We start from the raw sequence: 72,089 nt of genomic DNA on the forward strand, positions 1-72,089 counted from the left end.
CAGCCCTCTCGCAGTGTCCGGAGCAAGTATGGTGGGTCTGACACACCGGTGTCAATGTGTTCTTTTTTCCATTTCCAGGAGTGTATATTAAAAACGTGGTGAATAACTGTATTTTTGTCTGCAAATCAAATTTACACTTATGTGCAATGCTGATCAGAATACATCCGACTGGCCTCATTTGGGTGAGTCTGGAGCAGCCTTGCCAACCTTCCAGCTTTACTGGATTGTATAACTGCATCGAAATCATCGTACATTTCTTTATGGGTTCGTACAGATCTACAATCTACAAATAAAAATCTTTTTTGGGTATCTGCCCTGGACTTTTTGTTGTAGATGGCCTGTCTGATGGCTTCCAGAGGCATAATATTTTCAATATTTTGCTTAATTATGCACCAAATTTAAAAATGTAACTTGTTATCATAATCTACTCATTAAGAGTAAGTTGAACTTAACATGATAAGACAAGTACAGGGTTATTACAAATGATTGAAGCGATTTCACAGCTCTACAATAACTTTATTATTTGAAATATTTTCACAATGCTTTGCACACACATACAAAAACTCAAAAAGTTTTGTTAGGCATTCACAAATGTTCGATATGTGCCCCTTTAGTGATTCGGCAGACATCAAGCCGATAATCAAGTTCCTCCTACACTTGGCCAGCATGTCCACATCAATGAGTTCGAAAGCATCGTTGATGCGAGCTCGCAGTTCTGGCATTTTTCTTGGTAGAGGAGGTTTAAACACTGAATCTTTCACATAACCCAACAGAATGAAATTGCATGGGGTTAAGTCGGGAGAGTGTGGAGGCCATGACATGAATTGCTGATCATGATCGCCACCACGACCGATCCATCGGTTTTCCAATCTCCTGTTTAAGAAATGCCGAACATCATGATGGAAGTGCAAGGGAGCACCATCCTGTTGAAAGATGAAGTCGATGCTGTCGGTCTCCAGTTGTGGCATGAGCCAGTTTTCCAGCATGTCCAGATACACGTGTCCTGTAACGTTTTTTTTGCAGAAGAAAAAGGGGCCGTAAACTTTAAACCGTGAGATTGCACAAAACACGTTAACTTTTGGTGAATTGCGAATTTGCTGCACTAATGCTTGAGGATTCTCTATCGTCCAGATTCGCACATTGTGTCTGTTCACTTCACCATTAAGAAAAAATGTTGCTTCATCACTGAAAACACGTTTCGCACTGAACGCATCCTCTTCCATGAGCTGTTGCAACTGCGCCGAAAATTCAAAGCGTACGACTTTGTCATCGGGTGTCAGGGCTTGTAGCAATTGTAAACGGTAAGGCTTCTGCTTTAGCCTTTTCCGTAAGATTTTCCAAACCGTCGGCTGTGGTACGTTTAGCTCCCTGCTTGCTTTACTCGTCGACTTCCGCGGGCTACGCGTGAAACTTGCCCGCACGCGTTCAACCGTTTCTTCGCTCACTGCAGGCCGACCCGTTGATTTCCCCTTACAGAGGCATCCAGAAGCTTTAAACTGCGCATACCATCGCCGAATGGAGTTAGCAGTTGGTGGATCTTTGTTCGACTTCGTCCTGAAGTGTCGTTTCACTGTTATGACTGACTGATGTGAGTGCATTTCAAGCACGACATACGCTTTCTCGGCTCCTGTCGCCATTTTGTCTCACTGCGCTCTCGAGCGCTCTGGCGGCAGAAACCTGAAGTGCGGCTTCAGCCGAACAAAAGTTTATGAGTTTTTCTACGTATCTGTAGTGTGTCGTGACCATATGTCAATGAATGGAGCTACAGTGAAATTATGAAATCGCTTCAATCATTTGTAATAGCCCTGTATTACAATTAGAAACCAAGCGCTCAAATATTCCAACTTAATTCAACCATTACTCGAAAATTATAACACTTTAGCGACTTCCAAGAAAGTTAATAGATAGCTTCAAACCTTTATTTAGGGAACCTTTTTTTCGCTTACAGCCCCCACAGAATGATGGAAGGAAACAAGTTTATCACTCACTACATTTTCGCTGTTCATGTGATCGAACTTCAAACTTCAGCGTTCACTATGACGTTTAAATATTTTATTTCTTTACTACTAATGCTGTTCACGACACACTTTGCAGACAGTATCTGCATATATCACTAAACCCACCTGTAAAATTATATCACTGTACGGAACATAGTTCAGGGGGTATGACATGACACACACTTAGACATGTCAAAAACTAGCTTCTGCTAACATTGACATGCAGTAAACATCAGGTGTGACATTTTAATTTGTCACTTCTTTACTACTAATGCTATTCACAACACATTTTTCGTATAGTACCTACACAAATATCTGAATGCACCTACAACATAATGTCAATATACAGCAAATAGTTCAGGAGATATGACGTGAGATATAGTGAGATGCGTCAAAAACGTGCTTCTACTTAAAATGAAGGGCGGCAAATTACCTACACTACAATCATCCAATATTTCATAATGAAAGCACTTAGAGACTTCTAACAAACTTCATGTATAATTTCAGTCCTTTTCTAAACTTTGTCTCACTTACATGCTTATCGTCAAGAATAATGGAATTAGAGCACAATTATGATTGTTGCAGTGCATTGGGAAAAATCTTGACTGGTCTCAGCTCGGGCTTTATACTGGTACCACATATATTTAGGTGTTTCCGATTATTACATCAACTTATGAACGTTAAATATGGTTCATAAAATTATATAAAAAATTGCTTTGTTATTTGTTTAGCTTGGAGGAAGACATAAAAATGGAATGTATGATCATCATCACTGTCATCATCATATCTTCATCCCTTCAAGATGCAGAAACAGAAGAACTGGCAGTCGATGGCCTTGAAAATAACTGCCTTTTCTTCATGCAACTGAGATGATGCTCCTCACATACTGACTGGCAAGCAGACATCCATTCACTATTGAATTAATGTGCCTATTCCTATTTTTCACTTTTATAAGTTTCATCTTACTAACAACTCTTTCACAATTAGCAAGGAATTCCCTCTCACCAAGTAAAGTTTTTATGCTGAGCATGTTCGCCCAATATGTGCCCACTTCTGAACAGTTCTTAATATTTTCATCTATTTTCTACGATAGAAAGTTTCCTTCAGTCATCATCGATTTTTTATATATGGTTATCATCATCTAGAGAGACTATTCTTGACAATTTTGACATAAGAGGTGTAAGAGAAAGGGAGTATTTTCTCTTTACATGCTTGGAAGGGTCCTTTTAGCCGTCAAAACTGCAAGCAATGACAATAAAATCCCTACATCTGCAGTAAAAGTCTTTCACTGCATCCCATTCATTATATGTTTCTGGTTCTGCAATTGCCTTCAGAGCTTCAACTCCTAAATACATTTGGCTATCACCAAGAAACTCTGACCTGTTGTGGGGTCAGTGTCAATCAATTTATTGGTTACGACATACTGCTGGTCCATGTGGCAATGCAACATTTTCTTGAACCCTGTACTGTCTTTTAATGTAAGACAATAACAATAACTTTACCACTCTGGAAGTTCTTATTTAAATCTGTGAATTTGGGTAACAGAGAGGCCAAAATAAATAAAATAATTAACAAAAATTGTCATTGAGGGATTAGAGAATTTCTTCTGCCACAACCAGCACATCCTCTAGGAATTTAAAATGAAAATAGACATGCAATGCAGTCCACTGCTCTAAACTCCTCACTACAATAGCACACAAAGATAGCCATCTTGTTTGTGATGGATGCAGCAATTTATAAATTTAGATATCTAAAAACTTTTGAAGTTCATGCCGTAGTGCCCGTCCCTTAGCACTAGCTTTAAAATTGTTATGGGTGTTCCAGCTAGGTACTTCCAACATCTGTGAAGACATTTACAGGCTTCACTGCCACATATATGTGAAGCGTGTGACAGATACATTTGAGAACAATTATCCGAGGACATTTTTCAGCCAGTCGAGTCGCAACAGAGTTTCTTGACCCCATATTAGAATTACTACCGTCAGAAGCAAATTCTAGAATATTGTTTTCAGAAACATTGTACTCAGAAAATGAAAGCATTAGGTTAGAATAAAAGCTTTTAATTATTGCACATTCCTTTGCTTTATCATATTCACCCTGATTAAAAATTTGATGAAGTTTCCAAAAGTTACTATCAATTTTATTTTTATCTTTGTCAAAATATCTAAAAACTACACAGGATGTTTTAACAGATCTTACATCTGTTGATTAATCAGTAAGAACACTGAATTTTGTATGTCTCAGTGTTTCTGCAAGTTCGTTCTTATGACTCACTCCTAACTTTCTCTACGATCTGGGAACACTTAATGTGAAGCAAATGTATACTGTCAGCGATTTTAGAAGCAAGATGGCAACTCTTAACCCCTAACTGGCACATCCAAAAATGTTAATACACAAGGTACACCTGGGTTGTCAGGACCCAGATAAATCCTGAACAGGTTTTAGAAGAAAATAAAATTTAAATATTAACTATTTAAGATGGTAGTATTAATGCTAATACAAAACTAGTTTCCTTATTTCTGGTCATCTCTTTCAGAAACTATATAAAAAGACAGTGAAGTAGTTAAAGCACAAAAAGTGAAAAACATACATTTGTCAAGTCCTACTCAAGAGCTACAAATACTAACCTTTATAACTGAAATTACACATTTACAATCAAAATGGACTGTGCTTCAGAGCTGTAAACCAAAAGAAAAGTTCAAATACGGTATAATGATTTCTGCAGGCATAGCTTCTGGGAAGATTCTGTGGTAACGTTTTCAGCTGAATGACATACTTGATTATTAAAATGGTAAAAAATTGCAGGAATTGTCTAAAAATCTCATGTTTTAGATAATGTATTGTTTTTACCAATTTAATTTAGTATTTTTACTCTTCCAAACCACCGAACCACTTTGAGCACAAAACACTGGAACATTCCAAACACAGTGGTGCTTGACATCTGGCACACTCTCGTGATGCTTTCCTATCTTTCTTAGATGGTCACATGGAGCACCTTCTTCTCTTAGATTTAGTAGGAGGAGCCTCTTTGCCGGCTTGGGATGTTCCTGGTGCCTCGTTAGGATTCATTCCTAAAATATCACAAATCGAATTTCTGACGTCTTTTCTCAGAAATGGAGAATCCAGTCTTCTTTTCATATGGTCACTTACAAGTTCTATTCCTAGTTGTATGAGGAATTCTCGATGAATAATATTCTTATCTTGTTTGCCATGGAGTAAAACAAAAGCATTTACACCAGCTATATCCAATATGGTATAGAAGATTGCCATAGGCTTCCGCCTTTTTCTTCTGAAAGTTGTATAATTATGAGTCTTTTCATCAAGAGCATCAATACCCCATTTTGTTCTATTGTAGTCGAATTTAATTTCAGGCTTATGGTCCACCTCACATTCACTTTAGTGCATTGTTGACATCATGTTCACTACCTTGTTCTTTTTTGGGATGTGTGAAAGTAGTGTTATACAGCCAGAGTATCCATAAATTGAGGAAGACTCATTTCTGCCTTTTGCTGCAGTTATGTTTAAGGGTAACTCAGCCTTATTCTTTCTTATAGTGCCAATATAAGTAAAATGGCATTTGGACAACTCATTAACCATTTATACACTTGAGAACCTGAGAATCAGTTGTCTCCAGACACATTTCTGTTGCTTCTTCTAATTGGTTCAACCAACTGCATGACAACTGCTGTTTGAATGAGCATACGCTGTGGGGTGGTTACAGCTGGTTTTCCACTATTAATTTCGGCGTTCAAACAGTAATGCATTTGGCACCAGCCAGGATGAATATTTTTATTCCATATTTCCTTTGCTTGGAAGGAATATATATCCTGAATGCACATCTGCCACAGATTCCAACAAACATTTCGTCCATGGTGACATATTCTCCAACGGGATAGTTTTCTTGGCAACCTTTTACAAATGAACTGAATAGCCAAGAGATGTGGTACACTTTATCTCTGGGTTTTCTGGTATCATGGGTTGTTGAATCATCAAAACGAAGACAATGCAATAAAAATAATAGACGTTTCAAGGGCATAGTTGTTCTACAAATTGGTCTACCAGTGCCATTTGTAGCAAACAAATCATCCAGATCTTCATTGTTTGATTTGAAGGCTCCCCAGAGATAACAAAGACCCATAACGGCCTTTATTTCCACTTTATCTGTTAAATTTTTAGACTCAGGCGGCAATGATATAATTTTTCGTTGGTTCTGAGTACTATCATTTTATCAGTGAAAAGTAGTTCCCAAAATGCTAGAGGGATCTTTTTGTTTACCTGTCTAGCTGGGCCATGTAATACAGGAAGATGAATTGGAGAGATGATATTGCTTTGTGGGATTCTTCCACGTATGCTGGGTGCTGTTGACCATTTGACTCTATTCCTCCCATAGATATTATTACCTGTAGATTGTCCTTCATTGCTGTCACTTTCAGTTTCATGTTGACTAGTTTCGCAATTGCTGTCACTTCCGCTTATATCATCAATATCACTGTCCAATGGTTCGTTCTGAGTATCGATGGTATCTTCCACACTCATTTTTATGAAATGTGGTACAATAAATCCAAAATATTGCAAGTGCTGTTAAGATGAAAAACTTCCACTGCAGTTACAACTGGGTCCTTGGGACCCGTATGCTTTTATAGATGCAAAACTAGCGAAGACACTTGTGACAATGCTGTGGGCTGATAGCCAACGGAATGTTGGAGAGTACATAGGAGTGCAAGTCAGTGTGCTGCACACATTGCAATGCTGGAAAAAAAAATTCTCTCGGGTCCCTAGGACCTAGGTGTACCAGTTAACTATGCCCTCCAGCTGATCTGCAACACTGAAAGGCAGATTGTGATATGCCACGAATCCCACCAATTTAATTATAGCAATGTGAGCCTGATTATTTAAAGTTACATCACTTGTAACTGATTTCACAAATGAACTCAAAATTGTCTGGCTTTTAGATAACACCATCCTCATATTTTTGACATGGTTTTCACTATAAGAATGTTTGTAACACATCCCAATTCAGGCACAAAAATTATTTTACAGGTTCTACATCTAGCCCTTTCACAGTTCGGTTCATCACTGCACAACCAACCATTACATTCAGGATTAGTTTTCAAGAATTTTCTGTATTTTTGAATTCGCTTCTTACAGTTAAACACGACCACTACTACAATCTTCTGTTTCCATTGACACAATTTTGCATACTTAACACTTTACAAATCGCTCTGTCCTCATCTGAACCAGCATGTCAACTGTAATCGTTTTCGCTTACATATGAGCGCCGCGCAGGATGCATACCAGTCGATACAGTTAATTCCCCGGAGGTTTCACCTAAGGGAATAAGCAAAGTTGACTAATGACGCTTAACGTAATCAAATTGGGGAATACAATGGCTGCACAGATGGGCATGTAGGCTGCTCAAAATCATACTTGTGGAATAAATTGTCAAAAACTAAATTAAAATAATACAAAAGATAATACAAAAGATGAAACCTTTACAATAGTAAGCCTTTTAACAGATCGTATAACAGATGTGCGATCCGAGCGTGAAAGGTACGTTCGTGCAACATCTCTGGAGAGTAGTGGGTGCGTCATACTATTTTCGTAGAACATCGTTGAGTAAAAATCTGGGAATCGAGAGCAATCAGTGAAAACGGTGAAGATGGCGCCGACTGGTGGTCGGGTGCAGAGTGTTATATTATGTTTTAGTTTTTTGATGGTTTTTCTTCAGTGTTCCGCTTACAGGAAATGTGAGTGTAATCTATACTGGAATCTGCAATGATGGGAGAAAATTTGTGTGCTGTGCTACACAATTGTCTAATTTGTACCAATGTTTACAAGTTTTGACAGCTCATATAATCCAGTTCACAACAAAATACCGGGAATAAATATGATGTTTTTATAATTTTGGTGTTAATGAAAGTTTATTGCTAGGCTAAATATGTCAGCAAATGAATTGGCAGAGCAGGCGTATGGCGTATAGTAGTGTTGCTGGTAGTTGTTGACGCTGTCTTCCCTGAAGAATTTTTAACTTTGCGCAGGCCAGCGGTGAAATATTTGTTTTTCAGTGATTAATCATTCTGGTGATAGTTGTGTAAAGTGATATACAATGTTGATCGGGTGGTTTGTTTTGGTGTGCAGTGTATTGATCAAGTGCATACTGAATAACTTGAAATAATGTTGACAGCATTATAATGAAGTTAAAAATTTGAATGTGCGAGCGGCAGCATTACTACTAAGTTATTCTCATTCTGATTTTTTTCTTCCAGATAGTTTAGGGAATGACAAGGTTTGTTCACACGTGAAGAAACAAACAATTAAACTTCCTCCAGAAAATGGAATTTTAATTACTGAACAGCGAACATTTGATAAGTGGTCTGGATACAAAGAATTTCGCTGTAAGTTTAAAGTTGAGCTTCTAGATGAAGGAGATTTGTTTGCGGTGATACAAAATGTAACTTTTAGAAAGGATCCAGTTACTGGTGAATGCATCGATTATGTACAGGTAATTAGTTGTTCAGCGCTAGAATATGTTTTGACTTGTTTATATGTAGTTATCCTAGAGGTTTTGAGTCTAATAAAATGGGGTTCGATACGATATATTTTACAAATATAAAGAGTAGTGTTTTGGAAACCATTGTTGTTGTTATTATCTGTTTTATGTTGCGTTTCAGTTTTTTTTCTTTGTATCTATGACTAGACATTTGTTTAATTCTTTTTCATGCATTTTGGATGCTTTATTATTTATTGTGAAGAGCGAAGTAGGCAGCACAGTAGTATTTGCTCGTAAATTTGGAAATGAAATAAGTGCCAATTTTTCATTGTCGCACAGTTCAGTAAAACAATGACTGACTAAGAGGATACAGTGGTGTATCTTATTTACACCAAAACATGAAGTAACAGATTATAGCATCTATTAAATCAATGAAGTTCGACTTTAAATGAAAAATGGAATAGGTATTGGTATAGAATTAAGTTGTTAGCTAGTTATATATATATATTAAATCTGTTTCATCTGTGGATGTAAGTGTTGGAGAAACTTCTGCTTACAAATGATAAAGTGAATTTTGTTTGGCCTCTGCAACATCTATGTCTACACTCTGCAAACCACTGTGAAGTGCATGGCAGAGGGTACGTCCAAATGTACCAACTATTAGGGTAACTTCCTGTTTAGTCACGTATGTAGTGCAGGAAGACTGATTGTTTTAATGCCTCTGTGCATGAAGTAGGTATAATCTACATCACTTCAGGCAGCGGGGTTACCTTCATAGTTTCGGATGTTACTGAATTTAGCGTATGTTAACATTCAGGAGTAAGTAAGAAAAATACTTTTTTGTATTCTCAAAAAAAAAAAAAAAACCAGAGATTCAAGCCTCCAAAGATAACATTGCGAACATCATTTTCAAGATACGAATTTCGAAATTTTTTTTTAAAATGCTGTATCTCTGTAACAGTTATAGATATTTTGTTAGAGTTGTTTTTATTTGAAAGATAATTGCTTTATGATTACAGTAGTATCCTTTGTTTGGACATTACTGTCGCCTTTTGAAATTTTTTAAATAATTTACAGAAAAATTTCTTTTTTCATAAATGACAACCAGAAAAGTTAGATTTTTTCTGTTGATTAGTACCGTGTAGTACTGTATTCTCTGTAAAGGAGGGCTTCCACTTTAAAGTTGGACAGGTTTCATTTTAAAAATTCATAACGGAACCGTCCGATTCCACCCCACTGCTTTCACCATCAATATGGTGGAAATGACCATTCACACCAACTCCCATACCGCTCCTATGACGTCATCAAGTAAACCACCAAACACATATTCCTCCAAAAATATAATCAAGCTAATGGGACAAGCGGGGGAAATTGGGGGTTTTTAGATGGGGGACAAACTAAATATAAACACACGCCACTACACCAAACGACAAAAAACACTAAAATTACAAGACCACACAACCTTCCCAAATTCCACTACACACAAAATCCACTGGGATCGATTACTTCCCTTGACATATATAGGTCAACAGAAACAACCGATACCAAACTATAAATCTCAAAACTTTCACCACCACCACACTTCATCCTACCATACAAAAAAAAAACCTCATTTCTTCACGACACACTGAACACATCATGACTTCAGCCAATATGCCGAATAGCTGAAGAAATTTTATTAGAGGCAATGCACTGTTTCCCCCATCATCGCTGACAACTGAAAACTGTTTTAACCTTGTCAGTCATATCCATACCTACCAAAGACATTAACAAAGCAATTTGCCAAAATTCACACATGATGAACAGAAAAAAAACTACAATAACGTCAACATAACAAAACCAAAATCGTTAACTTACTTAAATATATTTCGCTGAAAGCACAGTCACCACCGATACCACACAGGTGCAATGCTATCACGCAAATGAACCCCACACGCCATATAGCATGCTACCCATAAAGACACCACCAGAGAGAACCACTGACTGCAACAATACACCACCTATGAACACGCCACACACACAAAGTATACAAAAAAACATCACCTAACACACAACACCTAAACACACCACCAGAGATCACCACCGATCACAACAAAACGACACCTACAAACACACCATTCTCACAAACTAAACTCCACGCCGTCATGATGTCACACACCACAACAGCCTTACGTCACGGGTCAAAGCCGATGGGTGGAATCGGACGCTTCCATTGACCCCTTTCAAGGGTAGTGTATGTCTTCAATTAAGTTGTTTCTTACAAATTTCTTTGTTTCATTGTTTATTTATACTGTCTTTGTTGCAGTTATCTCTTATCACTTTCTTTGTTGCAGTTATCTCTTATCACTTTCTTTGTTGCAGTTATTTCTTTTCACTTTCATTGTTGCAGATATTTCTTACACTGTGTTGTAGTTTCTTGTCAGTTTCTTTGTTGTGGTTGTTCACTGCAGGTTTCTTTATTGTAGTTGTTCAGTGCTAATTTGTTTACTGAAGAGGCTTCTAAGAAATCTGAGACCATCCAGTGAGCTCTGCATTTTCGTGAGGAATTTGCCAGTTGAACATTTGCAATGTGTTTTGTCAAAAGGACTGTCTTGTGACTGGGGCCATGAGAGAGTGAAGTGTGCTGACTATTTGCGTACCACAAAAGAGTGATAAGACTTTGTGCGGGGTGGGAATACGTATTTTTATTTGAAGATTCTGTTTAAAAGTGAAGACGTTTCCAGTGACAACTTTTTGTGTTCAATATATTTTGACAGAATAACAACAGTAGAGGAAGAATTAGGTACCCTGAATCAGTCAACTACAGAGGTACGTGTTAGCCAGGGCTAACACATATAAAGTGGTCCAGTGATGGTTGCTTGACCATTTTTACATATTTTAATTTTTTTAATGTGAATGCCCTATATTTGAGAAGTTCAAAACAGTTTTTTAAAATAATTTATCTTGCACCTTTACTGGATGGCGGCCATTTTTATTTGTAGGCGTGTGACTATCTTTCAGTCTGGAGACATTAGCGAAAATTTTAATGTCTCTGCACTGGAGTAAGTTACAACATTGCAATTGACATGATTGTTTTTAGAAGAACTTACTTGAAATTTGCATTGCCTATTACACAAAATACCCTAAGTTCAAAATTACTGTCAAAGTTTGGTATCCAAATTTTCAAAAATCAACTTTTTAGGCCCAAAAATAACAAACAAGAAGTGATTTATGAGAGTCTATTTTTTTCCTATAGTTAGATATGATACACTCCTAGCCTCATATAGTACAAAAACACGTAACAAATGTTTCCTTGATTTTTATGAGTTTTTTAAATTTGAAAATTTTCATTTTTTGTAAAGTTTGGGGTTAGTTATCTCATATACTGTAAAAATTTCAACATTGATATCTGACTGTGAACAAAGATATGAATTTTTGAAAATGCGGAAATAATTCACGTTACTCAACAACTGATCTTATGGCTGTTGCCTATTTAAATGGTTTATTGTTTCATTGTAATAAAGTTTAATTGTGACATATATTTAGTTAACACTATCACCATAGTTTATTTATTTTTAATAATGCAATATTAGACAATAGGAGCTTTCGCTTTTGTTCTGTGGTAATAAAAATGCTCATTTAAGTTCATTGTTATTGTCAGTAAAGAAGTTCATTATTGCTGGGTGTGGCATTGTAGAAGTACATTATTGCTGGGTGTGGCATTGTTGTAGTGAGTCCGTTCTGAAACCTCTGTTACAGTGGATGTACATACTTCATTGAGAGTGTAGAATGTATTATGTGCTTTGTTCTGTGTGTAATTTGTAATTAATTTTGAGTTAACATGGATGAACAGTGCTCTGTTGGACAGATAGCGAGTGAAATGTGTCATAAAGCAGTTTACAGTTCAGTTTCAAAAAACTTGAGAAATGTCGATGACTTTGATGAAGTTAGACAAACTTTGTTTAAATTTCAAGTAAGTTCTTCTATAATATCAGTGTGTGAGTATCATGAGAAGAAATATTTTCTGTAGTACGATGACATTTTTAGAAGAAAGTGCTGTGATCCACTTAAAAGTTCATAAAAAGCCTGTTACTAAAGGTTTGAGGGAAGTAAAACTTGAACATTTGTCCTTGTTATGTGAGAGTGAAACAGCTTTCCAAGTGAAATGCAATGTGATTCCTGGAAATTCCCTGTGCCCGCATTGTTACTCAAAAGTATTAGTTGTGAATCCAGAACCAGAATCGAGTAGCCTTATTAATGAATTTTTTATATTCCTAATGAGGAAGCTGTTAGCATATTGGATTTTGCTTGTTCTAAGTTAGATGTATCTCCTGCTTTGAAAATAATAAAATTAAGTAGCAGAAAAAGAATAGCAGCTGTAGAAAATAAGGTACAACAAATTTCAAACAAAATTAGAAAAGACTTGGAATCATGCTTTAATGATATAGATACCAACATTAATTCTAAAGAAGAAGAAAACCTACCACCAGCATCATCTGACACTGAATGTTTGAGCTTAATAGAGAAATTAAAAATTAAATGTTCAGTGACATCTAAAGAGGAAAAAGTTAAAATTTTAAGTTTGCTCCTTGACGCATGATTAAGAGAGAAAAATTAGTTCATGAATTCAACGTTTCTCTTCATGAATGCAATGTTTCTCATCATTTGGTTAAACTAACCCACAGTTATAACTGCATAATGAGTTTGTGTAATAAATGCCCTGGTAAGGAAACCTTTATTGAATTGTTTCATGAATATGATGAGGGAATGCCAGACAATATTTCTTTCAAACAGTGGGTCACAACTGACAGGGCAGAAATGATAAAAGTGGTTAAATCACAGGAAGAGTACTTGGAATCTATATTGATAACATACAAAAACTCAAACTTAATCATAGCTAACACTTGGTTTAAGAATCATGATAGAAGGTTGTATACATGGAAGAACCCTGGAGATACTAAAAGGTATCAGATATATTATATAATGGTAAGACAGAGATTTAGGGACCAGGTTTTAAATTGTAAGACATTTCCAGGGGTAGATGTGGACTCTGACCACAATCTATTGGTTATGACCTGTAGATTAAAACAGAAGAAACTGCAAAAAGGTGGGAATTTAAGGAGATGGGACCTGGATAAACTGAAAGAACCAGAGGTTGTACAGAGTTTCAGGCAGAGCATAAGGGAACAATTGACAGGAATGGGGGAAAGAAATACAGTAGAAGAAGAATGGGTAGCTTTGAGGGATGAAGTAGTGAAGGCAGCAGAGGATCAAGTAGGTAAAAAGACGAGGGCTAGTAGAAATCCTTGGGTAACAGAAGAAATATTGAATTTAATTGATGAAAGGAGAAAATATAAAATTGCAGTAAATGAAGCAGGCAAAAAGGAATACAAACGTCTTAAAAATGAGATCGACAGGAAGTGCAGAATGGCTAAGCAGGGATGGCTAGAGGACAAATGTAAGGATGTAGAGGCTTATCTCACTAGGGGTAAGATAGATACCGCCTACAGGAAAATTAGAGACCTTGTATGAACATCAAGAGCTCAGATGGAAACCCAGTTCTAAGCAAAGAAGGGAAAGCAGAAAGGTGGAAGGAGTATATAGAGGGTCTATACAAGGGCGATGTACTTGAGGACAATATTATGGAAATAGATGAAATGGGAGGTACGATACTGTGTGAAGAGTTTGACATAGCACTGAAAGACCTGAGTCGAAACAAGGCCCCCGGAGTAGACAACATTCCATTACAACTACTGACAGCCTTGGGAGAGCCAGTCCTGACAAAACTCTACCATCTGGTGAGCAAGATGTATGAAACAGGCGAAATACCCTCAGACTTCAAGAAGAATATAATAATTCCAATCCCAAAGAAAGCAGGTGTTGACAGATGTGAAAATTACCGAACAATCAGTTTAATAAGCCACAGCTGCAAAATACTAACACGAATTCTTTACAGACGAATGGAAAAACTAGTAGAAGCCGACCTCGGGGAAGATCAGTTTGGATTTCGTAGAAATACTGGAACACGTGAGGCAATACTGACCTTACGACATATATTAGAAGAAAGATTAAGGAAAGGCAAACCTACGTTTCTAGCATTTGTAGACTTAGAGAAAGCTTTTGACAATGTTGACTGGAATACTCTCTGTCAAATTCTAAAGGTGGCAGGGGTAAAATACAGGGAGCGAAAGGCTATTTACAATTTGTACAGAAACCAGATGGCAGTTATAAGAGTCGAGGGACATGAGAGGGAAGCAGCGGTTGGGAAGGGAGTGAGACAGGGTTGTAGCCTCTCTCCAATGTTATTCAATCTGTATATTGAGCAAGCAGTAAAGGAAACAAAAGAAAAATTTGGAGTAGGTATTAAAATCCATGGAGAAGAAATAAAAACTTTGAGGGTCGCCGATGACATTGTAATTCTGTCAGAGACAGCAAAGGACTTGGAAGAGCAGTTGAACGGAATGGATGGTGTCTTGAAGGGAGGATATGAGATGAATATCAACAAAAGCAAAACGAGGATAATGGAATGTAGTCGAATTAAATCGGGTGATGCTGAGGGAATTAGATTAGGAAATGAGACACTTAAAGTAGTAAAGGAGTTTTGCTATTTGTGGAGCAAAATAACTGATGATGGTCGAAGTAGAGAGGATATAAAATGCAGACTGGCAATGGCAAGGAAAGCGTTTCTGAAGAAAAGAAATTTGTTAACATCGAGTATAGATTTAAGTGTCAGGAAGTCATTTCTGAAAGTATTTGTGTGGAGTGTAGCCATGTATGGAAGTGAAACATGGACGGTAAATAGTTAGGACAAGAAGAGAATAGAAGCTTTTGAAATGTGGTGCTACAGAAGAATGCTGAAGATTAGATGGGTAGATCACATATCTAATGAGGAAATATTGAAAAGGATTGGGGAGAAGAGGAGTTTGTGGCACAACTTGACGAGAAGAAGAGACCGGTTGGTAGAACATGTTCTGAGGCATCAAGGGATCACCAATTTAGTATTGGAAGGCAGCGTGGAGGGTAAAAATCGTAGGGGGAGACCAAGAGATGAATACACTAAGCAGATTCAGAAGGATGTAGGTTGCAGTAGGTACTGGGAGATGAAGAAGCTTGCACAGGATAGAGTAGCATGGAGAGCTGCATCAAACCAGTCTCAGGACTGAAGACAACAACAACAACAACAACAAAAACTCAAAAGTAACCAATATGTTTCTAAAATCCAAAGTAAGTTTTTGAAGGGTGAAAAAGCACGTCATGAAACTGAATGCATAGTTCTAGCTGATTTTGCAGAAAATTTTACATGTATGATTCAGGATGCAATACAAGGGTACCAGTGGTTCAATGACCAGGCAAGAGTGCATCCATTTATTCTCTACTTTAAAAATGAGAAAGATGAAGTTTACAGTTCTTCAATTTGCATTCTAAGTGACTACTTGGAGTACAACACTTTGGCTGTACATGTCTTTCAAAAGTATGTAATAAATATAATCCCGGGAGCGGAAAGACTTACCTTGTCTGCCTGTGTCTGTATATGTGCGGATGGATAGGTGTGTGTGCGAGTGTATACCTGTCCTTTTTTCCCGTAAGGTAAGTGTTCCCAGGATTGGAATGACTCCTTACCTTCTCCCTTAAAACCCACAGCCTTTTGTCTTTCCCTCTCCTTCCCTCTTTCCTGATGAAGCAGCTATGGGTTGCGAAAGCTTGAATATTTGTGTGTGTGTCTTTTATTTTATTGTGTCTATCAACATATCAGCACTTTCTCGTTTGGTAAGTTAAAGCATCTTTGTGTTTTATATAAAGTACGTAATAAATTACATAAAAGAAAATTTTCCCGAAGTTGAGAAGCTGATGTACTTTTCAGATGGAAGTGGTAGTCAGTATAAGAACAAAAAGAATATTTGAAATCTGTGCAACCACAAAGGAGACTTTGGGTTGGAGGCTGAATGGCACTTGTTTGCATCTTGCCATGGTAAAAATGCATTTGATGGAGTGGGAGGTGCAACAAAACGTGAAGTAAGTAAAGCCAGCCTACAAAGACCAAGCACAGACCAAATTCTCACAGTACAGGACATGTATCTCTTCTGCAAGGATAATATTAAAGGCATTACCTATTTTCTGATCAAGAAAGAAGAAGTGGTTCTGTATATGAAAACAACACTTCAAACCAGATTTGAAAACTATAGCAATAAAAGGAATAAGGCATTTCCACAAATTCCTTGGCATTGGCATTGCTGTATAACACCAGAAATCGAAATTTATGAGGATCATTGTGTCAGTAAAATTACATCTGTCTTTAATGTTGAATGACATAGTGGCATGTGTGTATGATGGACAGTGGTGGTTTGCAGAGGTTGAAAAGATTGGAAAACAATGATGTTTTTGTGCATTTTTACCACCCTGCTGGCCCAAGAACATCATTCAAGAAATCTGCTAGTGACAAAGTTTGGATGACAGTGAAAAATGTTTGAAGGAAACTTTCAGTGCTTGGACGGTCTTATTCTATATCATAGAAGCTGTCAGAAGAAATAAGTGTTCTTAACATTCACCACCAGGTTTAGGAACAGTCGCATCTCGAAGGATGTTAACTGAAAATATTTATTTTAATTATGTCAAAATAATATAAATGTTAATTTCAGTGATGTTTCCACTTTTTGTATATAATTCAGTACCGTACTTCAATAATAATTGATTATATCCCAGCAATATCGCACATGAATAGGCAACAGCCATAAGATCACTTGTAGAGTAATGTGAATTATCTCCTCATTTTCAAAAATTCATAACTTTGTTCACAGTCGGATATCATTGTTGAAATTTTTACAGTACAGTGCTATCATATAGGTGTACAAACTGTGCAAAAATCATATTTTTATATTCAGTCCCACATGGGATAACTAACCCCAAACTTTACAAAAAATGAAAATTTTCAAATTTCAAAAATTCATAAATTAAGGAAACACTTGTAAGTGTTCTTGCTCTCTATGAGGCTAGTAGTGTATGATGTCTAACTGTAGGAAAAAATAGACTCTCATATATCACTCCTTGTTTGTTATTTCTGGGACTAAAAAGCAGATTTTTGAAAATTTGGATACCAAACTTTTGAGGTCATTTTGACTGGTTATTTTTGAATTTAGGGTATTTTGTGTAATAGACAGTGTTGTAGAGGACACTTTTCTAAAAACAATCATGTCAATTGCGATATTGTAACTTAACCCAGTGCTGAGATATTCATATTTTTGCTTACGTCTCTAAACTGAAACATCGTCGCGCACTTACAAACGAAAATGGCTGCCATTCAGTAAAGGTGAAAGGTAATTTTTTTAAAAAAACTGTTTTGAACTAATCAATTATAGGGTAATACATATAAAAAATTACAATATGTAAAAATGGTGAAGCAACCAACTTAATTTTTATTGGACCACTTCGTTTGGATTGACCCCCCCCCCCGACCCCCCCCCCCCCCCCCCCCCCGCCCCCGTTAAGAAAATGTGGTCAGTGAAGTAGGCATATGCTCTATGGATCAATAAAGTGCAGAGAAATGACTAAAGCTATGGATGAATACACTACAGCAAAACTGACCACACTCTTCAAAGTAGAAATTCCATCTTCAGAAGAAAATGAACCAAAGCACTCTTCCACTGCTTGCCACGAATTGTTCACAAATATTAATTCAGCTCTTGAATATTGTGCATCCTACAGTGAAAAGGTGCAAGTTTTAACTATTATTCCAGAGACATTTTCAAAGAAAACAATTTTGAACCATGTTCCATCAGTCTCAAAGTACAAGGAAGACAAAGCAACATATCTGAGGTCTGTAAAAGGAGTCTGTGGAAGACCAGATCCCTATAATGGTCATCCTGTAGAACCAGCTCAATTTAAAATAGTGCAGTCATTTCATCTGGAAGATAAATGGGACGTTATTGCCAGAATGCCAACAAAAAAGACACTATAACTGTAACAGTTGAAAATCAAAAAGTTTTGAAAGTGAAGAGGTACATGACTCAGAGTATTAAAGAAACTTTTGCAATTTATAAGACCAACTATACAACTTCACATATTGGAAGATCAAAATGTTATGCACTACGACCTAAATAGGTAGTTCCACACCCACCTAGAGATGTCTGTTTATGTGTGTACTGCACAAATTTAGAACTTTGTGTCATAACTTTGAAGAACTTACTGGAACACGTGACATGACATCTTGATTGGGCATGTGAAGTCATTAGTAGTCTGTGACGCAAAGCGAGAGACTTGTTTGTTTCAAGAATGTGGTGACTGCCCTGGAAAGGGACAACTGTCTTTGCAGACGTGTGGCCTGGAAGATGTGGCAGATAACTCTGCGTAACTTACATATGCGACATGAGAGGATAATAAACTAATTAATAAAACTGTTGCCTTTGATAGTTCCATTGGTGAACTTTGTAAATGGTCAGTGAAAGCACTAACACACCAGCATCGGAAGAAATTGCAACAAAAACATATTGCAGAAGTGAAAGGGTGTGTACAGGCTGACGAACTATGTTCAGTGGTTCACTTTGATTTTGCTGAGAACTGGTCTGTAATTCTCCCACAAGAAGTGCAAGGGTATCATTGGAGTAACGACAAGGTTTCAGTTTTTACAGGAGCGACGTATTTTCAAAACAAGACGAGTGTTGCAGTTACAAGTGATGACACAGGACATGACTCAGCACAAGCTTCGCTAGCAATGCGCAAAATTCTTCAACTGCAAACAGGGGCAGAGAAGATCATCATTATTTTTGATGGTTCTCCTAGTCATTTTAAAAATTGTTACCAGCTGTTTGAACTAAGTCACCTGTGCCAACTGACAGAATATACAGTGCTACTGGCCATGGGAAGGGGCCTTGTGATAGCATAGGAGGCCTGCTGAAAACACCATGCTACCAAACATAATCTTTCCAGACCAAATACAACTACTATTCAGAATGCTGAGGATTGTAAGAGAGTTGTGAAAGCTTTCACATCCACTTCCCTCAGTCTTTTGTCCAAACAGGAAATTGAATTCTGTGAGAAGAAAAAGAAGAATGGTCCAAACAAACCACTCAAAGTGATGGGCGAACTTATATTGCACCCACTTTAAAGAGCAAGAATAAAGAAATTTCAATCATTCGACAAACACCTCAGAAACAGCAGGATAACATTCAGATTAACAACCTGAGAAGAGGAATGTTTGTGGTGTGCTTGTGTATGACTGTGACTGGTGGATTGCAGATATTATAGACACCAGTTATGAGTTAAACAAAATTGTAGCGAATTTTATGCTACCATATGGACAGCTGCTGGGTATAGGTTTCCAGCTGAAGGATAGCAACAACGCCATCAGTGCTGACTTCCTGTTCATAATGTTTTGAAGATTGTAAATGCTCCGGTTCCTATTGGTTCACCAGGAAGACATCACTCTATATCAAAGGAAGATACTGAAGCAGTAGAACACATTTTTAGTTCATTGACTGGCTAATTTCTGTACAAAACAAAGGAGGATACTGAAGTAGTGGAACACATTTTTGGTTCATTGACTATAAGGCTAGGTTTTGATTTTTATGAGCCTGTTATGTGATAATGTGGTAATAAAACAAGTTTTCTGTACGGCAAAAATTTCAGTTGTTTATAAAACCTGTTTAACCTAAAAGTGGAAGCTCTCCTTTTCAGGGAATGTAGAACTATATGGTACTAATCAACAGAAAAAAATCACAGTTTTATGGATTGGCATTTTTGAAAAAAAAAAAATTTCCATAAATTATAAAAAAAAAAAGTTCAGAACACTATAGTGAAAGCTGTAAGTAAAAGAAGAGATAAGTCCAATGGAAGATTTCTTAGTAAGCATAAAGCAATCATCTTTCAAATAAAAAAAAACACATAAAATGTCCCAGAGATGAATCATTTAAAAATTTTCCAAAATTCGCATTTTCAAAATGGTGTGCACAGTGTCATCTTTGGAGGACTGTACCTCAGAGCAGAAACTTTTTGGAGGAAACAAAAAAAATATGTTTTCCTTACTTAGTCCTCCATCTTAACATATGCTAAATTCAATAATATCTGAGACTATGGAGATAAGATTCTTTCCTAGCCTGCCTGAAGGGATATGGACTATGCCAATTATTGTTCTGATCTTATCCTTATGATCCCTATGTGGGTGATACTTAGGGAGTTGTAGTCTATCCATAAAGTAATCAGTTAAAGTTGGTTCTTGAAACTTTCTTGGAATAGTTTACGTTTGTCTTAAAGAGTATGCCAGTTAAATTTCTTCAGTATCTCTGTTAGACTCTCCCATGCGTTAAACAAAATTAATAACTATTCTTGACTTTTTGGAATATAGAAAATCAACTTCAGCAGTTGTGGTCCAAACAATGATTTGTTAAATATGTAAAACATAAAACATTTTCTGACAGCTGATACAAGATTTATTTTTATCAAAACTCTGATATTATTTAAAAATAAAAAGAAGGAGCAGCATCCTGAGTTTTGATAGATATTGGATGTTTAACACACATCACATCATTGATCATAAAGTCATTCAAATCAGATTATGTAAACTGACAACCTATAGTAAGGCTGCCTCATGAAACTACAGATCCAAATTTAATTGAAACATTTTCATTACACTTTAGGGTGTCAAATTACCATCTGTAAATAACAATTATTCTAGCCACACTAATATTAATTTAAAATGTACATGTTCAGCGGTGAAGATCCGTGAAACTATCGATGAAACTTCTTAAGAGTATATCTGTTTTTAATCCACCGTGACAAATTATATTCTCTTAACTTCATATCTGTATCATTAAAGTAATGCATTCTGCCTAATGATGTCAATTGTGTACACAAACAGCACATAAAATGTTTTCCTGAGGCACGAAACAAGAGTATTCCTTTTCAGGCCCAAAGAATATTACTGCTGATCCAGGTTTTTCTCTGCCCACCTGAATCAGCAGTAATAAAGTAGTTCAATGTCCCCTTCTTCATCACAGACATTTCTCATGAAGGCAAAGTACCACCTGTCATCGCACACAGCTACTACAAAAGAATCTTGTTGAGGACAAGTGCAAGTCCATTGTGGGGCATTTTCATTGAATGAAAAAATCAAGGAAGGCTTTTCAGAAGAAGTTACTCTTGCAATCTCTAAATAATCACAAGAAAGTGGTTTGTAATTGTGAAAATTCCTGGTAAAAGGTACTGTACAGGTTGTCGAAAATCTCTTCTTGAGGTTTTTGCATAGGAAATCTACATTGACTTTCTCTAAGAAATGAAAAAAAAATTGTCAGTATTAGGTTTGCAAAAATTGTAAACATCAGATGCAGTTGTTATTTGTGCATAATTTGCTAGTTGAAGACAAGCTTTTCTCAATACATTTTTTATAGTTCTTCCCAAACCATCGCACACAGATTTTCGTGGCTAGGAATGCTCAGCATCAGTAGAAAAATCGTTTTTGTGCGTCACATAAATTTTTAAAGCTTTTTCTATTCTTATATTGAGCAGCACATCCATTAGTGAAATAAAGCACTTTCTTCACTTGTGGGTAATGCTCTGCCAGCCACTTAACCAACTCTTTCCGGACACCATTTACAAATCCTACATGATGTTCCATATCATCACTTATAAAGCAGTGGTTCACTATTACCAATTTACTTTTTTCATTTACCACATAAACACACACAGGATGGATTGTGCATATGCTTCTTGTCCAGGGGTAACTCTGAATTTCATAACTGTAGTTTGCAGCACAGTCCATTAACAGAGTTACTTTTTCTGGGGTTAGATTTCCTTTCAATTTTTTCAGTGATTTTGACTGACTCTCAGATATAAATAAGTGTGGTTTAAGTGCCTGTAATTTTGTTACCAACAAGTTGGTGTATTCATCAACAATTGCAAACTGCTTTAGCAGTTCTGCCCGATGATCTGTGTTTATCCACTGGCTGAACTCAATTTCATCATCAGCATCTTTGTAAGCTTATTTCTGTGTTAATAATTCTGACAGATTGTCATCTGTGGGACAATTGTCATCTGTGGGACAATTGTCACAGTGATTAAGCATGCACAGTTTTCAGAATTAAGTGCAAGAGATGTAATAAGTTCTTTGTATGTTTCTTCAATGTGTTCCACATCCACAAGCAGTCTTACATTTTTATGGATAACACACACACACACACACTCTCGCTCTGCTCCGGGGCCAGATGCCATTCACGTTCAGATGCTGGCACACCTTTCTCCGGCAGGCAAAAGCTTCCTTCTTCGTACCTACAATCGCGTCTGGACCGAAGGTCCAGTCCCCATGCGTTGGCGTGACGCCGTCGTTGATCCTATACCCAAACCCGGGGAGGATAGACACCTTCCTTCTAGTTATCGCCCCATTTCTCTTACAAGCTGTGTCTGTAAGGTGATGGAGCGCATGGTTAACGCTCGGTTAGTTTGGATTCTTGAATCTCGACGGCTACTTACCAATGTTCAATGCGGCTTTCGTCGCCGCCGCTCCGCTGTTGACCACCTTGTGACCTTGTCGACATTCATCGTGAACAACTTTTTGCGAAAGCGCCAAACGGTCGCCGTCGCCGTGTTCTTCGATTTGGAGAAGGCTTATGATACCTGTTGGAGAGGAGGTATCCTCCGCACTATGCACAGGTGGGGTCTACGCGGTCACCTGCCCCTTTTTATTGATTCCTTTTTAACAGATCGAAAGTTCAGGGTACGTGTGGGTTCCGTATTGTCCGACGTCTTCCTCCAGGAGAACGGAGTGCCTCAGGGCTCCGTCTTGAGCATAGCCCTTTTTGCCATAGCGATCAATCCAATTATGGATTGCATTCCACCTAATGTCTCAGGCTCTCTTTTTGTCGATGACTTCACGATCTACTGCAGTGCCCAGCAAACATGCCTCCTGGAGCGCTGCCTTCAGCGTTGTCTAGACAGCCTATACTCATGGAGTGTGGCAAATGGCTTCCAGTTCTCTGAAGTGAAGACGGTTTGCATCAACTTGTGGCGATATAAAGCATTCCTTCCGCCATCCTTACATCTCGGTCCCGTTGTTCTCCCATTCGTGGAAACAATTAAGTTTTTAGGGCTCACACTGGACAGGAAACTTTGTTGGTCTCCGCACATCTCTTATTTGGCTGCTCGTACACGTTCCCTTAATGTCCTCAGAGTTCTTAGTGGTTCATCTTGGGGAGCGGATCGCACTGTCCTGCTTCGCTTGTATCGGTCCATAGTCCGATCAAAGCTGGATTATGGGAGCCTCGTCTACTCGTCTGCTCGGCCATCCCTCTTACGCCGTCTCAACTCCATCCACCATAGGGGGTTATGTCTTGCGACCGGAGCTTTCTACACTAGTCTTCATCTACATCTACATCTACATTTATACTCCGCAAGCCACCCAACGGTGTGTGGCGGAGGGCACTTTACGTGCCACTGTCATTACCTCCCTTTCTTGTTCCAGTCGCGTATGGTTCGCGGGAAGAACGACTGTCTGAAAGCCTCCATGCGCGCTCTAATCTCTCTAATTTTACATTCGTGATCTCCTCGGGAGGTATAAGTAGGGGGAAGCAATATATTCGATACCTCATCCAGAAACGCACCCTCTCGAAGCCTGGCGAGCAAGCTACACCGCGATGCAGAGCGCCTCTCTTGCAGACTCTGCCACTTGAGTTTGTTAAACATCTCCGTAACGCTATCACGGTTACCAAATAACCCTGTGACGAAACGCTCCGCGCACCTTTGGATCTTCTCTATCTCCTCCGTCAACCCGATCTGGTACGGATCCCACACCGATGAGCAATACTCAAGTATAGGTCGAACGAGTGTTTTGTAAGCCACCTCCTTTGTTGATGGACTACATTTTCTAAGGACTCTCCCAATGAATCTCAACCTGGTACCCGCCTTACCAACAATTAATTTTATATGATCATTCCACTTCAAATCGTTCCGCACGCATACTCTCAGATATTTTACAGAAGTAACTGCTACCAGTGTTTGTTCCGCTATCATATAATCATGCAATAAAGGATCCTTCTTTCTATGTATTCGCAATACATTACATTTGTCTATGTTAAGGGTCAGTTGCCACTTCCTGCACCAAGTGCCTATCCGCTGCAGATCTTCCTGCATTTTGCTACAATTTTCTAATGCTGCAACTTCTCTGTATACTACAGCATCATCCGCGAAAAGCCGCATGGAACTTCCGACACTATCGACTAGGTCATTTATATATATTGTGAAAAGCAATGGTCCCATAACACTCCCCTGTGGCACGCCAGAGGTTACTTTAATGTCTGTAGACGTCTCTCCGTTGATAACAACATGCTGTGTTCTGTTTGCTAAAAACTCTTCAATCCAGCCACACAGCTGGTCTGATATTCCGTAGGCTCTTACTTTGTTTATCAGGCGACAGTGCGGAACTGTATCGAACGCCTTCCGGAAGTCAAGGAAAATAGCATCTACCTGGGAGCCTGTATCTAATATTTTCTGGGTCTCATGAACAAACAAAGCGAGTTGGGTCTCACACGATCGCTGGTTCCGGAATCCATGTTGATTCCTACATAGTAGATTCTGGGTTTCCAAAAACGACATGATACTCGAGCAAAAAACATGTTCTAAAATTCTACAACAGATCGACGTCAGAGATATAGGTCTATAGTTTTGCGCATCTGCTCGACGACCCTTCTTGAAGACTGGGACTACCTGTGCTCTTTTCCAATCATTTGGAACCTTCCGTTCCTCTAGAGACTTGCGCTACATGGCTGTTAGAAGGGGGGCAAGTTCTTTTGCGTACTCTGTGTAGAATCGAATTGGTATCCCGTCAGGTCCAGTGGACTTTCCTCTGTTGAGTGATTCCAGTTGCTTTTCTATTCCTTGGACACTTATTTCGATGTCAGCTTTTTTTTCGTTTGTGCGAGGACTTAGAGAAGGAACTGCAGTGCGGTCTTCCTCTGTGAAACAGCTTTGGAAAAAGGTGTTTAGTATTTCAGCTTTACGCGTGTCGTCCTCTGTTTCAGTGCCATCATCGTCCCAGAGTGTCTGGATATGCTGTTTCGATCCACTTACTGATTTAACGTAAGACCAGAACTTCCTAGGGTTTTCTGTCAAGTCGATACATAGAATTTTACTTTCGAATTCACTGAACGCTTCACGCATAGCCCTCCTTATGCTAACTTTGACATCGTTTAGCTTCTGTTTGTCTGAGAGGTTTTGGCTGCGTTTAAACTTGGAGTGAAGCTCTCTTTGCTTTCGCAGTAGTTTCCTAACTTTGTTGTTGTACCACGGTGGGTTTTTCCCGTCCCTCACAGTTTTACTCGGCACGTACCTGTCTAAAACGCATTTTACGATTGCCTTGAACTTTTTCCATAAACACTCAGCATTGTCAGTGTCTGAACAGAAATTTTCGTTTTGCCCTGTTAGGTGGTCTGAAATCTGCCTTCTATTACTCTTGCTAAACAGATAAACCTTCCTCCCTTTTTTTATATTCCTATTAACTTCCATATTCAGGGATGCTGCAACGGCCTTATGATCACTGATTCCCTGTTCTGCACTTACAGAGTTGAAAAGTTCGGGTCTGTTTGTTATCAGTAGGTCCAAGATGTTATCTCCACGAGTCGGCTCTCTCTTTAATTGCTCGAGGTAATTTTCGGATAGTGCACTCAGTATAATGTCACTTGATGCTCTGTCCCTACCACCCGTCCTAAACATCTGAGAGTCCCAGTCTATATCTGGTAAATTGAAATCTCCACCTAAGACTATAACATGCTGAGAAAATTTATGTGAAATGTATTCCAAATTTTCTCTCAGTTGTTCTGCCACTAATGCTGCTGAGTCGGGGGGTCGGTAAAAGGAGCCAATTATTAACCTAGCTCGGTTGTTGAGTGTAACCTCCACCCATAATAATTCACAGGAACTATCCACTTCTACTTCACTACAGGATAAACTACTACTAACAGCGACGAACACTCCACCACCGGTTGCATGCAATCTATCCTTTCTAAACACCGTCTGTACCTTTGTAAAAATTTCGGCAGAATTTGTCTCTGGCTTCAGCCAGCTTTCTGTACCTATAACGATTTCAGCTTCGGTGCTTTCTATCAGCGCTTGAAGTTCCGGTACTTTACCAATGCAGCTTCGACAGTTTACAGTTACAATACCGATTGCAGCTTGGTCCCCGCATGTCCTGACTTTGACCCGCACCCGTTGAGGCTGTTGCCCTTTCTGTACTTGCCCGAGGCCATCTAACCTAAAAAACCGCCCAGCCCACGCCACACAACCGCTGCTACCCGTGTAGCCGCTTGTTGCGTGTAGTGGACTCCTGACCTATCCAGCGGAACCCGAAACCCCACCACCCTATGGCGCAAGTCGAGGAATCTGCAGCCTACACGGTCGCAGAACCGTCTCAGCCTCTGATTCAGACCCTCCACTCGGCTCTGTACCAAAGGTCCGCAGTCAGTGCTGTCGACGATGCTGCAGATGGTGAGCTCTGCTTTCATCCCGCTAGCGAGACTGGCAGTCTTCACCAAATCAGATAGCCGCCGGAAGCCAGAGAGGATTTCCTCCGATCCATAGCGACACACATCATTGGTGCCGACATGAGCGACCACCTGCAGATGGGTGCACCCTGTACCCTTCATGGCATCCGGAAGGACCCTTTCCACATCTGGAATGACTCCCCCCGGTATGCACACGGAGTGCACTTTGGTTTTCTTCCCCTCCCTTGCTGCCATATCCCTAAGGGTCCCCATTACACGCCTGACGTTGGAGCTCCCAACTACCAGTAAGCCCACCCTCTGCGACTGCCCGGATCTTGCAGACTGAGGGGCAACCTCTGGAACAGGACAAGCAGCCATGTCAGGCTGAAGATCAGTATCAGCCTGAGACAGAGCCTGAAACCGGTTCGTCAGACAAACTGGAGAGGCCTTCCGTTCAGCCCTCCGGAATGTCTTTCACCCCCTGCCACACCTTGAGACGACCTCCCACTCTACCACAGGTGAGGGATCAGCCTCAATGCGGGCAGTATCCCGGGCAACCACAGTTGTAGTCCGATCGGGGGTTGCGTGGGATGAGCTAGCCGTCCCTGACAAACCCCCATCCGGACCCCCACAGTGATGCCCATTGGCAACAGCCTCAAGCTGTGTGGCCGAAGCCAACACTGCCTGAAGCTGGGAGCGAAGGGATGCCAACTCAGACTGCATCCGAACACAGCAGTTGCAGTCCCTATCCATGCTAAAAGCTGTTGTGCAAAGAACGTCTGAACTAATCTACAGAGAGCGCAAACAAATCGACACAAAATTTAAACGGTTATTAAAATACAAGATTGCCTAGTAAATGCAATAATGCTGCCACTTGTGCACTGCTGACACACTGCTCGGCGGCGGAAGGAGACTACGCGATTTTACACTATTCAGGTACTAAAACGCGATGCTACAACTCTCAAATACTATAATACACCCGAAATTTATGAATTAAACAATGCAAGTACGAAAAACACGCAAAGAAATTAAGAATTAAACTATGTAACAAATGAGTGAGCTAGGAGTATATGACTTGCTGCTGCAGCTGCTTATCCAACGGCATCAGGGAGCACACTCCAGTATATTTACTTAACCCTGTTGCAGTAGAATTCGTTTTTTCCCATGTATTTCTTATGGAGCTTTTCTTTTTTTATTTAAAATTAATTAAAATTAGTTCTTATTGTTGTCATTGTTGAGCACATCCAGTATATTTACTTAACCCGTGTTGCAGAAGAATTCGTTTTTTCCCATGTATTTCTTATGGAGTCCCGTCGAGAGTCTTTATGCTGAAGCTGCCGAATTACCATTGACCTACCGGCGCGACGTACTGCTTTGTCGGTATGCCTGCCAGCTGTTGTCAATGCCCGACCACCCCTCTTATCAGTCCTTCTTCGCCGATTCTCTTGACCGTCAGTATGGGCTATATGTGTCTGCCCTGCTGCCCCCTGGAGTCCGCTTTTGTCACCTGCTTCGACAGTTGGGTTTTTTCTCCCTATCACCTTCAGAGAGGGTGAGAGCCCGACACCACCTTGGCTCCAGGCTCCGGTTCATGTTTATCTCCACCTCAGCTCGCTCCCGAAGGAGGGTACTCCGGCTGCAGTGTATTGCTCACGGTTTGTCGAACTTCGTGCGCGACTTGCCAGTCACACCTTTGTTTACACTGATGGCTCCAAAACTGACGATGGTGTCGGCTGTGCCTTTGTCGTCGGGGCCGTCACCTTTAAATACCGGCTCATCGACCAATGTTCCAGCTTTACGGCCGAGCTTTTTGCTCTCCATCAGGCCATTCAGTATGCCCGCCGCCACCGCCATTCATCGTATGTACTCTGCTCTGATTCACTCAGTGCTCTTCAGAGCCTTGGAGCTCCATATCCGGTCCATCCCTTGGTGCAACGGATCCAGCAGTCCCTCCATTCTTTCGCTGAGGGTGGCTCTCCTGTCAGCTTTCTGTGGGTTACCGGCCATGTAGGAGTGCCTGGGAATGAGGCTGCTGATGCTGCAGCCAAGGCTGCAGTCCTCCTGCCTCGGCCAGCCTCCCATTGTGTGCCGTCATCTGACGTTAGTGGGGTTGTTTGTAAGAGGCTTGTGTCCTTGTGGTGGGATACTTGGTCCTCACTTCAAGGAAACAAGCTCCGGGCAGTAAAACCGTTCCAACTGCTTGGACAACCTCCTCCCGAACATCTTGGCGAGAAGAGGTCCTTCTGACCAGGTTGCAGATTTGGGCATTGCCGGTTTAGCCACCACTACCTGCTCGCCGGTGACCCAGCCCCGCAGTGCCCTTATGATCATGCATTAACAGTGCGCCATGTTTTATTGTCGTGTCCCCGTTTTAGTCAATCTCGTGTTGTCCTGTCTCTGCCATCTACTTTACAGGATATTTTAACGGCTGACGTTAGAGCAGCTGCTCGTGTTCTTCATTTCATTACTTTGACTGGATTGTCCAAAGACATCTAACTCTTTCACTTATTTTATCTGCCTCTTTGTAAGAACTTTCTGGTGCCCCCCCCCCCTCCCCTCCCCTCCCTTGAGTTTTACAAGATTCTATGTGCTCTAACAATTGTAACTGGGCGCTAATGACCTCAGTAGTTGAGCGCCCTTAAACCCCAAACAAAAAACAAAAAAAAAAAAAACCCACACACACACACACACACACACACACTCTGAATGAGTGTGGGCAGCACCAGCTGAAATACACCACTTCGGTCTTAGTGAATAAAATTTAGAAAGACCAATGTTAATGTTTGGACTTTCCCATTTAAAATAATAGTACAGTTCTTTTAAGTTGCAAAGGATGTCCCCCCCCCCCCCCCCCCCCCCCCCCCCCCCCCCCCCGATATACACATTCTTCTGAATGCTAACTTTGTCTTTTGCACCTGGTAGCATTTGAGTATATTCGTTGTTTTGGTAGAAATCAGAGACAATCTTTACCATTTCATCAGCAATAACTTTGCTCCTTTTTCGTTTAGGAATTGATAAAATATCAATTTCTGTTTCCAGTTTCCTTGCTTGTGAAACCACATACTCTGACAGTATGTTTTCTTTTGACCAAGAAGGTGGAGCTAAAATTAAAGTTTGAATTTTTTTAGGTACTCTTACACTAGCCACTTTTTCTCTCGTCTCTTAACAATATCATGCCATCAAAATCTTTGGTTTTCTTAATAATTTTATCATCAAATTTTTCTTCTCTATGGTCAGAACCTTCGTAATTGCAATCTAATGTCTGGCACACTTTTCTTTCCAAAACATGCTTAACTTTTTCTAGTTTCTGTTTGTCATATGAGACCTTGCTGTGATTTGGAATGGAGTGAATTTTTAAGGGAGATCACACCAAATCATGTAAAATTTTATTTGCATTCTCACTACTTTGACTTTCTAGTACTGATTTGTGAAATGTCACATCTGAGTCATCTGCATCACTTTCATTTCTATCACTGATGTCAGTTTTCTGTTCACAAATCTTATGGACAAATTGTGCACAGCTTTTGGCCTACTTTTACATAGATTCTCTTAGCACTTAATGTTTTAGACGACAAGAAGCAAACTGACCTCAGATTTTTTAAATGTTTGCGTGTTTGGGAAGGATCACAATAATTCCATTGATGACTTTCATAACTTTTAAGTAATAGTATCCGTTTCCATTGCAATTAACTGAGTGCTAATTCTATTAAAACATACTTTTTACAATTGAAATGATACAGCCACACCACAAACAGATACGAGATATCTCACAGAAAGACAAAGAACAACTGAGGCCAAATAGACTAATTGTTGCATGCCAGTTATTCTCAACAATGAATTTCAGCAATTGTTGCATTATTTTCATGCCTATAAAGGTTTCAAACATGTTAGTGCTGTCTTAAGAACACTTTTTTATCACTGTAGAGGGTGATCGGCTGAATACACAAATCATATATATTATAGTCTTTAAAAAATCACTGAATTAGGCAACTGAAAGGAAATAAATTTTCACTCTTACAGAAAGGTAACTTTACTGCCTAGAATGAGTTATACTTAAATGTGCTACTTTGATACCATTGCATCCGAGACAGTGAGTGGATGGACTTACTTTAAAATGACCCTTTTCCATAACAGCAAAAAATATTTTGATATAAGATGTGTGTGTGTCAATTAGCAGAAGATTCATTAAAATTTTTATTAGAAAACTTACAATCTAGGTGATTATTTAAGACCAAAATCAGGTACCCAGCAAGTTGGAGAAATGTGATGTGAGCATTTTTCCACAAACTTGCAATTTTTCTGAAATATAAAATTTATATACATGAATACTTTTAAAAATTTTTTTTGTAATTTTACTACTTCAATAAGTGGATATCTCTTAACTATATGCCTTATTTAACTTCCGAAAAAATTCCAAATCAAAAGCTTCATAAACACCTGACTTATGTGCATTTATGTAGATAAGTACCATTTTGCATTGACATTCTTGCAGGGCCCTTTTACCAGAATATCACTACATTTAAAATTTGATGTAAAATAAAGTTGTAGTCTGATACCAAAAAGATGTTGCTGAAGTTCCTATACTACAATGTGCAAAGTTTTGTGAAAATCTGAGATAGAGAGTTACAAATCCTTGAATTGTTGCGTGTTTTGACATGAATAACCCTTTCATATCTCTACAAAATATTTCACCCAGGTATTGTATAAGTTGGTGAATTTCAAAAGTGACTCACTGATATTATAGTCAAAGCATACTATGTTTAAAAAAATGAGAAGTGCAAAATTTTACATTTCTGAACATTCAGAGCAAGTTGCCAATCTCTGCACCACGTTGAAATCTTATCAAGATCTGACTGAATATTTATGCAGCTTCTTTCAGGTAGTACATCATTATAGATAAATGCATTTGTCTGCAAAAAGCATGATTTTACTATTAATATTGTCTGCAAGGTCATCAATATACAACATGAATAGCATAGGTCCCAACACATTTCCCTGGGCCAAAACTGAAGTTACTTCTGCATCTGATGATGACTCTTATAACATGCTTTGTCCTCCCTACCAAAAAGTCCTCAATCCACTCACAAATTTCACTTGATACCCCATATGATCATACTTTTGACAAGAAGTGTAGTTGTGGTATTGAGTCAAATGCTTTCCAGAAATTAAAAAAAAAACTGCATCTACCTGGTTGCCATGGCCCAAAACTTTCAGTATGTCACGTGACAAAAGTGCGATTTGGGTTTCACATGATCAATGTTTTTGAAATCCGTGCTTGTTGGCATTGAGGAGGTCATTCTGTTCAAGGTACCTCATTATGTTTGAGCTCAAAATACGTTCTAAGATTCTACAACAAATTGATGTCAAGGACATTGGATGGTTGTTTTGGGGATCACAGGTACTACCCCTTCTTGCAGACAGGTGTGACCTGTGCCTTTTTCCAAGAACCAGACATGGTTTTGTTCAAGGGATCTATCATAGATTATAGTTAGAAGAGGGGCTAACTTAGCTGCAAATTCGGTATAGAACTGACAGGGATTCCACCGTGGCCTGGAGCTTTGTTCAGTTTTAACAGTCTCAGCTGTTTCTCAACACTACTGTCACTAATAATTATCGAGGATTAAATTGGGGCAATTCTCCCAGGTTTTCCTTTGTAAGGGAAAATTTGAAAATGGAGTTAAGAATTTCATCTTTTGCTTTGCTATCCTCAGGCACTTTGGTGCCACTAACAGCCTTTACACATGACTGGAATTTCTTTGGGTTATACGAAAAATTGCTTGACAGTATTCTGCTACGGTAGTCATTGATGGCATCATGCATTGCTCTCTTGACAGCCAAATGCATTTCATTCAGCATCTCTCTGGAAGCAGCACTATGCTTTGTTTTACACCTGTTATGTGTTAACTTCTGTTTCTTTAGAAATTTCTTTACAGTGGCTACACCTGTTATGTGTTAACTTCTGTTTCTTTAGAAATTTCTTTACAGTGGCTGTATACCATGAAGGTTCCCTCCCATGATGAACTGTTCTGTTGGATACATATCTATCCACTGCATGGTCAACTATTCATTTAAACTTGAGCCAAAGTTCCTCTACATCTGACCTGTGCTGAAAGTTTCAAGTTCCCCATTAGGGTAGGGCATTATTGATCTTTTGTCTAGTTTGCTGAGCTTATAAATCTTTCTACTTGTCTTAGTTGGTCTTTCTACTTTAGTATTCATAGTTGTTACCAGTTTTGTTGTGGACATTTTCAAAGAGGTCAGTTCTGTTTGTTGCCATTAGATCTAATATATTTCCATGATGAATGAAGTTCCTTGCCATCTATTCTAGGTAGTTTTCAGAGAAGGCATTTAGTAAAGTTTCACAGGATGTTTTTCACACCCTCCAATAACAAAACTGTAATTTTTCCAATTAATTGTTGGACAATTAAAGTCTCCACTGATGATGACAGTATGATTGGGGAACTTATGTACAAGTGAACTGAGGTTTTCAATAAGGTTTTTGGTTACATGGGCAGTTGAGTCTGATGGGTGATAGAAGGATGCAATTATCATTTTATGCCCACCCCTGATAGTGAGTCTTGCCCAAATGATCTCACATGCAGCTTCAGCTTGTCTCGGTGAATTTGAGTTCCTTGCCTTCTGCGACAAATACATCACCTCCATTTTCCTATTCTTTCAACAAACACTTAAATTTTCCCCAAAAATCACACTGCTATAAATTTCAGGTTTCAACCAGCTTTATGTGAGCTTCACTGATTTTCATGAGTCAAACTCTGACAATTTGTTGCAAATGCTTCAGCAGTTTACCATGAGGATTTTAATACTCTCACCTGTGGGAGGCATTTCTTTCGATCTTTCACTGTTGCTCTGGGTGTCCTACAGCTATTGTTATCTGGATTGGATGGAGAGTCGCCTAATCTAAAAAACCCTTTTGTGCAACCCCCCCCCCCCCCCCCCAGTCAGCTACCTGAGTAGCAGCTTCTGATGTGTAGTGCACATCTGACCAGTATTTGCATGCTGGCCCCAAGATTGGAAGAAAAATATATTTAGTTATTCCTTCAACAGCATTTCTGGGTAGGAGCCACAGTCATATGATGTGTTTTGGTTATTTTTCTTGCAGTCACATCAGACTTCAAATTAGTGAAGTGATTGATATAGCTTCTCCAACTCAGAACCAAATGTCACCTCACAACCTAACCTAAACCTCAAGCTGTGTTACAGATCTGCATGTCACCACATCTAAGATTTCATATGTAGATTCTTTGGCTTTATCAACTTGCAACCAAAGTGTCAGCTTCCAACCAAACTTACTTGCAGATCATTGTGTCACTGCAAGTAACATCTCGAAACAAACAAAGATGAAATACTCTGTTGTGTGCATATGGTACCACACACCACATCATCATTTTATGGGATGCAGCCAACATCTGGTGTTGGTAGGTTCAGTTGACCACAAATTTCTGCTATCTTAATTATCAGATCATAGTGCTCCATCTCAGAGGATCGGTAGCAACTGTTTAGGTTTGATAGTTCACTTTCGAATTCAGTGGAAATGTGTATAAATTACAGTTGTGTAAATTCTGTACTTTGGTTTTTACTAAGTTAAAGATGACTGACTGCAGTTATTTTGGTAATCTTAATTAATCACAGTCACAGTGTTCAGCATGCATAACTGTTAAAAGTTTACTTCCTTCAGTGCTGATAATCAGATGTAAGCATTCATTTCTGGCATTAGTCCCCAGTTAAGTGGGAACAAACACATTTTTATTTAAAAGATATGTTGACAATAGACAATTCAGTTAGTAATGGGATACATAGTTCACAGACTTCAGGGACAGTAGACAACATTTCAACTGTAGCTCCAAATTATTTTAAGAGTAAGGCAGTAGCCTTTATCACTCCAGGCTTTTGAAAAATCGTATGAGCATAAGTGGAATGGTAACTGTATGTGTGTGAAAAACACTTGTTCACTGTGTAAAAAGAATGTTAATCAGAGAAAAATAAATGCTGTTACATACAAGACATTATAGTATGTAGAAGTATCAGTTTCATCTTAAATGAAAGCTGCAGCTTTTTTATGGAGTTCAGATTGTAATGTTAGAATTTTATACGCTTAGTAAATTCAGCTTTGGTTGTAAAAATGACATACAAAGAAATGATGAAAATTTCTTACATCTTTTTGTACGGCCAAGATGACCTTTCCCAAACTTGTAATAGAAACACTTGCTTTTAGCTACAAAAGAGACATGCAGTATATAGAAATTTTAGGCACTCTACATGTGCAGATGTGTTCTTACCTGCATTTTCGAGTGACCTTTATGAGCAACCATTTTGTTTATAACTGGCTGTCATTTTTTGAGGAAAATAGGTTATGTAAGAGTTCAAGTAACAGCAAAATCTTTCAGAAAAAAATTTTCTAAACATAATCTCTTTCAGCTGAAACTGACAGGATCATTCATACTTGCAAGATATCTGCAGTAATTGATGTAGGGCGAACATCACACGTGTCCATTTGTTACCCATTCCTACCACACACCTGCCATCAGCAAAATTTATATTCAGGTGTAGCATACATCACAAGTTACATGTCTGTGCCTACTCCTAGACAGAGAGAAATTAAGCAATGCCTCTACAAACACTGGCTTATCACAGGTTACATTGAGAAGTAAAGATGAAGAAAGAAAAAGTAGTTTGACCCATTGTGGTCAAGCTACACTTGGTGTGTGTGGCAAATTTGATTAAGTTGAAAGTACAGATCTTGCCAACATGGAATTGTGCTTGAGTTAACATTTAGGTCAGTCTGAAAAAACCTAGAAGCCCCCTCTAGTGGCATCTCAACCATCAATCTAGATGGATAATAGTAAATAGAGATGGCAGTAGCACATGGTTAAGTTATCTACGAAGTCAGTTCTATGTGCGTTGCACTCACTAACTTCTTTTATTTTCTCGATCTGTAGATGGGACCACTAGCATCATACATTACAGCCAATCAGATTCTAACTTCCAGTATAATCTTCTGGGACAGTGCAGTGAAGGTCAAAGAAGTATTTATTCTACTGAAGTGTGCTGTAAGAATATTGTCTATAGCTGATAACTGAACAGGCATCTTCAGGCAGATGTATATTTACACAATACATATATAGACCAACTCCCTAATGAAATTTATGGTGAATAACAAGAGTGAATTTAGAATGAACTGTATCATTTACAGCTTCAGTACTAGAAATAAAAAATTCCATGCAGACTATTCATCACCCTAAGGTTCAGAATTGAGTTTTATATTCCAATGCAAAAGACTGTAGAAGGTCATCAGCAGTTAAAAACCATGAAACTGAAAATCCTCAGATATTGAAAACAAAGAAGTATTAGTTACTCCTTGTAAAATTTACTTTGATTTTTGGAATCAAGTATGTAAATCTCTCTTTAACTTCAGTGTTTAACATAAACATGTCTCAGCCTGTCTAGTATGTATTTAGTTGATATGGTTCTGTGTGTAAACTTGTTGGAAGTAGGCCTGTTACATAAAAAAAAAAGCAGTAGGTGAGTAGATAAGAGGAGATACAGTCTCCCTCCCCCCCCCCCCCCCCACACACACACAAACACATTTTATTATACTAAAATAAAGTAACTGTTTTCCCCCTCGCGTAAAAGTGATCCAGAATTAAGTACCATAGTGAAGCAGTCTGTAGTTGCTGCTTCTGCCTGTTAAAGCAAACCTTGATGCATTCCGCATCTCTGAATCCTGCCCGTTATTTTTGTCTTTGTGTGTTCTGAATGTGTTGCAGATTGCTATCTTTAGATTGGCTATGAGGGCATTCTCCAGCTCTTTCTTTCTCTGTGTTGCCCAGTCCTTACACACACACACACACACACACACACACACACACACACACACACACACAAAATTCTGTGGGAAAAGGTCAAGATCTACACTGTAGTTGCCACTTCTTGATCTGGATAAACATGCCAGATGGAGCGCACACAACTTCATACATTGTGCCAATAAATCTTCAGATGTGTAGAGGAGACAATGAGGAGAATTTGATGTTGTGATGCAGGGTGCTTCACTAATGCTGTAATGAGAAGTGGGATTCATCCACTCTAGCAAAGGAGACATTGCTCAGTTTATTGGACCTCCCATCCAGTAACCATCTTTCTGCTTCAACTGAGTTACTCTAAGGCTCAAGACTGGTGACATTGCTATATTCATTACTGACTTGTGTCATGAGCCATAGAGGTTCATGTATTTCTATTCTTTTTGTTACTGCTGACTGTTACTTTGGTTTCTGCACCTGGAACCATTTCAGAATGACCTGAAGGTCGAAATTTCTCTAGTGGATATTGTAGCAAATGTACAACACTGGAAAGTAAGAGGTCATTTACAAAATTGTATGAGAATGTGAGCCCACAACAAAGACAATAGTGTGTGTCAGCATAAAGCTATCATCTCGTAATTCTCTTTCTGGTGCATTCCTCATGTGGGAAGAGAGGCTTTTTTGTGATGATTAGTCCTTGTATTGTACTTAGAATAGTTCCCTTTTGTTGGGTATTGTGTGTTAACCCTTAAACACATGATTTTTTTTAATTTCAAGCTGTAAAAATTACCACGTTTAGTTTATAGTGCCTACATTACGAAAAAATATTGAAAAATTTTTTGTAATTGAATTAACAAAGCATTAGTGTTTTAAATCGCTACAAACACAAAAACAGACGTAATTTCAAATCTATCATAAAGACACTTGAATTAACTGTCTACACCATATCTACTTAAGTTTTCAGAATAAAAAAGTAATTTTCAAACCCACAAATAAGTACACAAACACCAAAAAAAAGTCTCTACTGTCAGCCAAAACACACGCGCCGCAATACATCCACACAGCTGATTGTCGAGCTGGTTCAGTTCGTCCTGCCATTTAAAATCACTATGAAGAACCACTAGCAGCTTAGCAGCTGCAGTGGAGTGTATACACTAAACAACATAATGAATTTGTTACAAAATGTTGCTCAGTATAGGATACATTGAAGAAATAAAGTCTGTAGCTGATCAGCTACATTATGCATTAAAGGGGTTAACAGAAACGTCCGATTCCATCTGTCTGCTTTGACGTCACCAATATGGCAGAAACGACCATTCACAACTACTCCCATATTGCGACTGACTTCATTTCATAAACATGACAACAAACACAAAAATAGATCAAAAAACCATCAAACACATATACCTCCAAAAATATAATGAAACCAGTGGGACAAGTGGGGGAAATTGGGAGCTTTTGGGTGGGAACAAACTAAAAATAAACACACACCACTAAACCAAACGACAGAAACGATAAAGTAAAACAACCACGACCTTCCCAAAATAACTAAAAACAATATCATCCTTCCATACCACACTATAAATCTCATAACTTTCACCACCATCACACTTAATACTAAAAAAGTGGAATCGAACACTTCCCTGGACCTATCATCCTTAGGACATCTCCACATATAGCCATCCCTGGTCCGAGACGCCAGAACTTCAGTAAGCCTCATTTCTTCACGACAAACTGAACACTTCACGACTTCATCCAAAAATCTGAATAGTTGAAGAAATTTTATAAGAGACAATGCACTGTCCCCCACATTGCCAACAACCGAAAACTGTTGACCTTGTCAGTCATATCCATACCTACCAAAGACATAAACAAAGCAATTTTCCAAAATTCACAGATGATTAACAGAAAAAACTACAATAACATCAACATAACAAAACCAAAATCGTTAACTCACTGAATAATATTCCGATGAAAGCACAGTCACTGCCAATACCAGGCACGTGCAATGCTACCATGCAAATGAACCCCATACGCCACATAACATGCTACCCATAAAGACACCACCAGAGAGAACCACTGACTGCAATAATACGCCACCTATAAACATGCCACACACGCAAGCTAAACCAAAAACATCACCTAACACACAACACATAAACACACCACCAGAGAGCACCACCGATCACATCAAAACGACACCTACAAACACACCACTCTCACAAACTAAATTCTGCGCTCTCGAGACGTCACACACCACAACAGCCTTACGTCGTGGGTCAAAGCCGACAGGTGGAATCAGACGCTTCCGTTGATCCCATTAAAGGGTTAACTTCTAAAATTGGATCGGTGCCATCTTTTTTTTTTTTTTCTCAAATTTCCATGAAGCCACATTACTATGTTTAAGATATATTGTAATTGCTCAAAAAATTTTTTCAGTGTGCCTCATTGATAGTACATTTGTGTGTGGACTACACAATGATAATTGTGTTTTCATACTCCTCATTAATAGCAAGTATTACAGTTTAGTGTGCGATCCACTCAATGAAAATTGTGTTCAACCACCTACCCAAGTTTATTCCAAAATGAGAAAAAACACATTCTGAATGAGAAAAAGTATTTGAGGGTAGATCATCACCTATACTAGTATATGAAGACAAGTCGTTGTTGTTTAACATTGTTACCAAAAATCTTGGAAAGTACTTAACTAATTTACTTCCAATTTTTACATGCCTTTGGATGGACTTATGCTATATATTTTTAATGTATATAATTGTATATGCAGGTTGTATATTTTAATATATATTGTATATATAATATACAAAGTGGAAACATTGGCAAAAATCACAAAAAATTCTTGACTGATTTACTTCAAATTTTTAAATGATACTAAAAAAATATAACTTATGTTTGATGAATATTTGTTAAACAACAGTATACAGGTTTTATGTTAAAACTGACTGCAAGAAAGAAAATGCTGTGCTGTGAACAGTGCAATTTCATTTTCTTTCTCGCATTCAGTTTTAACTAAGATACCAGGGCATTTAAACCATTAAACAAAAGTCTTGCTCCCATATGTATTCGTCCTCCTTACATATAATGTCAAGCAAAAATTGTATTCACAGCTGTGTACTGTTTCATTTTCTTCATCATAGCCATTTTTACCAGAAAGCATTAAACTTGTCTTATTGCTTATCACCCTATGGTTAGAATACTATAACAGAATCTGTATTATGCAAAACTTTGTAACACTACCTGTTTGCAGCAGCAAGACAGATCTCATACACCATGTATGCTAATGATCCCAAATGATTTACTCATTTATTTTAAGCGACTTCCATTCCCAATCAAGTTTTTGTTGGTCATAGCAGTACACAAGGCTCAAGGCCAGTGAGAGGGGGAAAGAGGAGTTGAACCGAGGGAGGGGGGGGGGAGGCAATGGACATAGACAGGGGAAGGAGAAGATGGACAGAGAGAGGAGTAAGTGGACAGAGGTAGGAAGAGGAGGAGGGGGGGGTGGGGGGGGGGGGGGGAGGTCAGGACTTAACATTCAATTCCCATACATATTTAGCAGTTGCAAAGCATTGTCAGGTACACTAGTGAAGTAGAAAGTGACCAGTGTTTGTCATCCATAGTATCAGAAGTCCATCAATCTATAAAATTTTTCCAATAACTTGCCTTAAAAACATTGATTGTAATTTTATTATTTTATTTTACAGTGTCTGTGTTTACAAATTTTTATTATACAATGTTCCTTCAGTGATACGAGCGTGTCTGAAGGAACAGACACTGATGACGATCCACAGCTGCTCATTAAATATTATGAAATTTTATTTGGAAATTAAGATTTCAAAGTGACTTATGCTTTACTATTTATTGATGACACGTGAAAACCTTTGCTGGTCCGACACAAACTTTCATGTGTCCCCAATAAATAATACAGCTGAAGTCACTTTGCATTCACACTCTGTGAATAAAATTTAGATTATTTAACATTGTTTATAAAACTATGGCAATAACACTTCTGTAAGCTGATTTTGGGTACACAGTTTGTTCTTTGTATTTAATTTAGAAACTAGCCCATAAAGACCCCCACTTTCACAGACAACCAGAGGATGCAAAAATATTTTAATCCAAGTGTGATCTGTCAGTCTCTCTGTTCTTCAAAACTGATTTCTAGTCAGTTGGTGCAAAATTTCATGAGTGAAGGTGCTTGTCCATCATGTCATTGTTCTTCAGCTGCCATAATCTATTATTTTTGTTCGAACTTGGGATCCTAAGATTTATTGTGAAGAATGCTAATAACAAGACTGTAATAACACAGTATGTAATTGTAATGTGAAAAATTGAGTTTACAGCTATGGAATCTCATTTGGCATGATCTGAAAAATTTGAAGAGAGAGTTGTTATTTTCAGAAATGTTGTGCTTGTTGAGTGAAATTAGATATCTGAGGTTATTATGACACGGAGTCTTGAGTGCATTTCCATTTTATAGTACGTTGTTATGTACAGGCATCGAAATTGTTCCTATCATAACAGTAACATAGCATAACAATAGCTGCTGAGGGAAACAGTTTAGTTTCATAATTGCAGTTTAATTATGTATTAAGTTTTATATTTTCCTATAGCTCACAGGTGATGATAAAAAAATGAAGACTGAGAAAATTTGTGGGACTGTCAATGCAATAAAGCGTCTTTATGGAAATGCAGTACAATCATATTCAGATACCGTACCAATAGCTTTTGTGGATTCTGATGGTGAAATATCAGTTGAAGTGTATGTGGCTAATGAGCCTCTATCTTCATACTCTGAGGAGCTTACATTTTCACTGGCATTCACACGTTCTGTTCGTAAGTTTTTTACCTTTCTTTCTCCTTTTTTTGCTTGCTTTATTACTAAAAACCTTGTCACAGACTAAAGATTTTGATGCTGGTTATATAGATACTAATTGTTTTTAAGTGAAATGTTCCTTGAATGAGAAATGCATGTTGTTGAACAGTTAACTTTTAAATTTTTATTGTTTTGGAGATTTGCAAAATCCAGTTGTCTAAGTGGTGAGGCTAATTTATTATTTTAATCCTTGTTATGTGATAAGGTTGAAAATAAATTTAAACTGTTATTTGCAGTTACTTTAACTATCACTGCAGGGATATTTTATGATACATTGTGAAATTGTGCTTTAAATAATGCCTGATTTGGACATTATTATTATTATTATTATTATTATTATTATTATTGTTATTGTTATTGTTATTGTTGTTGTTGTTACTGGTCTGAGAACATTTGTACATAGTAACTGCTTGAAAAGTTCTCATGCATTGTGTTGGACGCTATCAGAGAAACTGTACAATATTTCAACAAAGCAACTGCTCGTCATGTTCAAGTGAGAATGTGGGTAGCTGTGGTGATGAGACACTATACATGCTAGCTTGCTAGAAATGTGTGGGTGCCAGAAGTGTGTGTGGAAGGGGGGGTGGGGGTGGCTATTAAATCATTGCAGTAGATTTGACTTGCAGGGCTCCTGCTGGACCATGTCTCTGTTCATTAAATCATTTGTTACACATATTTTGACTCATTCTGTATCTGATATCCCAGTATATCAGATACACTTACGTTTTGGCCACTCACTATGTTTAATCCATATTGGTAGAAACACGTGGTGGATCTTCCGTTTGGAATATCCATTCTGAACAAGTACAGAGGGAAGATGGCTATGATCTGTTGATAAGCTCTCAGGATGTGATATATCCTTTATGAATGAGTGTATGTAATACATTGCTGTGTTGAGACGGCTAGTATCTCATAAGTACTGGTCAGTATGTGTTGGTTGTGAAGCACATTGTACCCCAAGGTCCCATTATCTGTTATATGAACCATTGTGTTACAAGAGAAAGTTCTCCATTTTTTTCCACTTCCATAGTGAAACAAAGGATAGAATGAGAAAAATTCGTATTATCTACATACCTCCAAAAAAAAAACAAATTTCACTTTAGAATGTCTGATTGAAATGATTTCTCCTCAGTGACATTAGTGTAAACATTAGTTACTGTGGAAGACATTGATTCATTGCAACACCTTCTGTTTGTTCAAAATATTGATCCCTGTGTAAAAAATTGGTCAAAGTGAGCACATGTTTGAATAACATATTCGTATGAGTTGCAAAGCACAGCATCCAATTATGGCAGTCATCTGGACAGAAAGACAACAGTAGTACTAAGTCTCACACCTGTTGATTTGAGGCTGAAATTCTTAGGTTGATCTATACAGTCATCTGATTTGCAAATTTGGTATTCACATTTCCCTTAAAATAGGGCTCAAAACAGAAGCTAAATGAATCATTAGATAGTATGTCAGGGCTCCAATATTGCTAACAATTGGACAAAGCAGAACCCATTTTATGTATCGCAGTGAAACAAGTGCTTGTACTGTTAGGCACGTATAACAACATAGCTAGGAAACTGAAAATGAAATGCTGTGTGGCTAGGACCTCCCATTGGGAGGTGCAAGTCTTTTTAGTTGATGCCACTTCAGCAACTTGCATGATGATGGGGATGATATGATGATGAAGACAACATAACACCCAGTCCTTGAGCGGAGAAAATACCCAACCCAGCTGGGAATCGAACCCGGGCCCCCTTGCACGCCATTCTACCGCGCTGAACACTCAGCTATTGAGGCGGACAGCTAGGAAACTGGTCTGATATGAAGAGGGTGGATTTCTTCCATTGTGTTGCATCTGTAGCACCCTTCTGAAGACGCCACTGTATTGAAGACAGCTGTGCTGACTCAAGTGTCATATTAGAATAGGTTGGACAGGAAAATTGGTTGTTGCTCTCCAAGACAGGACATAGCACTAACAATAGGGTGACCAAGATCCTCCTGTCTTCCTCAGCTGGGTTTCCAACACCGTACTTTGCATATTTGTGTGGTAGGGAGCTCAGGAACTCAGCATCCCCTATGATGATGTAAAATCCTCTTCCCCTTCTCTTGGCATATGTGCTTTGCTAGCTAGCTAAAGAACAAGTGTATTGTGTACTTGGGCAACCTACAGAACCTTTCAAGCCGTTATTACCAACTGTTGCAAAAAAAACTTTAATACAGTGCACAGTGAGTACTGACTCAGCATATTGAAAAGTCGAAACAGCCTTAGGTGAAATTAAAAGCAAGGGTGGTGACATAGAGTGCAATGGAAATTCCACTGTTAAACCCAGTGATATCACACTCTTGGTCTAGGGGTAGCATCTTTGAATTATAATCAAAATGTCTTCGTTCCCAGGTTCAAATCCCACCGCTGCTTAAATTTTGATTAATAATCAGCATTGGCGGCCGAAGACTTCCGGCATAAGAAGTCACCTTCATTCTGCCAACGGCCTTGTCAAAAAAGGCGGAGGAGTGGACAGAGGTTCAGGGCACACTCTAGTCCTAGGGGTGGGAAACTGCCCCTAAAGGCAGAAGAATCAGCAAAGATCAATGGCATGAGGATGCAGAAAGCAATGGAAACCACTGCATTAGAAACACGTAATGTGTATCCACAGGACATGTGACCTATAATTGAAGAATGTCATTATGATCTCTCCGTTGGTAAAAGATTCCCAAATAGTCCCTCATTCAGGTCTCCGGAAGGAGACTGCCAAGGTGGAGGTTATGAGAAAAAAAATTGAATAATCAACGAAACGGTAATGCTCTACAAGTTGGGGCGTGGCATGTCAGAAGCTTGAACGTGGCAGGGAAACTAGAAAATCTGAAAAGGGAAATGCAAAGGCACAATCTAGATATAGTAGCGATCAGTGAAGTGAAGTGGAAAGAAGACAAGGATTTCTGGTCAGATGAGTATAGGGTAATATCAACAGCAGCAAAAAATGGTATGACGGGAGTAGGATTCGTTATGAATAGGAAGATAGGGCAGAGAGTGTGTTACTGTGAACAGTTCAGTGGCAGAATCGACAGCATACCAACACCGACAATGATAGTTCAGGTATAGATGCCGATGTCACAATCTGAAGATGAAGAGTTAAAGGGGGATGAAAATATAATAGTAGTGGGGGACTGGAATGCAGTTGTAGGGGAAAGAGTTGAAGAAAAGGTTACAGGAGAATATGGAATTGGAACAAGGAATGAGAGAGGAGAAAGACTAATTGAGTTTTGTAACAAGTTTCAGCTAGTAATAGCGAATATTCTGTTCAAGAATCACAAGAAGAGGAGGTATACTTGGAAAAGGTCGGGTGACACGGGAAGATTTCAGTTAGATTACGTCATGGTCAGACAGACATTCCAAAATTTGATACTGGATTGTAAGGCATACCCAGAGGCAGATATAGCATTCAGATCACAATATAATAGTGATGAATAGAAGGCTGAAGTTTAAGAGATTAGTCAGGAAGAATCAATACACAAAGGAGGAGGATTCGTAAGTACTAAGGAATGAAGAGATACATAGCTCAGTAGGCAGTACATTTGAAGTGGTATGGATCTCTCTAAAAAGATCATCACAGAAGTTGGAAAGGAAAACATATTTACAATGAAGGTAACAGGGAAGAATCCAGATAACACAAGAAATACTTCAATTGATTGAAGAAAGGAGGAACTACAAAAATGTTCCGGGAAACTCAGGAAGAGAGAAATACAAGACACTGAGGAATGAAATAGATAGGAAGTGCAGGGAAGCCTAGACAAAATGTGCTGCAGGAAAATGTGAAGACATCAAAAAAGAAATGATTGTCCATACAAGAAAGTCAAAACAGCCTTCAGTGACATTAAAAGCGAAGGTGACAACAATAAGAGTGTAGCGGGAAGTCCATTTAAATGTGTAGGAGAGAGCAGACAGGTGGAAAGAATACATTGAAAGCCTCTATGAGGGGGAAGATTTGTCTGACGTGACAGAAGTAGAAACAGGAGTCTATTTAAAAGAGATAGGGGATCCATAATTAGAATCAGAATTTAAAACACCTTTGGAGGACTTACGGTCAAGAAAGGCAGAAAAGATAGATAACATTCAATCAGAATTTCTAAAATCATTGCGGGAAGTGGCAACAAAACGACTGTTCACATTTCTGTGTCGAACGTTTGAGTCTGGCGACATACCATCTGACTTTCGGAAAAGCATCATCCACACAATTTGGAAGACGGCAAGAGCTGACAAGTGCGAGAATTATTGCACAATCAGATTAACAGCTCATGCATCCAAGTTGCGTTCAGGAATAATATACAGAAGAATGGAAAAGAAAATTGAGGATGCACTGGATGAAGATGTTTGGCTTTAGGAAAGGTAAAGGTACAAGAGAGGCAGTTCTGACGTTGTGGTTAATAATGGAAGCAAGACTAAAGAAAAATCAAGACACGTTCATAGGATTTGTCGACCTGGAAAAAGCGTTCTACAATGTAAAATGGTGCAAGATGTCCGAAATTCTGAGAAAAGTAGGGGTAAGGTATAGGGAGAGACAGGTCGTATACAATATGTACAACAGCCAAGAGGGAATAATAAGAGTGGATGACCAACGAAGTGTTCATATTAAAAAGGGTGTAAGACCAGGATGTTGCTTTTCGCTCCTACTCTTCAATCCGTACATTGAGGAAGCAGTTATGGAAATAAAAGAAAGGTTCAGGAGTGGAATTAAAATTCAGGGTGAAAGGATATCAATGATACTATTTGCTGATATTGCTATCCTGAGTGAAAGTGAAGAAGAATTACATGATTTACTGAACAGAATGAACGTCTAATGAGTACAGAGTATGGATTGAGAGTAAATCGAAGAAAGACGAAGGTAATCAGAAGTAGTAGGAATGAGAAACTTAATATCAGGAGCGATGGTAACAAAGTAGATGAGGTCAAGGAATTTTGCTAACTAGGCAGTAAAATAACCAATGACTGATGAAGGAAGGGGGACATCAAAAGCAGACTAGCAATGGCCAAGAGAAGTCTACTAATATCAAATATCGACCTTAATTTGAGGAAGAAATTTGAGGAAGAAATTTGAACATGGACTTTAAGAAAACTGGTACAGGAGAGAATCAAAGCATTTGAGATGTGGTGCTACAGACAAATGTTGAAAAGTAGGTAGACTGATAAGGTAAGGAATGACGAGGTTCTGTGTGGAGTAAGAGAGGAAAGGGATATGTGGAACACACTGATAAGGAGAAGGGAAAGTGTGATAGGACGTCTGTCAAGATATGAGGGAATAACTTTCATGGTACTAGAGGGAGCTGTAAAGAGCAAAAAAGGTAGAGGAAGACAGAGATTGGAATACATTCAGCAAATAATCGAGGATGTAGGTTGCAAGTGCTATTCTGAGATGAAGAGGTTAGCACAGGAGAGGAATTCCTGGCAGGTCATATCAATCCAGTCAGAAGACTGATCACAAAGAAAAAAATAACAATGGATGGATGGATGGATGGATGGATGAAAGAGTTCACTGAAGGCCTCTATGACTGGGAGGGCTTATTTGATGACTTGATAGAAGAAGAAATTGAAGTTGATATAGAAGACATAGGGGCTTCAGTATTAGTCAAAATTTCCCCACCGATACCCTGCTATCCTTCCCACTCCCCACCCCAGCCTCCTGCTTACACCCATCCCACCCACCCAACGACCCAAATTATTTCTCCCATCATGCACTGTTGCTCGCAGTCTGGGCTCGGCAGCCAGACAGTGGTGTGTGTGTGTGTGTGTGTGTGTGTGTGTGTGTGTGTGTGTGTGCTGTCTAGTTCAGAAAAAGGTCCCTTGGCCGAGAGCTTCTACTGCATGGTGAGTAGCAATCTATCCTTTTCATAATATTGTCATTATTCCATCCTGGATTTTCTGTTGTTAAATAACAGGACATAAGGTTCAGGTGCTGCCACAGCATATGCTGAATTTATCTACAGTCAAGTAAGGTTCTGAAGGTTAACATGGTTCCACCTCAGCACGTGCTTTGCAAGTATTTTTAATTTACTGCATTTTATAACATTGGCATCAAAATAGAAATAACTTACAAATAACACAAGAACAACTGAAGAGGAACCATGTCACCCTTCGATAAGCTCATGATTAAGCTCCTGAGTTTGTATTCTTACATGGTGTTTCAAATGATAGAAACATAGTTACATCATCTTGGCACAAAATGCCCAGGCAATCCAATGAAAATTTGATGAAATACTTAAGAACACAGAACATCATTAAAAGTTTTTGAAGTCTTTATCAGACCGTATGGAAGGTGTCTGTTCAGTAACTGAAGCAGCCAGTCAAAATTATAGAAAGAGATATGACAGGCCACGATAATGAATTACTCTTGCTTGATGTAACATGTTACTTAAGTTCAGCAAGTTAACATTGTCATTAAGAATTCTCTTAAGTACAATGCAGAAGAGGTGGGAAAATAATTCACTCGTCCAGAAATATGTCCTTAGAGACTGACTAGTGAGTGTGTATTCATAACCATTGATTATCGTGAACTAAATCAAACATTGGAAAGTCCAGGATGGAATAACAACTACATGGAAAGGATAGATTGCTGCTCACCACACAGAGAGACAGTGAGACAATATAGAGACTACTAAAATATTTAAGCTCTTGGGTTCTGAGGCCCAATCTGCTGATTGTGATGAACTATGAGTCTAGTGTAAAATGACTTAAAAAAACTGTCAGGGCTACTAGCAGATATCGACTGTACATTATTTGAAGTTTTCTTAAACATGCAGTAACAAAACAAAGAATGTGTGGATTAAGATTATTGATGAGTTTACCGAACATTGTATTAAGAATTACTCGAAAGCTTTGTTTTTGGAACGAAACTTCTCATTTGCTATGGTTATTGAAATATGGCAAAAATTGAAGTTACATGATTACTGGTGTCATGATAGTGTCATTCGTACACTGGTCTACTTGTGGTAGAAGTATATAACAGCATGCCTGTTACTCACCTACAGAATCTTAAGCCTTAAGCTGTGTTGTATATTAGTATACAGTCACAAATCTCTTATGTGCCCCCACCCAAAAATAAATAAAATAAATAAATAACAACTTCTGTAAGTGACTTGTCCATAACACATTGGTTTCAACTAAGATGCGTGCAAAGAATGTGAGAAGAGCAATTCATCCTCTTTTGATTAATGGAGGTTCCTATTAACTACAATATAGTTGTTTGAATCTGGCCAATCCTTAAATTAACCATGTCGACCTGTGCTGATTTGGGACAAAGGTACAAGAAAAAGAAGTTACATAGAAATTGCCGTCCTCCAGTTTGGATGAAATGGAAAAAGTTGAGGTATTAATGTGCCGGTTCAGATGATGTTTGTTTCAGCTATGTTGTAAAAAGCACATATTTGTTCACATTAATGATATATGTATACTGTGTTGTTGTTCAGTTTATAAACTAATTTAAGCACTCTTTTTATCTATTGCTCTAATATCTTTCCTTCACTTTTCTAGCCTGTTCTTCTCGGAACGCTTTTGTTTGTGCAGAAGACAAGTGCATACCTGAGGAATTCAAATCAGATAGTATAGTGAACTGCCCGTATGGAAGTTGTTTAGATGAGCACTGCACATTTGGAGGTATGTCTCACTGGTTTGATTGCAGGTCTATTTTTAAACCAAACTTACTCACATCCAATTCCCCTTCATTTTGCCTGTAATTCTTCTTCTGTATATTTTAAGATGGTGCCCCACATTTACAACTGACTGACAAGAGGTGGCATTATTATTATTATTTCTTTACATTCTCAGACATTAAGTCTGGTTAAAAATGGAAAGTGACGCGGACCTTGATCAAGCGTCACTTCCTTTTAACTGTACGGTATATGTTATATTGCATTTAGGAACTTTCGGGTAATTGAACATGTATCAATAATTACGGATTTCTGTAATTGTATATATAAGTTTGGATGTAGCTGTATTGCATTGATGTACTGGTGGATGTTAAGGAAAGATGGGCAGAATATGTAGAAGACCTATGCAAGAAAGAACTGTGTAATGACAGGGCTCCTACTGCTGATGTTAATGTTAATTTAGAACTAGAGCCAGATATTTTGGAGAGCGAAATCCAGTGGGCCCTTGAAAATATGGCTGATAACAAAACTAGTGGACATGATGAAATACCAGCAGAATTGTTTAAAGTCACTGGAAAGGATGCAGTGAAAGTGCTGCACTCAATATGTCAAAAAATATGTATCACACAGCAGTGGCCAGAAGACTGGAAAAGATCAGTATTCATCCCCATTCCAAAGAAGAGAAGTTCTAAAGAATGCTCAGATTACCGAACAATCACAGTTATTTCACATGCTAGCAAAGTTATGTTGAAAATCTTACAAAATAGACTTCGCCAATATCTAGATCGAGAGCTACCAGAACAGCAAGCTGGATTTAGGAAAGGAGAAGGAACTAGAGATCAAATTGCTAACATTCGGTGGATTATGGAAAAAGCACGAGAATTCAAGAAAGATGTGTACCTCTGCTTTATTGACTAAGCCAAAGCCTTTGACTGCGTCGATCACAACAAATTGTGAAACGTACTGAAAAACGTGGGTGTACCAGATCACCTCATTCATCTGATACGGAGTTTATACCTTGACCAAGAAGCCACAGTGAGAACTAAATATGGAACAACGAAATTGATAAAGATTCAGAAAGGGGTCCGGCCAGGCTGCATACTGTCACCGTACTTACTCAATCTGTATGCAGAACCTGTTATGAGGAATGAGAGGCTAGATGAAGGAGGAACAGGAATTAAAATAGCTGGAATAAATGTAAACAACCTCAGGTATGCGGATGATACAATCCTGTTGGCAGAAAGTGAGGAAGAATTGAGAACACTCTTGCTGAAGGTGAAAGACGAAAGTGAAAAGGCCGGTCTTAGGCTGAATGTGAAGAAAACAAAAATTATGGCAACTACACCTACCAATTTGTGTGATATAGCTGGAGAAACCATGGAGGTAGTGACCACATTCAGTTAGTTTGGTTCCCAGATCTCTGCTGATGGCGACTGCAGCCATGAAATCCGGAGACACCTGTTGCTCGGTAGACAGGCGATGTCAAACCTTGACAAGGTTATAAGGCCCAGAGGTATAACCTAGCAACAAAGATCTGTATTGTGAGGGCTATGATTTTTCCAGTTGTGATGTATGGATGTGAGACCTGGACCATTAGAAAGGCTGAACAGCGAAGAATTGACTCCTTCGAATTGTGGTGTTGGAGGAAACTTCTTAGAGTTCTATGGACTGCAAAGAGAACCAACAGATCAATATTGGACCAAATAAAACCAGATTCCTCCCTGGAAGGTCTAATGTTAAAACAAAAGCTGACCTACTTTGGACACACAATGCGAAGGCATGCCTCGCTGGAAGAAACATTAATGCTGGGGAAGATTGAAGGAACTAGAAGAAGAGGACATCAGAGGATGAGATGGATCGATGACATCACAGAAGCAATGTGTTCCAACCTGGAAGGTCTACGGGAGAAAGTGCAAGACAGGAAAAAGTGGCGTGATTTGGTTCATGGGGTCACGAAGGGTCAGAACCGACTAAACGAATAGAGAGAGAGGGGGGGGGGGGGGGGAGACTTACTAGCCACAGGAGTTCCTCAGAATCATGCAGGCAGTTCATAGACACACATGCCTAAATGTGCTCTTTACACTGTGGTTCTTTCGTGTTTCTTGTAGCACCACAAAAAAAAATTAAAAAAAGAGACTTACCATTCTACCACTCCACGGGCTGTTTATAAGAAAACCAGTAATAACTGTAGTGAAATAGTTTATACCGCTATCCACTTGTTATTTTTTTAAAAAAAATTAGTGAAGTGGCATCTATTGAATTTCAATTTTTTTTTTTCATTGTATTTCATTTGGCAACAGCTTAACACACAACAGTAATGCAGCACTGTACAGTACTCTTTTTCTTCTTTCTTTTAACTAGCATTAATTTTGTTTTTGATATGGAATCTATGGTACTCAAGTTTTGACAAATTTTTTTTATTTAACTTTGTGGGCGGATGCCTTTATTGTTGTCTTAGTCATCAAGATAACCTAACAGAAGGAAGTTGTTTGTGCCACCTGTCTGTGAATTGTGTAAACATTATTTGTGAGATTGTATTTTAACTAGAGTATTTGTGTGTTGTGTTTTCTGAGGTGGAAATTCCTAGCATTTGCTTAAATGAGTTTGGGAAAACACCTAAAAACCTCTCTGGCCAGTGCACCAGCCGCCCTTATTAATCCATTTAAGCTTGGTGTGGCTCACCTTCCTGTTCCACAAGCTAGTGCACTGCACATTATGCTACATGAGCAGATACTGTGCAGTACTCTCTCTCTCTCTCTCTCTCTCTCTCTCTCTCTCTCTCTCTCTCTCTCTCTCTCGCTGAAAAATGTTTGTCTTGGGTTTGTAGGATGGGGCCACTTACTTATTGCTTCTGAAAAGTGATGCTAAGTTGAATAGAGCTGTGGTGATGAATGTAAGCAAACTTATGACATGAGCTACACCATCTTTTTTTCCAAGTGTACTGCATTTGTCTTCCTGTGATTTATCTGTCACTCCCCATTACTCTCATTTTTCTCCCTTCCTACGAAATTTTTAGTGTGATGAAGAAAATGACATTTTGAAAACCAAATACTTATGGTTTGTTACTGGTGGTCTTGTTGGCTAATCTGTGTTATTGAATTGCCTGGTGAGTACACTAAAGAATTTAAAGATAAACAGAAGAAAATGTGTGCACTGGATGAGAGCAGGAGGATTGGTTTGCAAAAACCTGACAGTTTGAATAGCTTCCTTAAAAAAAAAAAATATTGGGGCTCTTTTGTAGAACAGTGTGTGAATTTTGGAGGAAGCTGACGAATTGATATATTATTACTGCAGACAATTGTTGTTGTCATGTTTCATTGCTTCAACAGTGCAAGTTAATTCTTTCATAGACATTGTAAACTTCATTGAATAAATAATTTTTTTGATTAAGAGATGGTGGTAATTGCAGGGTGGCTGATGGGGGTTTGAGGTGATATGAAGACTGGGGGGAGGAGAAATGAAAGAAGGATGTCTTGGATATATTCACAGATTCCTTGTGGCTTAAGCCTTTTGTGTATCTTACGTGAATGAGTTTTCATCATTTGATACTTTAATCAGCTATAGAAAAATTTAAAAAATTTTGCATGGACAGAAAACATTGTAACTACAACTGCATATGTTACTATATTCAACGCATCTTGTCAGTGTAAAAAGGTAAGGGGGCGGTACCATATCTAATTTCTGAGTATAATTGTTTCATGATTTATAGAATTGTTACTAGAACAATGCAGTTTGTAGGTCCTGATGTCAGTTCAAAGTCAGTTTCTTATTCTGCACCATTATATACTGCAAAAACATTTATCATTGTATCAATATTCTATATCTTGGATGTTATAACACTATTAGTAATTGAAAACAAAAATCTTGGCAAGTGCTTGATACTGAATTTTTTGTGGATTTCCTGATTGTCTTTATTATCAGGATTACTGCTATCAATATTTCCCCCTTCTAGAGGACATACAGTAAGTTGAAATACTCTCATCCAGCCTCATCACTGGTTTGGATACTTCCACGGCAATTTTGTTTTGCTGCTTTACCAATAATGAGCATCCTCAGTTTCCCAGTACTGTCAGTCAGTTATTGCTCAGATTCAGCATCATTTGCATTTTGCACTGTGCAAGACTTCTCAGGCATGAGTTTGAAAAAACTCCAAATTAGTCTGCATGAAATATATTGCACTTACGATACCGTAGCATCAAGCCTGCTAAGACTCTAAAATTGTATTCTTTCATATTACTCTCACAGTCTGCTACCTTCACTTGGATTACTTATCATCATGAAGAAATTAACACATCTAGCCTGGTGCATCCACTGAATGAAAATATTTTCTCACTCAACATGTCTTCCAGATTTCATTATCTGGCACTTGTTAGCACTTTCACTTGCTGTGTGGTAAGAAAACCTCACAATGCTAAAGATAGAAATCATAGAGACTTCAAAATTTTTTTCAGCGATGTATTGTTTTTGTCATATTTGTATTTGATTTGTTTTTTCTCTGCTGTTGAAAATATGTTGTTCCCCCCCCCCCTCCCCCCCCCCCTCATATCAACTGCATGGATCTCCCAAACACTGCTCTTACTGCAGAAAGTGAAAATGCTGCCCCAGTGCATACTCTGCTATAACTTGGTGGGTGGTAGGAAACTAGAATGCTTTGTGTTAGGTGGGTAATCGGCACTGTAAGACAAGAAAGTGGCTTGCATAGTTTTATGGTATGCCATTGTTAACAGTAGCCAACACTTTCCAATCTGCTAAGTCACTCATAATCTCTCTCTCTCTCTCTCTCTCTCTCTCTGTGTGTGTGTGTGTGTGTGTGTGTGTGTGTGTGTGTGTGTGTGTGTGTGTGTACTTCCCAGAGCTTCTCAAAATCATGACATGTAAGGAAAGGATGGGGAAAGAATGCATCAGTGTCACATGTTGTGTATAGGCTGTTTCCAAAGTTTCTTCAGGGGTTGAAGTGAAAGAATGTTTTTCATAGAGAAGCAGTTTATATGAGAATGTCTAGATGAGTTAGAGCCCCTGTTGTTAAAGCATAAAACAAAAGTGGAACTGATTAAGTTACTTAGTTCAGTAAGAAACTGATCTGGCTTCTAGACAAAAATGAGAAAAAAGTCAAAATTTGTAATTTTGCACTTTAAGCTACAAAGCATTATAGTTGGAAAAATTTAATAAATGTCTAGCTCATGAAATTTTCAGGCTCTTCTTGTAAGGTGTTGTATCTTGCAGAGTACGATGATGATGGACCCAAGGTGCCTAAGAGTGGACTAGGCACAAAGGTGGTGCTTGGTGCCGTTGCAACAGTGCTCCTGGCATTTGTGCTGTTCCTTGTAATCATCTGGGTATTACGACGGTGTCACAAAGCTTGCTGGAGTGCTCCGCACCAGCGAGTTCCAGTCTCAGCAGCTGAATCGGGTGCACTTGCAGAACATCTTGCCTACAATCGGGGAAGTAGCCCTCTTGGTCGTACATCGTCGAGTTCAGGACATGCACAATCTCAGTTTCCCCCCACATCTGTGATGGTTGAGTCTGTGGCTACTTTGCCACCATCAGCACCTCCAGCACATCTGGCAGCTGACAAAGACCTCCCACCATCTTACGAGTCGCTCTTTCCATCACGATGAAGCATGTGCATTGACTCTGGATGAGGTGAATCAAATTAATCTAAGAATCAAACACTTTCGCATCTCATGTTCTCAAAGCAGCAGTTTGAGACATTGTATGCCATTTTTTTATGATCATCATGTCAGTTTCCTGTTATCTCTCTTTCATTGATATGTATGAGGTTGCAACTTTGTGGTTATGCTATCTAGTTTTACAGATATGCTATGAAGTTAGTTATAGAATATGAATTTTGAATGTATGGCCTTTATAGCATATGAAGAAAAGAGGCAGCATGTAATCTGAAGTTTGTAATGACCAGTTTTTCAGGAACATTTATGTTGGAGATTATGAAATCTATATAAGGTGATTCAGAATTCCTATTACAAGCTTGTAGGGGTTGTGGAGGAGCCTTAGTAGATAAAGTTTTCGAAAGGAATCAGTGCCCAGGAATTCAGTGTTTGGTAGTAAAATCAGTTTGAAGAGCAGATAACTTCCAAATCTTCAGCTGTTATGGTATGCACAGAAGTTGAGAAGAAGGCACTGTCGTCAGTCCCTGTTGTAATTCTGACGCCACATGACACCTTTATCTGACTACAACAACGGCTAAAAGAAACTGGCACTTTTGAAAGTAGGAGGGTTGGCTGTGATGTTCCGTGGACATGCTGCACGTTCAACATTGAGGAGGACACAGATGAGAGCCCGAGGACAAGTACTCAAAATATTCATGTGCTCCTACAGCACACAAATCAGAACTCGTTATCTCCGCTTTGTGTGTACCATGAGGAGTGTAAGTCTCCTCTGCAACCCCTAGAAGCCTGTAATAGGAATTTTGAATCACCCAGTATTTAGCATTGTGTACTTTTACTTGGGCACAAGTATTATAACTACTAATAATTCCTCGATACATGGCGGCCAGAAACAGTAAATCAATGGTTTAAAATTGTTTCAGTCAAAATGCTCTTTTTCAGTGTCTCAGAGACTCAGAATCGTTTTTTAGCTTCGCTTTCGGTTTGTGATCATCCTTGAGCCCAGATTGAATAATATTTCTGCTTGTTAAAATGTGTAAAATAAAATTTGCTGTGGTGTTAATGTAAATTGTAAGTTCGTTACACTTGCAGTGTTCAGCAGCTCATGGCATTTTCTTGGAAATATGATCAAATCAGTTGCAGAAACTTACCCATTCTTTGACAAATGTGCTGTGGAAAAACTCTTATCCAAATATGTGGCTAAATTGTGATCTTGAGTACATACATTTCTGAGTAGTGTCAGCATTACATACCTGCAAATGTTTAAATGGAGAATACCCCTTTGTTTATAAGAACATTCACATTTAGGGATGAGAAACATCCAAATACAATTGTTAGATATTGTTTATATTTCCTTCCTTTCAGCTTAGAGGTTAAGATGTAAACAGCAGCGTCTGGTATTGATGGGCAGTAGAAAACATAATAATTGGAAAGAGTTTTAATTATTGGTAGCAACCTTGTTCTTGGAAAGTTTTAGCTCCTAAATATTTTCCTTTGGTATATTTTCTCCTTCATTTGATGTGTACATTGTTATACATGCTGAATTTCCTTCTGCATACATGTGTGCACATGCACACGCCCATTCATATACACTGTTTTAATCTTAACAAACATGTGTATCAAAGTGACTATATTATTTTTGGTTGCCATGGAGTCACTCAGACGTTACACCTGATCTTATTTTCTCTTTTTGTGTAATCTAGGTACTCTATTGTTGGGTATACTTTCTGCAATGTCCGATTCATTCCAGAATATCTTGTTAGTTAATTTTGGTTTGGATTACACTTTTGTTTCACCACACTTCAGGATGCCCCTTCTCTAAGAGCTTTTAGTGATACAAAACTCTTTTGAAGAATATTATTTGGCTTAATACTTAGATAGATAGTTATATGTTTTGGATCTGCAGAATTTTTTGTTTTCTGGAGTGTACATAAGGGTAATTTTTATGATGTAGCTATCATTGATATTTTTGGCATTTGTTTAAGTAATTATTGTCCGATGGTTTACTAATAGGTATTTGTTGAATAGCAACTTATGATGTTACTGTGCCATTTTCCAGTTTTGATGGTGGAAGGATATTTGTAAATTAAAAATTCTCGTTGAAACAGTCAGGTGTACGTCCAGTGATCCGTTTGCCCTGATTACTTAAAGGAGAGATACAATAGGATTTACAATACAGAAGCACAGTGGTCATCAGAATTTTGACATTACTTCTGTTTATGTGGGGAATCAGACAATCCCATGCAATACAAAGGTACAATTCAAAAAGAGAATTCTAAAGTTGAAAACTCACATTCCTTCATGAAGAGACTTGTAAATGAAATACAGATTTCGTGATTCTTATCATCTTTTCTGGTAGTTACTCTACATTAATTTTGCCTAGTACTAAACACTTGCCATGTTGAACCATCAAGAAATGGAAGGTCGTTGTTTAAAAGTAACGTGACGAATCATTCGGGTTGCAAGCTGCCTCTTTTATTACGTGGCATAGCTAAATGCATCAATAGTCGTAGATTTTTTCCTTTGGCTCAGTAGAATCCTTTACTCAGAAAGCAAAGCTATGGGGGATGCTAGAGATTTATTGATATAAAGATACTCTAAGCGCTGGAGTCTTATTATTATTATAGTTTCTATGGAGCACAGTGTCGGAAATACCATTTTTTAATAGTGAGAAATTTTTAATTCCAGTAATGTTGTTGGTTAACTACCATATAGGATTGTTGCACAATGAAAGCATTCAGCTGTCAGTTGCAAATTGCACTGCAGTTATCAGATGAGGTGACACAACAGCTGTTGGTTTTAACAATTTAGAGGGGTATTTCTTTGATCAGTCATGGAGTGCATTGTCATCAGTGAAATAAAGACTTGAGAGTCTGGGGATTAGGCAATATTTGTGTGTGTGTGTGTGTGTGTGTGTGTGTGTGTGTGTTTTAAATTCCTTGGTGGCAGTTGACATTGTTTATTGAATATTTTATATTTTTGTATTGTCTTAAGGAATTATTTGTTACCGATTATCTCTTTGGTGCTTTCTGTACTTGCTCAGTATTTTTTGATATGTAGTTTGCCTGAATATATATATATATATATATATATATATATATATATAATAGAAGGAAACATTCCACGAAGGAAAAATATACCTAAAAACAAAGATGATGTGACTTACCAAATGAAAGTGCTGGCAGGTCGACAGACACACAAACGAACACAAACATACACACAAAATCCAAGCTTTCGCAACAAACTGTTGCCTCATCAGGAAAGAGGGAAGGAGAGGGAAAGACGAAAGGATGTGGGTTTTAAGGGAGAGGGTAAGGAGTCATTCCAGTCCCGGGAGCGGAAAGACTTACCTTAGGGGGAAAAAAGGACGGGTATACACTCGCACACACACACATATCCATCCACACATATACAGACACAAGCAGACATATTTAAAGACAAAGAGTTTGGGCAGAGATGTCGGTCGAGGCAGAAGTGCAGAGGCAAAGATGTTGATGAATGACAGGTGAGGTATGAGTGGCGGAAATTTGAAATTAGCGGAGATTGAGGCCTGGTGGATAACGGGAAGAGAGGATATATTGAAGAGCAAGTTCCCATCTCCGGAGTTCGGATAGGTTGGTGTTAGTAGGAAGTATCCAGATAACCCGGACGGTGTAACACTGCGCCAAGATGTGCTGGTCGTGCACCAAGGCATGTTTAGCCACAGGGTGATCCTCATTACCAACAAACACTGTCTGCCTGTGTCCATTCATGCGAATGGACAGTTTGTTGCTGGTCATTCCCACATAGAATGCATCACAGTGTAGGCAGGTCAGTTGGTAGATCACGTGGGTGCTTTCACACGTGGCTCTGCCTTTGATTGTGTACACCTTCCGGGTTACAGGACTGGAGTAGGTGGTGGTGGGAGGGTGCATGGGACAGGTTTTACACCGGGGGCGGTTACAAGGGTAGGAGCCAGAGGGTAGGGAAGGTGGTTTGGGGCTCCTACCCTTGTAACCGCCCCCGGTGTAAAACCTGTCCCATGCACCCTCCCACCACCACCTACTCCAGTCCTGTAACCCGGAAGGTGTACACAATCAAAGGCAGAGCCACGTGTGAAAGCACCCACGTGATCTACCAACTGACCTGCCTACACTGTGATGCATTCTATGTGGGAATGACCAGCAACAAACTGTCCATTCGCATGAATGGACACAGGCAGACAGTGTTTGTTGGTAATGAGGATCACCCTGTGGCTAAACATGCCTTGGTGCACGACCAGCACATCTTGGCGCAGTGTTACACCGTCCGGGTTATCTGGATACTTCCTACTAACACCAACCTATCCGAACTCCGGAGATGGGAACTTGCTCTTCAATATATCCTCTCTTCCCGTTATCCACCAGGCCTCAATCTCCGCTAATTTCAAATTTCCGCCACTCATACCTCACCTGTCATTCATCAACATCTTTGCCTCTGCACTTCTGCCTCGACCGACATCTCTGCCCAAACTCTTTGTCTTTAAATATGTCTGCTTGTGTCTGTATATGTGTGGATGGATATGTGTGTGTGTGCGAGTGTATACCCGTCCTTTTTTCCCCCTAAGGTAAGTCTTTCCGCTCCCGGGACTGGAATGACTCCTTACCCTCTCCCTTAAAACCCACATCCTTTCGTCTTTCCCTCTCCTTCCCTCTTTCCTGATGAGGCAACAGTTTGTTGCGAAAGCTTGGATTTTGTGTGTATGTTTGTGTTCGTTTGTGTGTCTGTCGACCTGCCAGCACTTTCATTTGGTAAGTCACATCATCTTTGTTTTTAGGTATATATATATATATATATATATATATATATGTGTGTGTGTGTGTGTGTGTGTGTGTGTGTGTGTGTGTGTGTGTGAGAGAGAGAGAGAGAGAGAGAGAGAGAGAGAGAGAGAGAGAGAGAGAGAGAGAGAGAGTGTGTGTAATATCTTGTGTGCTGTATAATTCTGAGTGTATCTATTTTTAAGATGTAATTTATAATTCCAAGACTTAAATTAAGAATTATACTCATGAGAAAAATATTGTCATGGCTGATCCAATCTGTCACTAACAGAACGAATCCTTCTGCAATTGCATGTTTTCCTCTTTGAAACAAACAAAACTAGGTGAAAGGGAAAAGATATAAGAGGACATAAAACTACAGTTTGCAAAAACTAGGGTTCACAGTGGCTACTTAAGGAATTTGCAAAGAGCTGTTGGCTACGCTCTGTCCAACAATAGCTTGGTCACCCTAGTTTACAATGGCTCACGGGTTGATCTGTTAAAAGAATTGAAATATATAAAGAACAGTGCCGTTAATAATTGTTTTTGGCATATAATTACCACAGTTGCCATGATCATTGTGATGTTGTGACATTGAAAAAGTGTGCTCAAAGATAATTTCACAGATATGATGGTGAGCAGCAGTGACCTCGGATTGCGAGAAGTAACTACCGTGAAGGAGGTCAGAGCCATGCATACCCTTAAGATATTACCTCTTTTCATGCAACTAGTAAACATTTTTTGTTGAATGAAAAAGCAATGAAAATCAGAAACTAGAAACCTGTTGTTACAGAGATGTGGTTGTGCAAAGTTGCTTAGTTAAAAGTAGCACTTACTCAGCAGCAGATTCACGTAAGCTCTGCACATTGCACAGCGAGGGCCCATTAAAACAGTTGTATCATTACTGAGATGAAATTTATATACTCTTTAGTGGGATGTGTGCTTTGAGAAACTTTTTAAAACCAAAGCCATGTTCTTACGAGGGCTTGATACCAGATTCCAGTCTAGTGGGAATTGTCTGCAACTAAAAATGTTCACATCTCTGTTATCACCTCATGCACACTGGTTCTATTTATTACTGTTTGTTTACATTTGTTCAGGACCAGTCATAGTTTTTTCTTGCATTCCTCTCTGTATGACCTATTCTACATATGTGAAGTTGTATTTCAGTTTTGATTTCTTGTATGTTCAAGTCTTGTCTGTACTATTGACTAAATATTGAAACAGTTTTGGCTTCAACATACATGTTGTAGCTTGTTATAATTTAAACATTTCATTTAATGTCATGTAGAAATAGAAAATTTTATTTGGTATGCTACTCGAAAGACACTTCAATCGTGTTGATTCAAGAGTCAGTAGGTACTGTTTTTATCCCACAACATGACTTGTAATTTATTTATAAATATAACAGGTTTACAAAATTGTGCCATTAGTACATTTTCCATTAATGACAGTAAAACAGTAGTATTCTGTTTACATCTTTGTTGTAGAAAGAGCAATAATTAATATTTTAGGTGTTGGTGTATGCTTCAGTGACGAAAGGATGGAAGAGAACATTCACTTGAAGAGAGTTTTACATAAAGGATACTCAGGGATAAAATCTCAATTTCTTGTTGTGAGTTTTCATACTTTTGTTGTAGTAGAGAAGATCTGAGTTTTTAAAATCAAAATTGTGTTAGACCTTATTATAATAATTATTATGTAGTGTTATTTTAAATATCCCTTTCTCCATGGTATGTCTTCCAATTTTTCAGAACTGCTTTTATTCATAGTTATTTGTATTTAGTGCAGTGAAAATATAATGCAATTCTTGATTACCACAAGGGATGTGATTTTGTTTGTGTTTTCAAATATGCTGTCTCCATTTTCTGTAATTTCGAAAAATCTTGTTGATGATGTCATTTTGAGGGCTTGTCTTCTAGTACCATTAGCATGTACTTGGCTAATTGGAAGTGTGAGAGGAAAGCTCAAAGAAAATGTCAATTAAAACCACCTGTTTGTAAGGAGAAAATTAATTATGAAGTTTCTGATACTGTAAAATAACTTGAAAAGTGTAATTTGCTTGAAGATTCACATGCAGCCTAAGGCTGAGATGCACACTTATCAGAAACTGAACTATTTGGACAGATTTATTAGGGGCCATACTTCAAATTCCAACACTCTGTAAGAATTTGTTGCAGGAATCTCTGTGTCTCTTGTGTGCACAGTGGTGGACTGTGCATTTTTCTCAAGCTGTTAACAAAGGAACAGTTATTTTAAGTATTTTATTTTCCATCATACAGCCATTGAAACAAGCAGAACTGTTTTTCAGTACCATAGAAAATGTGATGAAACTACTTAATAAAAGATGAGCATGGGGATGCAATAATTTATGATCAATACATAATTATGTAAATATAAATATGCAGCAGAGGGCAAGCTAAATTATGCCCATTACAAGTATTATTAATTACATCTGTTCTGAATCGTCTTGTGGTTAGGTCTCTCTCTCTCTCTCTCTCTCTCTCTCTCTCTCTCTCTCTCTCCTCCCTCCCCCCCCCCCCCCCCCCCCCCTCCCTCTGTGTTCGAAGGATTTACCTTATTTTCAATGTGTGCCCTTTGAAGAGAACCCCTGTACATAGAAAAGTGATTTGTAACTTTATTTACAGACTAGATAGTGTGTGGATCACTTTGTGTTTTGATACACTTAGTGTACAGATCACATAAAACAAAAATATATATTTTGTAAAAGTTTTATATTTGCAGGATATTTTTACAGATTTGTTATAAAGGTAGCCTGATGTAAATATTTGTAAATTCTGATATATTTGCCAGGAATAAACTTATAAGTATCATAAATTATAATTGAGCAAGGAAGAGATGGTTTTGGATAATTTAAGGAAATGTAGCTTTAATGTATAGATAATGATAGTATTTATGTAATGAAAGATGGGAGCTGTGTATACTTCAAAAAGAATACTCAGTTGATTTACATGCATTTTTGCATGTTTCCACATGATCTGTCAGTGTTAACTTTTTGTTTTATTACAATATTGTAACCAGTTTACAAGAAGAAAAACTAAGGTTTCATATTTGTTCCAGGTAAATGGTTATAAGATTTCCTGCAAATATTTTTCACCAATATAACTGCAGAAATGTAAAATCTGTTTTGGTTCCATATGTGTTTTTTACAAACACTGATGTTATGAAATTGTACGTTGGTATTTTTTAGCAGTGGCGAATTTTGTGATATGAATAACCTGTTTGTATTTTGTGTTAATTAAGTCTGTTACATTTTGTGAAAAAAGTTCTGTCAAAATTTGTGTTACCGTGTATTTTTACTGCAAAACAAAAGATTGTTCAAGTACTTATTTTCTCTGTCTTTCATTATTGCTTGTCATTTATTTCAGTGTAAGAAATAGGCTTTCGAAGCTTTCCATGCATTTGTGCATGTTGTTCATACACTCAAGCAGGGATATCCTCTAGTATTTTTCATTAACTTCTAAACTTTGTAGAAAGAGATTCTGTAGCTTCTAACCAGATACATTGAATAATAATGTGATGTGAGTGACCAGGAGGATGATTTTGTTTTAATACATGAGCAGAAAAAAAAGTTCTTATGGTATATTTTCTGGAAAAGCTGAGGATGTAGGGCACAAGAAAATTGAGTGAAATGAGAGCAGGAAAAAAAGTGTACTATTTAGAACAAAACAAGCTTTTTACCAACACTTCTGAGAATCAAGAACCTGAAAGGAATAAAAATATGGACGACCTCCTTGCTTTCCTAAGATGATAAAACTGGCTGAGTACTTTGGTTGTTTGGCAAACTGTGATCTAATGATTCAGAGGATGATCATGGATTGTTCTAGAATCTTTCGTGGCAAGTAACATGTTATTCACATTGCAAATACTTGGAAATTGAAATGAAGTCCCATGCTTCTTGAGAGAGCTTAGGGAAACAATGTAGGAGACGCGCACCGCTGTACTAGGCAAGGTTCTAAAATTTGCCATTGCCTTCTTCCCACTGTAATGGGGATGAATAATGATGATGAAGACAACACACCACCACCCAGTCATCTCGGGGCAGGTGAAAATCCCTGACCCCGCCGTGAATCGAACCCAGGACCCCGTGCTTGGGAAGCAAGAATGCTACCATGAGCTGCGGACTGAAAATACTTAATCTGTGTAAAAAAATGGAAGACGGTAGTGGGGCTCAGAATTAAATTTTAAATGTAGAGTGCTTAATTTCAGTGGAGCACCAGGTTGTAAATTTACAATGGCTTCTTGCTGGGTGCCCAATTACAGTCACTGGTGTCTAATGTATGTTTTTGCAATAGGTAGTTACTATTTTGAAGTGTTGATGACCTGTTTTGAAGAATCACCACCACCACCAGCGCAAGTCTTCGTGCTCATTGCTGAGCGTTGTGACCCCCGAAGCAAGTGTCTGCATCGTGGATGGTTATGAGCTGCTCTTAGAGCCTGCTGAAGAGGTAGACCAGATATCTTCTTGATTTGATCAAGTTGTCTATTCACTGCTCTTGGCCTTGATCTTCCCTTCCATGATTATTTTTTGTCTGGTTTGTCCATCTCGTCTCGAAATATAGCCAAAGAACTGGAGAATTTTTTGGTTGTCACAAGAAGAAAAGTGAAGGAGATATTGAGTTGCTCAATAATGATGATTTTTTTTTCTTTAAATCAATTTTATATGCAGCATCCTGCATGATCATCAAAGCCCAAATGCTGTGTTCTGCTGTTTGTGGTGTTTGTTATTTCTCTGTTCTGCCAGAGCTTGGCGAGCTGCTTCATAGCCAATCGTCATAGCCTAATCTGTCTCCTTATCTTCATAACTTTCCATGTCGCAGATGGGTGGCCCAAGATAGGTACACAACTTACAGGTCCTTTAATCAACCTTTGAGTTGAACCTGTACTCATTAATCAGTTATCATGAGGTTGGACTTTGTGATTGAGGCCTGATCCTTATGATAGATTAATGTCTTTTACTTTTGTTAGTAGCTCAGCAGGTTCATATTTGCTGCTGGCTAAAACCACGATATCATCAGCAAATTGGAGGGTGTTAATAGTTCTACCACCAATTGAGACGCCTTTAGTCCGTCCATCAAGAGCATTCCTAATGACATGTTCTGCATAGATATTGTACAATTAGGGGGGATAGAACACAGTTGTCCAACATCTTTTGAAACACTTATGAAATCAGACTTGTCAGCAGTTAACTTCAGAGCTGCAGTGCAAACACCTGCCACAACTTTTCGAAGACAACACAGTCAAACGTTTTCCTATAGTCAAAGAACCAGATGACGACAGGAACATAGAACTAGATTTCCCGATTATTTGTCATGTATTGAGAATCTGTTCACAAGTTCTTTTGCCTTAAACAAAACTTATTTGGTATGTGAAATTGCGAGGCTGAATGTATGGCTTGAAAAGCTAGTTTAAGATATAGAGTAAAATTTTGCTTTTGTGGGATATGAGAGAAATGGTTTGGTAGTTGGAGCAGTTCCTTATTGACCCTTTCTTGTGTAGGGGGATGATGGGAGACTTCAACCAGTCTTCTGGCCACTGCCCATTTTTCCATATTTGTTACGCATTGAATGCAGCACACCAACAAAGAATAGCTTTGCTTTATTTCCCATGAGTTACAATGTTGGTTTGTCCTCCCATGTCCAGTGCTAAGTTTTGCACCATAAACTGCACATTCAACTTTCTCTTAAGTTTCTTCTTGATACATGTAGACAGTATCACAGTACCATTTATAAAAATCATAGCTGTGAGTATCGGTACCTAACATACACTAAACTGCAGTACATGACATATTACAAAAATATGTCTGTTATGACTGAACACCGAAGTCCAGACATACCATATTTTTGACATTTTAGGGGTTTCCGATGAATACTGTTGTTATATTTTGAACAAGAAGCTTGATACAGCTTAATTTTTTGAAAGAATGAAGCATAATGCCAAAATTTCCTCCAATAATTGAAATAATGGAAGGGAAATAGCCTGGATTCAAGAAGTTAGGGAAAATTTGGAAAGAAACAATAAGAGTCATAAAGATGCAACAGAAAGAGATATTTTTAAAAAGAAAGTGTTAAAAATGGAAGGATTCCAAGGCAGAAGAGGCAAGAAGACAGGGTCAAAATGATCTGAGCAGAGAAAAATGATTCATAGTGAGAAGGTGAAAGAATACTGGAGGAAGAAGACAGAAGAACAAAGGAGGAAGCACTGAAATTGGCACACGGTCCTTACATGATCCAAACTGAAAAAAAGAAGGGAAATTTGTACAGTTTTCGGAAAAAAGGTGCCCCATAAAGATAAAATGATGGGTTTAAAAATGAAAGGCACAGTATGTACGATGAAAATCAGGGACTTTTGTTGTCCCTAAAGAGTGGAGACAGTCCAGTTTAATAAAAAATAGGAATACTCCTGAAGAAAATCAGACTGGAGACACTATATATAGCACAAAACTCTTTGACTGTAAGAAAATGGAGTAGATGAGACACCATAAAAGTAACAACTTTCTCGTCAGTTCTGAACAGAGACAAAATTGAACAATGGAAAAATACATGAAGGAATCTAACAATATTATGAAAAGGATAGTTGCTACTCACCATATTGCTGAGTTGCAGATAGGCACAACAAAAAGACTGTCACAAAATAAGCCTTTGGTCAATAAATAGACAACAGACACACACAAACACAACACACATGATCACAGTTCTCGGCAGCTGAAGCTAGACTTCAAGCAGCAGCGCATGAGGTAACTGTGTGGGGGTAAGGAAGACGACGAGGCTGGGAGAAGGGGGACAGTAAAGTACTGATGGGGTAATGCACAGGGACAAGGTGGGGAGAGGTTAGGGCAGCTAGGTGCAGCCAGAGGAGGGGGGGGGGCGCTAGTGGAAAAGGAGAGAAGTAAAAAGACTGGGTTTGTTGCATGGTGAGAGGATCCCTCTACCCACCAGGTTGGTGGGGGTTTGTAGAACACATCACACTTTTAACAAGTGCATTTTGTAACTTGCAGAGAGCAGAGGTGACATGCCCTTACTGTAATAGTCTAGAGACAAATGTAATAAAACTTTTAACACCTTTGTGTTTTGGCTCCTTTTGTGATCAGTCAGCCACACATACCTGTTATAGCATTTTAGTCTCTTCTCTTTCAAATTTTACGAACCAACATACTTTTCAGAGGGTATGTGTGTGTAAAAAAGGTGGGAGGACCCTCATGTGTTTGTGAGTGTGCATATGAATTTAGCTAAAGTCTTAATATTTTAGTAGCAACTTTAAATCTCTTTGTTTGAACTGCCCTTGTCTCAGTATTTTAGTATGAGAACCAAAGACCCAGATGTGCAACTAGGAGAACTATCATCCCCACCACAAAATTGATTTGAAGGTTAGACGTGCTGAGACTGAGTGGACCTTCCATAATCTGCGGTGGAGTACTTTGAAGTACTATTTCTAGTGTGTGTGTGTGGGCGTGGGCGCGCGTGCGAGACACACACAGAGAGAGAGAGAGAGAGAGAGAAGGCAAATGATCATTTCATCTGGCATTTCAGGAACCAACATGAACTTGTAATGTTTCAATGCAGGTGTATTATTTATGTATGGTGCACTGGAAACAAATAAAACATTCAGTCTTGGGTTGCAAGTAACCTTTTGAATTTAATTGATGATCCGGTGTACTGAGGATGAAATGATATGCGAGACGTGTTTTTCTGGAGAAAGAAGATTTGAAAGTAACTGGCATTTGATCTACTGTTAAAGGTAGGTAGTGGCCAACAGTTCTCCCTTTCTCAAGTTAGTTTTCCTTTTGTTGTAACTAAATAAAGTAATTGCCGAATCATGGTTCCTACCAAAGGTGTGATAATGCTGGAAAAAAGCAGGATATCATTAACAGTAACCAACCAAGGATACATGGATTGTATACGATCAGTATCATGGAACGTATGTTAAATGATGTTTCAAATTCAACTGCGTTCAGAAATTGAGGAATTAAAAGAAAACCAGTACACTTTGCTCCATTCTACAGCAACTTGACAGCAATTATCTTTTCAGAAGATACTTAACACAGAGTTCAAAATGGTAAAACAGATGGCCCAAACCATATGGGAAAGTGTTTCACAGATATTCCCTCTGTCTACCACCACCACCACCCTCTGAACAACATGTGAACACGCAGGACAACAATTACAGCAGCTATCAAAAAAGATATTCAAGGTGTTCAAGTAGCACTCTAACCTCAGAAGTCCAATACCCAAAGTTAAAGCAAAACAGTATGCTGACAGAATTAACTGATGGACTAAATTTTGTAAGCTGCAGGATGTATAATAATAATGTGCTACTCAAACGAAGACATACCTTTTCTATCACTGAGCAGGTTGATCCCATTAACTTAAAAGAGTAAATAAGAGTGCACATAATAAATCGATGTATGTGGCCTTGTGAAAGGCAAGATGTGTGTATGAGTGCAATGGAAACCAAAAGTGGTTAAGAAGTTAAGGAAAGGTGCCAAATCCAGCTGTGATCAGTTTTGAGGCGCTAAAATATAAAGCGGGATGCTTTCAACAAATGAAAAACTCTGAGCCAATAAGGTTACATGTAATTCAGCAGGGTTATAATACATCAGGATAAATTCAATAAATATAGTAAAAAACTAAAAACCTGCCTCGATTGCGAAAAAAGCACCTAGTGTTGAGGGTTAACCCAGGTTTCGGCGTAGATAACTAAACCTCCTTCAGAACAACAATAAAACCCACAAGTGCCTAAGAAGGCCTTTGTCAATGATTAAAAGAACACCATAGCTATACATTTATAAAAGAAAAGGAAAACACAAACAGTACATACACTCCTGGAAATTGAAATAAGAACACCGTGAATTCATTGTCCCAGGAAGGGGAAACTTTATTGACACATTCCTGGGGTCAGATACATCACATGATCACACTGACAGAACCACAGGCACATAGACACAGGCAACAGAGCATGCACAATGTCGGCACTAGTACAGTGTATATCCACCTTTCGCAGCAATGCAGGCTACTATTCTCCCATGGAGACGATCGTAGAGATGCTGGATGTAGTCCTGTGGAACGGCTTGCCATGCCATTTCCACCTGGCGCCTCAGTTGGACCAGCGTTCGTGCTGGACGTGCAGACCGCGTGAGACGACGCTTCATCCAGTCCCAAACATGCTCAATGGGGGACAGATCCGGAGATCTTGCTGGCCAGGGTAGTTGACTTACACCTTCTAGAGCACGTTGGGTGGCACGGGATACATGCGGACGTTCATTGTCCTGTTGGAACAGCAAGTTCCCTTGCCGGTCTAGGAATGGTAGAACGATGGGTTCGATGACGGTTTGGATGTACCGTGCACTATTCAGTGTCCCCTCGACGATCACCAGTGGTGTACGGCCAGTGTAGGAGATCGCTCCCCACACCATGATGCCGGGTGTTGGCCCTGTGTGCCTCGGTCGTATACAGTCCTGATTGTGGCGCTCACCTGCACGGCGCCAAACACGCATACGACCATCATTGGCACCAAGGCAGAAGCGACTCTCATCGCTGAAGACGACACGTCTCCATTCGTCCCTCCATTCACGCCTGTCACGACACCACTGGAGGCGGGCTGCACGATGTTGGGGCGTGAGCGGAAGACGGCCTAACGGTGTGTGGGACCATAGTCCAGCTTCATGGAGACGGTTGCGAATGGTCCTCGCCGATACCCCAGGAGCAACAGTGTCCCTAATTTGCTGGGAAGTGGCGGTGCGGTCCCCTACGGCACTGCGTAGGATCCTACGGTCTTGGCGTGCATCCGTGCGTCGCTGCGGTCCGGTCCCAGGTCGACGGGCACGTGCACCTTCCGCCGACCACTGGCGACAACATCGATGTACTGTGGAGACCTCATGCCCCACGTGTTGAGCAATTCGGCGGTACGTCCACCCTGCCTCCCGCATGCCCACTATACGCCCTCGCTCAAAGTCCGTCAACTGCACATACGATTCACGTCCACACTGTCGCGGCATGCTACCAGTGTTAAAGACTGCGATGGAGCTCCATATGCCACGGCAAACTTGCTGACACTGACGGCGGCGGTGCACAAATGCTGCGCAGCTAGCGCCATTCGACGGCCAACACCGCGGTTCCTGGTGTGTCCGCTGTGCCGTGCGTGTGATCATTGCTTGTACAGCCCTCTCGCAGTGTCCGGAGCAAGTATGGTGGGTCTGACACACCGGTGTCAATGTGTTCTTTTTTCCATTTCCAGGAGTGTATGTTGTTGTTGTGGTCTTCAGTCCTGAGACTGGTTTGATGCAGCTCTCCATGCTACTCTATCCTGTGCAAGCTTCTTCATCTCCCAGTACCTACTGCAACCTACATCCTTCTGAATCTGCTTAGTGTATTCATCTCTTGGTCTCCCCCTACGGTTTTTACCCTCCACGCTGCCTTCCAATACTAAACTGGTGATCCCTTGATGCCTCAGAACATGTCCTACCAACCGATCCCTTCTTCTGGTCAAGTTGTGCCACAAACTTCTCTTCTCCCCAATCCTATTTAATACTTCCTCATTAGTTATGTGATCTACCCATCTAATCTTCAGCATTCTTCTGTAGCACCACATTTCAAAAGCTTCTATTCTCTTCTTGTCCAAACTATTTATCGTCCATGTTTCACTTCCATACATGCCTACACTCCATACAAATACTTTCAGAAATGACTTCCTGACACTTAAATCTACACTCGATGTTAACAAATTTCTCTTCTTCAGAAACGCTTTCCTTGCCATTGCCAGTCTACATTTTATGTCCTCTCTACTTCGACCATCATCAGTTATTTTGCTCCCCAAATAGCAAAACTCCTTTACTACTTTAAGTGTCTCATTTCCTAATCTAATACCCTCAGCATCACCTGACTTAATTAGACTACATTCCATTATCCTCGTTTTGCTTTTGTTGATGTTCATCTTATATCCTCCCTTCAAGACACCATCCATTCCGTTCAACTGCTCTTCCAAGTCCTTTGCTGTCTCTGACAGAATTACAATGTCATCGGCGAACCTCAAAGTTTTTATTTCTTCTCCATGGATTTTAATACCTACTCCAAATTTTTCTTTTGTTTCCTTTACTGCTTGCTCAATATACAGATTGAATAACATTGGGGAGAGGCTACAACCCTGTCTCACTCCCTTCCCAACCGCTGCTTCCCTCTCATGCCCCTCGACTCTTATAACTGCCATCTGGTTTCTGTACAAATTGTAAATAGCCTTTCGCTCCCTGTATTTTACCCCTGCCACCTTTAGAATTTGAAAGAGAGTATTCCAGTCAACATTGTCAAAAGCTTTCTCTAAGTCTACAAATGCTAGAAACGTAGGTTTGCCTTTCCTTAATCTTTCTTCTAAGATAAATCGTAAGGTCAGTATTGCCTCACGTGTTCCAGTATTTCTACGGAATCCAAACTGATCTTCCCCTAGATCGGCTTCTACTAGTTTTTCCATTCGTCTGTAAAGAATTCGTGTTAGTATTTTGCAGCTGTGGCTTATTAAACTGATAGTTCGGTAATTTTCACATCTGTCAACACCTGCTTTCTTTGGGATTGGAATTATTACATTCTTCTTGAAGTCTGAGGGTATTTCGCCTGTTTCATACATCTTGCTCACCAGATGGTAGAGTTTTGTCAGGACTGGCTCTCCCAAGGCCGTCAGTAGTTCTACTGGAATGTTGTCTACTCCGGGGGCCTTGTTTCGACTCAGGTCTTTCAGTGTATGTACAAAGTCAAAACCACTACTTAACTTAATGGTGTATGCTCCACCTCACACCAGCCTATGTTCGATGGGCCATGACCCGCCATAAACTGCAGCTACAAATGGTCGCTCACTTACAAGCCTGACCCGCTACCTGTGCACATGCGCAAGACAAGGGAAGTTACTTGAATGCGCATGCGCATATGAATACGAGAGAGTTTATGCATGGGTCGGGACTAAATAGCCCATATATTCCCAACCGTGGATCAATGTATATCAAAAAATGGAATGGATAGAACAAGAGATGAGCTAAATAGGAGATGAAACCTAAAAATAACTGTACAAGGTTGCTTATGCTAGTAAAGAAACTTATATATGAAGCTACCTATGACAACAGGAGGAACTCTTAAAAACTATACCTAAAGCCAGTAGATAGCCCCCCCCCCCCCCCCCCGGCTCAGGGGATGTAATCTAAAGACGTTGTGGTAATAAAAATATAGGGCTAAAACGTGAGGTGTTCAATGGGCTAAAATCACCTTCATCATAAAAGGAAAATGAGGATAAAAAGGATAGGCACTTATGGGTTTTATTGTTGTTCTGAAGAAGGTGCAGTTATCTACACCAAAACCTGGGTTAACACTAGGTGCTCTTTTCGCAATCGAGGTGGGTTTTAAGTTTTTTAATATATTAGCCAACGATTGCTGACG

At 39.0% G+C, this 72,089-nt stretch overlaps 1 protein-coding gene across 1 annotated transcript; it reads left to right on the forward strand.

The window, feature by feature from the left end:
* Positions 1–7,607: 7,607 nt before the first annotated feature.
* LOC126176188 (uncharacterized) lies at positions 7,608–56,097 on the forward strand. Its single transcript, XM_049923333.1, has 5 exons — positions 7,608–7,744; positions 8,264–8,499; positions 41,365–41,587; positions 49,141–49,263; positions 54,480–56,097. The coding sequence occupies exons 1-5, from the start codon at positions 7,657–7,659 to the stop codon at positions 54,872–54,874; spliced, it is 1,065 nt and encodes a 354-aa protein (XP_049779290.1). The 5' UTR covers positions 7,608–7,656; the 3' UTR covers positions 54,875–56,097.
* The last annotated feature ends 15,992 nt before the right edge of the window (positions 56,098–72,089 follow it).

Source organism: Schistocerca cancellata, chromosome 1 (genome assembly GCF_023864275.1).
Source record: "Schistocerca cancellata isolate TAMUIC-IGC-003103 chromosome 1, iqSchCanc2.1, whole genome shotgun sequence".
In the NCBI taxonomy this organism is placed as follows: domain Eukaryota; kingdom Metazoa; phylum Arthropoda; class Insecta; order Orthoptera; family Acrididae; genus Schistocerca; species Schistocerca cancellata.

Coding starts and splice junctions, on each gene's coding strand:
- LOC126176188 (XM_049923333.1), top strand. CDS start 7,657: ATGGCGCCGACTGGTGGTCGGGTGCAGAGTGTTATATTATGTTTTAGT. Junction 8,500..41,364: donor AATGCATCGATTATGTACAG/GTAATTAGTTGT, acceptor ATTTTCCTATAG/CTCACAGGTGATGATAAAAA. Junction 49,264..54,479: donor TGAGCACTGCACATTTGGAG/GTATGTCTCACT, acceptor TGTATCTTGCAG/AGTACGATGATGATGGACCC.